At 42.8% G+C, this 72089-nt stretch overlaps 2 protein-coding genes, 1 long non-coding RNA gene and 1 pseudogene across 3 annotated transcripts; all 4 read right to left on the bottom strand.

The window, feature by feature from the left end:
* Positions 1-41298: 41298 nt before the first annotated feature.
* On the bottom strand, positions 41299-41874 carry LOC119769044. The gene has a single exon (XM_038260934.1). The coding sequence runs from the start codon at positions 41872-41874 to the stop codon at positions 41299-41301; it is 576 nt and encodes a 191-aa protein (XP_038116862.1).
* Positions 41875-47069: 5195 nt separating this feature from the next.
* On the bottom strand, positions 47070-63954 carry LOC119769887. The gene is made up of 3 exons (XR_005278559.1): positions 63930-63954; positions 47600-47769; positions 47070-47546 (listed from the first exon to the last, which is right to left on the bottom strand). It is a non-coding gene; the product is annotated as an uncharacterized LOC119769887 (long non-coding RNA).
* Positions 63955-66314: 2360 nt separating this feature from the next.
* Positions 66315-67558, bottom strand: LOC119769884 (annotated as a pseudogene).
* Positions 67559-69688: 2130 nt separating this feature from the next.
* LOC119769043 lies at positions 69689-70838 on the bottom strand. Its single transcript, XM_038260933.1, has 3 exons — positions 70647-70838; positions 70485-70592; positions 69689-70405 (listed from the first exon to the last, which is right to left on the bottom strand). Exons 1-3 carry the CDS (start codon positions 70836-70838, stop codon positions 69689-69691), a joined length of 1017 nt encoding a protein of 338 aa, XP_038116861.1.
* Positions 70839-72089: the final 1251 nt, after the last annotated feature.

Here is a 72089-nt window from a genome sequence, read left to right as displayed (position 1 = left end):
ACGGATTTTCGGTCAAAACTAACTGTTCAGAGGCTATCTGTTAGCTTATATAGTCCGCATGAAATGTGGCAACATGGTGCAAATTTTGCCTCGTCTCCTGCTTTCTTGGAACTGTCACGCGAGAATGTTGCACCATTGTTGCCACACTTCATTCGTTGCTGACCCCTTCCGCAGTACCAAGCATGCAACATTTTCGTAACGCGCGACATTTTTCGTTTTTCTGGATTGACACCTCACCAGAATAGAGCCCTTAGGACAAAGTTCTTTGTCAAAATAATCCCTATCACTACGTCGACTTTTTGAAAGTCAGTTTTGCTTTATTTTCAAAATATTGAATTTTTAAAGATTCCCTCCATACATTTTTAAAACGGTTTACCACTCGCGTGACAGCGGCCGCCATGCGCATTTCTCTCTCGCTCTCTCTCGTTCTCCCCTTCTGTTTGACATCTTCTGTGACATCAATCTGTCAAGCAAGTTTTTGTTTATTTTATTTTTTCGAAACGTTTGTGGCGCGTTTTTGACCGTCGCAGCCAAAATCATCTAAAATCCGAGGTATTTAGTGCGATATGTGGCTTGGTCCGAGAGATGGTCCAAGGAGTGGTCAACCAGCATCGTGTCCGGAGTGGATTTGTCCCGATTAAGAGCGTCCTGGAGATGATTAATGGCGGAGAACATTACCAACAAGATCAAGTTTGATTTGATTGGCGGAGCTCCGAACGTGGGTGGAAACTGGTTATTTGACGCCTACCAGCTTTTTTAACTACCACGGTAAGAACTGCACTTGCCTAATCCCAAGTATGCGTTTAGAGAGCTCAATAATCCGCTAAGCGAGAAAGTGTTTTCTCCGCTGGAGCCAGCGCCAAGGCGTCTACTGTTGTCAAGCCCGAGATCGTGAAGAAGCATTTCTACTACCACTTTGCTTCGGAAGCCCATGCTGAGGCCCGCGTCGAGAACCATCCCCAGACCCACTACAAGGTCCTGTTCATCAAAACTTCGTCCGGCTGCCGCCGCTCGTACCCGTACCCAAGAGATGACCATTGTCTACGTTCTGATCAAGAACCCCGAGGGCAAGGCCGCTGCTGACGCCGCCGTCGATACTTACGCTAGTGCCAAGACCGAGGTCTACTTCATCAACGCTTCTGCCAAAGCCGGGTAAGATCTACCCAGACCCAGAAATGACCTGAAACCTAACTTTAATCTTCCCGCCAACAGAGCATCTACTGGATCGTTCGCCGATGCTGACGCTTCCACCGGATCGTTCGTCGATGCCGGGGCTTCCGTCGGAACCTAACCGATTCTGCCTCGTTCGTCGACTGTATCTTATTTGACGCCATGCCCACCTTCCAGTCCGGAGTGCGCACATGAGCCGTTGATGGCGCATCGGCTGGCAATGTTGGCTACACCCCGAGCTGCTGCCGCTGGACCTGATTCCTCTTTCGAAGCGGAAGGTGCCTTTGACGGATTTGGCTCGGAGGAATCGTTCGGAACCACCCTGTTCAGATTCGGAAGCTCGATCGACTACTAAGGCAACCATTTAGAGGGGGCAAAACAGAAAGGCCAAACGATGGACTACGAAAGGTTCAGTTCGGCGGGACGAGAAACATGCCACGGATACCAATTCGGCAGAGTTCTCCTTGGTGCGCACGTAAGGTCTTCACAGCCAAATGTAGTTGTAATCTCGGCGACACGCTTGCGGACGAACGATTGAAGCTGTTAATCTAGCTTTTTCTTGAGCCACGTCATAATCACCTGGCTGTCCGACCACAGTCCGCCGTTTCGGAACGACAGTTTCAACGCCGCGAGGAAATTGGCCACCAGCTTGGACAGCAATCTGCACCCGAGAAGCTCGAGTCAAATAAATAGCGTGGGATCCGGATGTATCGCACGACGGGAAGTGCGATTTGAAATTGCTCCCAGTACTCGTCGTTTATCCAGCAACACATCCCACGACAAGTCAGCGAGCCAAACTCGCTGCAACTCGCTGGCCTTGATGATGACCGGTGAGCATAGGTTCAACACGTCGAAGAACTTGCCGATTTACGACAGCGCACGCCGCTTGGTGGCATCGACGTCGGCGCCGGCTTGGTTTGCAGTGAATCGGAACTCATCATTCCCAGGAATCCAGTAAAGCCCCGAGCTAGTTTAAAATTCTCTTCTTCATCTTTGCAGATTTCGCAGATGCCGTCCCATGCATTACGGTCGTATGCTCGAAGACGCGGATAAAGTCGGACGGTTTGTTCAGCCAGAAGATTCTTTGGAAGGGAGTATCGGATGGGGTCACCCGGGTCTGGCGGTCGGCGGTGAAGCCGACCGGGTGCTTGCGTAATGCGCTCACCTCGTCGAGCGTTGCGGTGTGGCTGAACTGTGACTCAGGAACGGCATACCCAACATCACCTGCGACGACCCAGACCAGGTAAGTCCCGCGGAGTTGTGGAAGGTTCTTGGCTAACTGTAGTTGTCCCGATTTTAATAGCTTGAAAAATATCGAGATAACACGTCGACCCGGTCTAGTGTGTGGAAGTTCGGGTCGGTCTGCTGGATGTCTGCAAGAATCGGCCAATCGGACGTGCTTACTGGGACTGACAGAGTCATTCCGGTTACTTTGAGGAGTCAACTGTGAAGTTGTTGTGTCGCGACCGGAGCTGGACAGTCATTGACTCTTGGGTTTTAACTACACCGAATCCGAATGGAGAAAACAGCTGGAGAAGGACGGATTTTCTGGCATCTTCTCACGGTCATTGGAAACGGTCGTGGATAGACCTAGGGGTTCCCAGTTGGAGTGAAAAAAAAAATCAATTTATAGAAAAATTATGGATTAACATTTTGTTTTTTATCACTTCTCCGACATCAGGAATAATTGTTTGAACATGCTGGCAATTTTTTTATTCGGTCGGAAAAAAATTGTTTTTCTTGAAAAAACTTTCATTTTTAATCACATGATCACCCCTAATTCTGGCTCGATGCCGCCATCATGCGACCGCGTGCTCCGTTTGTTTGTCAACAAAGCTGCAGCTGGATGGTGAGACGAAGTGAGGGGGGGAAGAGATTTTGACATTTTTATGCCCGCATCTGGCCCGCCGCCTATTTCGTCGGTCACTGAGCCGCCGGTCGTTTCCAGTGACCGAGTCCAGCTAGGTACTGATCGTACAATATTTTGCTCTTTACAATTTTACTTATTAACTTTTTAGATATTCTACTTTCAGATATTTTTTTTTTTTTGCTATTTTCCTATTATGCAATTTTGCCAGTTTGCTAGTTTTCTATTTAGTTATTTCGCCATTTATGCATTTTTTTGAGTTTTTATCTTTTTATAAGTTTTTTTTAACTATTCGATTGATTTTTTTTATATTTATCTATTCTTCTATTTTGGCTTTTTGCTAGTCATTTTGCTATTTTGCTATTTGAATGGTGTCCTAGTTTGCTTTTTGCATTTGGAATTTTGCAATCTTGATATTTAGGAATTTTACTATTGTACTGGTTTACTATTTTGCAAGTTGCCATTTTTTTTAGTTTTTTACTGATTTGATATAATGTTGTTTTCCTATTCTGCTTGTTTGCTATTTAGCTAGTTGGCTATCTTGCTTTTTTTTAAAATTGAGCTTTTTTTCTATTTCGCCATTATGCTATCTTGTTATTTTTTTATTCAGCTTTATTTGCTGTTTTCATATTTGTATTTTTTTATTTTAATTTTCCAATTTTTAGGTTTTTAACTTTCCATTTTTCTATTGTTCAATTTAGATTAGATGTTGTTAGATTAGATCAATTTTACTTTTGGCTATTTAGTCATTTTGCTGTTTTGCCATTTTGCTTTTTACTGGTTTTCTAGATTGCTTTTTTTAATTTAGTTATTTTGCTAGTCTGCGATTTAGCTTTTTTTTATTTAGCTATTTAGCCGTTTTCTTTTACGCCATTTTGCTATTTTACTGGTTCGATATTTTTCATGTTTGGCATGTGGCCATTTTACTCTTCCAATTTTTGTAATCAGCTTTTTTTAATTTTTTTCTGTTTTTCTATGTCATTTTACTATTATCGTGGTGATTATTGCATTCGATCGCATTATTATTACGATCGTAATTTCTTGACTCGCGATCAAGATTTCTCGATCGTAATATTACGATCGTAATTTTTCGATGGTAAGTCGTAATTTGTCGATAGTAGATTGAGATCATTTGATCGTAATTTCTCGATCTACCATTGATCGAGAAAATCTCGATACGTGTTTTTTTAAAATTCAAAAAATTGATTTTTTTTAAGTTTCAAAAATTTAATTTTTTTTAAATATAAAAATTAAAAGAAAGTTTTTTTTCTGTATATTTAAAATTAAATATTTTTGATAATTTGTTCTTGACTTTTTAATGTTACTTGCAATTTATTCAACTTTATTTTGATTTTCTTTTAAAAAAAAGTAAAAAAAACAGTTTTTTTGCCATGTTTGTAAATTTTGATTTTTTGAAATTTTTAAAAAAAATTAAATTTTTGAAAATTTTAAAAATTTTGAATATCTTGAATATTTTGACATTTTAGAATACTTTAAAAATCTTGAAATTTCTGAATTTCATTAATGAAATATTTAAAAAATTTAAAAAATTTGAAATTTTTATAATTTCTGAAATATTTAATTTTTTTTTTAAATTTTTTATTGTTTTTAGATTTTTTTAATTTTGTTATTTTTTTACATTAAAAATATTGAACTCAGAATGTTTTTAAAAAATTCCGTTTAAACAAAAAAATATTTAAAAAAATATCCAAAAAAAGTTTAGAGCAGTTGGCGTAAGTGGATCTACCATGCACATGACCTTGCATCTTTTCAAGTGGTTTGCTTTCTCAAGATGAAATGAAATTTTAACACGATACAACAGCAATGGTCTTTAAGTTAACCGCTGTTCCTACCCCGATACCCCGATAATAATATTTAATGTCATAAGGGACCATCCATAAACCACGTGGACACTTTTTTGAAATCTCAAACCCCATCCCCCTCCCCCTCCCCTTCGTGGACAATTTCCATACAAAACATTTTTTTATATGGATCGTGGACAACCGCTGAATCCCCCCCCCCCCTAAGGTGTCCACGTGGTTTATGGATGGTCCCTAAATAAATTTTACAAACTTGAAGAATACATAATGCAAGGTACAACAACAGATTCGTTCGAGCTGCTTCAGATGCTCGTCCAAGTCCTTGACATCGGCATACGGATTCGCCATCTCGTGAGTGGTCCCAGCAGCTGTACCGTTTTTCCGGAGCTGGCCAGGATTCCAAATTTGTCTTCCGATCGGTTCTGGCTACACTGGCGCATTCGTTGCTGGTCTTGATGAGCTTGGTCAACTCCTCGTCGGTGTTCGTACTGTCGGGCGATCATCCGCGTGCGTTTCTGGTGCGGGAGGCGCCACCAATTTCACACTGTACATCAAACACCACGCAAGGACGGACAGTCCATCGCGTCGGAGATAGAATTGCGGGATTTCAAGATCGGTAATGCTCGACTTCTGTTCTGGCCAGTTCTCGTTCGTGTTTCACCCTTGACCGTCTAGAACGAGAGTGGGAGAGCCTGCAGCGACGCGTTGATGACAATCCGAATGCTGTGCTCCAGCTCGATTTGGGCGATGATAAACACCTCAGCCCTGGTCAGCGAACGACTGGACAACGCGTACCATAGGTACTACAAGTATCGTAGGTATAAAATAGACCCACCAAGTGGTCCTTTAGCCTCTTGTTCAGTAACTCCGATACTTTGGCCTCCCCGCGGCGCTGGCCGGGATACTAGTAACCATTGGAGAGATCGGGTAACCAACCCCGGTGGGAACTATGGTAGTATGCTGACAGGGTAAGGGGGGCTGTACCGTTAAGCTTCGAGACAAAAGCTCCCGTTACGGTGTCGAGAGAAAACCGCAGCTGGGTCCCGGAAGCTGCAAGGTGGCAGCCCCACCCCGAGACTAGGTATTCGCAGCCCTGGTTAGGCGGCATACCGAAGCGAAACACCAACTCAGAAAAACAAGAGAAGAAATTCAGGACGGATAAATCGGCATCAGACCAGGCGATGTAAAAAGGACAACGATTGGAAACTCGGTACTTGGAACGTTCGAACTCTCCAAGATCCTGCACGTGCTGGCCTTCTTGCCCGGGAGCTGCACAAGCTGAACGTGCATGTGGCCGCCATCCAGGAAGTTCGATGGCCCGGTCATGGAGAGCGAGAATTCACGGCGGTGGACCCCATCGCCAACACCTCTTTCAAGTACCACATCTACTACAGTGGCGGCGAAAAGGCGATGCACGGAGTCGGTTTCGTAGTGATTGGGGATCAGAAGAACCGAGTCATCAAGTGGAAGGTGGTGAATGACCGGATCTGCGTGTTGAGAATAAAGGGCAAATTCTTCAACTACAGCCTGATCAACATCTACGCGCCGACGAACGACAAGCCCGATGACGATAAAGACGCTTTCTACGAGCGTCTCGACAAAACCTATGGAGAGTGCCCAAGACACGACGTGAAGATAGTCATCGGAGACGCAAACGCGCAGGTCGGAAGGGAAGCCTTCTTCCATCCTGTCATCGGCAAGGAGAGCCTTCATCCTCGCACGAATGACAACGGCCTACGTTTGGTCAATTTCGCCGCAGCCAGAGGAATGGCTATCTGTAGCACCTTCTTTGCGCGCATGAACATTCGGAAGCACACCTGGCGCCACCCGAATGGCGAATCGTGCACGCAAATCGATCACGTTTTGGTGGACGGTCGACACTTCTCGGACGTGATGGACGTCCGATCGTACAGAGGACCGAACATCGACTCTGATCACTTCCTGGTAGCGTGCAAGATCCGAGCTAGGCTGTCGAACGTGTTGACCCCGCGGACTGCGAGGATAGCGCGGTTGAACGTCCAGCGCCTCGCGAGCAGCGACGTTGCTGCAGAGTACAGTCGGAAGCTCGACGAGCGGATCAACGAGGACGCGCCTACGGGTAACCTGGACGAGCAATGGGAGCCCTCCAGAGCATCGTCAACACAACGGCTACCGAAGTGATCGGCACGACCAGAGGACGCAAACCCAAAGGGTGGTTCGATGCGGAGTGCCAGCGAGTGACGGACGAGAAGAACGAGGCCAGGAAACGTATGCTGGTTAAGGGTACGCGCCGAAACTGTGAGCGATACAGCGAGCTGCGAAGAGCTGAGAAACGAACCCACCGCCGAAAAGAACGGGAGTACGACGAGAGAGTACTTGCCGAAGCTCAAGCACAGTACAACGCGAACGATAAGCGGAGGTTTTACGCAACTGTCAACGGTGTAAGAAAGAAAGCGACGCCTTCCCCTGTTATGTGCAACGACAGGGAAGGTAACCTGTTGACAGATAAGACAGCGGTAGCGGCCAGGTGGAAGGAGCACTTTCAACAGCTGTTGAACGGTGAGATGCGAGAGGAGTCGTCGAGGACAGGATGAACGTTGAGGATGATGGAATAGCTGTGGACCCGCCTACGTTGGAGGACGTGGAAAAAGCCGTAAAGGAGCTCAAGAACGCGAAATCCGCGGGAAAGGACGGACTTCCGGCCGAACTTTTCAAGCACGGGAGCGCGCGGATGATCGAGATTCTGCACCAAATCGTCCAGCGAATTTGGTGCGAAGAACAGCTTCCGACCGACTGGTTAGACGGGCTCATCACCCAAATCTACAAGAAAGGGCAAAGACTCGATTGTGCCAACTATCGAGGCATCACAATCCTCAACTCAGCGTACAAAGTACTATCCCGAATCCTGTGGAGCAAGCTGAGACCGTTGACCGAGACCTTTGTCGGCGAATACCAGTGCGGTTTTCGAGCGGGTCGGTCAACGACGGACCAGATGTTCACTCTGCGACAAATCCTCGACAAGTTCCGGGAGTACAACCTGCAAACACACCATTTGTTCATCGACTTCAAAGCGGCGTACGATTCAGTCAAAAGAAATGAACTTTGGAAAATTATGCTAGAACACGGCTTTCCGGCGAAGCTAATAAGACTGATTCGTGCAACGCTCGACGGAGCAAAATCAAGCGTGCGAATAGCTAACGAGACATCTGAAGCTTTCGTTACGTTGGATGGATTGAAGCAGGGCGATGCTCTCTCGAACTTACTGTTCATCATAGCGTTGGAAGGTGCTGCTCGAAGGGCAGGCGTGCATAGAAACGGAATGGGTCTAGCTCATTTCCCCGAATGACATTTCCCCGAATGCCATTTCCCCGAAAATCATTTCCCCTAATTGGCCACATCCCCGAATACCACTTCCCCTAATCAGCCACATCCCCGAATGCCATTTCCCCGAATATCATTTTCCCTAATCGGCCATTTCCCCGAATGCCATTTCCCCGAAGTGACACTTACGCCAATTGCCGTTTTTTACTTTAAATTTTCCCGAATTTTCATATCCCGTAATCATCATTTTCGCTTAAGCCTTTTCCATGACTTACAGTTATTTTCTTTCTCAATTTTACCGAACAAACAGCTTTTTCGGGTATGCTGTTGATTAAATGTTGTAAATTGGGTAGTAAAGGCCTTTGTCAATTTTTATGAACAACGGTAAGAAACATGATTGAAAACCATTTCTGATAACGTTTTTTTCATTTATATGCAAAAAAAAGTTATTGACAAAGACAACATTTTTTCGATGGATCAACTATGATCCCCTTGGAACGAGCTGTCAAGTAGGTGCTTTTCTGCCAAGAAGGGCCGTGAAGTGAATTTTTATCCATTTGAAATCCTTTGCGGTCGTTCAAAGGGTCAAAGGGTACTTAGAAAAAAAAGCTTTATCGTTGTGAACAATAATATCACAAATTTAAGCTTAATTTTAGAACCCAATTACAGTCAATTGAGTCCAGACTCGATTATCCGAAATTTCGATTATCCGAAGGTTTGTATGGGACTTCGGATAATCGAATCAGGAACGAATTTTTTTCGTTTTTTTTCTTTTTCTTGTTCAAATTTGAGTTCTGAAACCCCAATTTAGTCAAATTTGAATAGTTGATTGCCTATTAAATAATAAAATGCATTTTTTCAATATTTCAACACCGCCATCTTGGATTTAAAAGTTTTAAATCACTTTAACGTAGTTTAGGGTCATACTTAAGCTCGACAATAAAAATTAAGCATCGAAAAATTATTTTTTTTCGTGTTTCGATTATCCGAAGATTTGATTATCCGAAGTGAAATTTTTCCGAGGCCTTCGGATAATCGAGTCTGAACTGTACTAGATTTTTTTGTTCAATTAACATTTGTATTCAACCGATGAATGTAGTTGATTTAGAGGATATTCTTCAATTAGATCTCGATGAGAAAAGCGAATCCGAAAAGGCAGCTTTATGGCTTGCAGTAAAAACAATTAGTTACAATTTGAGAGTATCAGAACCGTCATTATTTGTTTTGAAAAAGGAAATAAGAGAGCATAGGTGGAATGAGCGAAAAAATATAAGGATTATTTTTGGAAAAAGTTTGAACATTTGTTAAGAGCAGGTTATGGTAGTTTGTAACACGAACAATGAGTAAATAAATAATTTTTAAAAACTGAAAAAACCGCATAATTAGATGTTGTTTTTGAGAAATTTGTAAGGAAATTTGTCTTTTTTCGTTTTGTACATGAACCCAAAAATCAAACAATTAGGTACATATGGCTGGTACAAATTTTATTTAAAGTTTTTGAAGATTCCCAAACCAGCAATGTGAATAAAATGATCAGTGTGAACGGGGTTCTGTACTACGAAAATCGCACGGTATGTTTTTTGAATCATAAAAAATAACAAAACTTCTATTGCATCATTATTATCATGTCTACAAAAAAAAAGTATTTGTTTTGAGAATATATAAAAAAAAGTCTGTAACAATATACATTGTATTTGAATGAATAGTACCAAACCTTTCAATCCTTTCCTCCCTAAAATTCTACGTCTGTTCTGAATGAAGCCAAAAAAGAAAGTTGATCATTCAAGGCCAACACGAACCTTTCAAGAAATATTTTATGTAGTTTGATGTGATAAAAATTGCCATCAATTTTTATCTTATAAAATGCTATTTCCCCGAACGCGGTCAAGCGGAAATGCCCGGTGCCCAGGAGCGCGCGCGCTCCGGGGCACCGGGCATTTCCGCTTGACCGCGTTCGGGGAAATGGCATTCAGGGAAATGACCATTCAGGGATATGACTAATCGGGTAAGTGGCATTCGGGATTGTGGTCCATTCGGGAAAATGGCATTCGGGGATGTGGACGATTAGGGGAAATGGGAAATTCGGGTAAATGGAATTCGGGGAAATGACTATTAGGGAAGTGTCTTTTCGGGGAAGTGACATTCGGGAAATGTCCCTTCGGTAATATGGGTTTCGGGGAAATGTCATAGATTCAAACGGAACACTCATCACTAAATCGCACATGCTGCTTGGATACGCTGACGACATCGACATCATTGGTATCGACCGAGGGGCGGGACAATAGTAAGAAATTAAATAATTTAATTAATTAACGGTCAAAATTAACAAATTAAGGCAAAATTAACTTTTGTTTACGACCAAAACAACGCCACCTCTTTTTACATCACATTGATTTGGCAGCTTGACATTGCGCGGGATATTTGTTGTTGTGTTTGGTCAAATTTTGTTTTGTTTTGATTGCGTATTTGCGTTAACCAAACCAAAGGGCATTGCTCGCCAGGAATCTGCTCCAACAAGCCAACTGGTGAACTCCTGCCAGATGTACATCGCTTTTACTGCATCGGAAAGTACAATAATGCCAGTTCATTTGGAACTGTGGCGTTCCAGATCCTAACCTGCCTCCTGAACGTGGTCAACCGGATCCAGGCAGACAACGTCCAACATCATTTCCATCGGCATGATTAACTCTGGAAAATTAGCTGACTCGTCCCCATTGGATGATCGCAAATGAATTCACGGGGCTTCGACAAATCGCCGTGTCTGTTTTCGAGTGCAAACTGGCCTCCAACCCTGCCTTCCCAACATTTACAGCACCGATTTCATGGATTTCGTCTAGGAAGAGCGCCTGCACCTGAACATCAACGAAGAAGCCATCGAAGATGATCCAGCGGACGTACGTTTTGTGACCGGAAGACCCGGAATATGAGGATGGGCCAGGACCAAGAGCCAATTGTGGCGAATCATGTAACGATGTAAAATTACGTACGTGTTCCAGAGAAGTGGTTAGGATGGAAGATGCCTGCGAGAGCAGAGTTTTCGGTAAAATTATTTTGGTTATAAAAGCGAACACAAAAAACAACAACCAAATCTTATTTTTATTTGTGATAATAAAAATGCATTTTCACCAGGCAACGTAATATCGACACAACACTAAAGAATATTATTCCGCTTTATTTTGATTTTGTCTAGTCCTAAGAAACAATATGGAGAAGAAACTTCGGTTTGCCCTTTCAATCCACCGTAATCATCCGCAACAACTCTGCCATAAAAAAAATTCTCCTGCGTCCACCCATTCCCATTAAGCAACACGTCTGCATCAGCTGCTGCTTGTCCAGGTTCTTCTGAAAGGGCACCGCCCGCCCATCCGGCCCCGCCGTCATCATTCACTGGCAAACGTCGTTCATTTCCGGTCGTTTCACCGCCGGCTTTATCACAACCGGTTCAATGGGACCGTCCAGAGGTCCAGGTCCTTTTCAGCGGAACCGTTATTCGTTTGCCGTGTGACTAGATACCGGGCGGCCAGCAGTGCGGCCACATTGTCGATAGCCTGCCGCCGGAACGTGTACGCGTGCTTGAGGTAGGAAATGCACACGACACAAATCTTCTGCGGCAGGCCGTCCGCCTCGCTCGAATCTAGGCCGGTCACCTCGGTCAGCAGCCGGCTGATGGGCATCGTCCAGCGGGGACACTCGCAGGGATGTTCATGCAGGTTGGGCGGGATTTTGGCGTAGATTGTGTGCGATCCGGGCGCGGAGAGGTTGGGTTCGTGCTTAAAGAATAATTCTCCGTTCCCCTCAGCAAAGCCATCGTTCTGGAAGAAAAATAATGATTCAAATGATGAATGCAAAATAATCTCTTCCGCCGGCAGCATCTACTCTACCAGTGGATCACATCTTTTCTGCATTCTCCGTAAATTTCACTTTATCCATCACCACTTTTTTCCAACGCTTCACGGAATCCAAACAAGCTTGACAGTTGAGCGCGCGAAAGAGAAACAAACCAAACCAATGTTTAGAATGCAGGTGAGGCGCTGTCAGATGTCAAATGACGTGAGGTATTTAATTCCTTAATATATTAACTGCTAAAATTAATTCATTAAGGCCAATGTCGCACCCCTCGGTATCGACCGTCGCTCAGTGGAGGAGGCGTTCGTCCCTTTCAAGCGGGAAGCTGCGAAGATCGGACTGACCATCAACACTGCCAAGACCAAGTATCTGGTTGCTGGCAGAGCGCGTGGCAGTGCAGGTGATGGTGTTTCGGAGGTGGAAATAGATGGAGAAAGATATGAGGTGGTGGATGAGTTTGTATATCTTGGTACACTTGTGACGTGCGACAACGATGTGAGCTGCGAAGTGAAACGGCGGATTAGTGCTGCAAACAGGGCCTTCTACGGTCTTCGTAGCCAGCTAAGGTCCCGCAGCCTAAGGACGCCTACGAAAATCACGCTGTACAGGACCTTGATACTCCCTGTAGCTCTTTACGGTCACGAGTCGTGGACGCTAAAGGAGGCTGACCAGAGAGCACTTGGGGTCTTCGAGCGGAGAATCCTGCGTTCTATCTTCGGCGGCAAGCAAGTAGGGGACCGGTGGCGCAGGCGCATGAACTTCGAGCTGTACCAAGACTACAAACATGCTGATATCGTAAAAGTCATCAAGCACGACAGGCTGAAGTGGGCTGGACATGTAGCCAGAATGTCGGACGAGCGGGCGGCTAAAACGATATTCAGCAGCGAACCAGGACGGGGTCGTCGGCTTCGTGGAAGGCCTCGTACGCGTTGGCTGTGTGCAGTCGACGAAGATGCAAGAGCGGCCAACATTGTGGGCGACTGGAGACGAGCGGCCCAAGATCGAGCATCCTGGAAATCTTCGATTAGTTCAGCGTTGGGTCGATAGACCTGTTGCTGATAAAGTAAAGTAAAGTAAACACCTCAGCCGGCCACACGTGTCGATTCATCAGCCGCGAGAATATGTCAGCGTAGCCGAAGCTGCCCGTGGACACGTAGCAGATCTTGAAATCGTAGAGGAGGTGCGAAGGGCCCATCGCTGCAGCCGGTTGGCCGTGTAGATGCGAGTGCCCTTTTTGAGCCGAAGATTGCCAAAAGCGGTCTCCAGAGTAAACCGACGACCGAAAATTATGCGATGGAACCGCGTCACGGCAAACATTAGCGCCTCCTTCTCAATCTGGCTGTAGTTGCTTTCGGCTGAAGTCAGGCTCCGGGACACGTGGTAGAAGGGCCTTAATGGATACGTCAGGAAACTTGTGCGCGATTCGACCTCTCAGTCCCGGAAGCGATCAAATGACTTTTGACACGCCGGAGACCACACAAACTTGGCGCCCCTTTGAGCAGCTGGTCCATCGGTTAGCAGAGGGTGCGCATCTGCTTCACGTACTTGCCGTTACAGTTCACGGCCCCCGGTAAGAGAGCAGTGCAGAGACGGGATCTTATCCTGGTCCGAGTAGATTCCGTCTGCATCAAGGATCTGGCCCAGGTACTTAACCTGGCGCATGTTGAAGCTGCATTTTTCGATGCGCACAGTGAAGCCGTAGTCCTGCTTGCGTTCGAGGGCGAGCGGCAGTTTCCGCTGATGTTCCTCTTCGGTCCGGCCACCCACCAGGATGTCATCTAGTTAACCAGTGGTGCTGTTTGGTCCCGCCAACACAGGTGATCTCCGGCTTCGAGCGAGACGCTCTACTCACGCTCGACTCTCGCAAGTAGATTGCATCACAGGTTCCGGTTGAGCTCTTAGTACGGTTTGTCCTTTATCGTGCGCTCGATGCATAATTTAGACAGCAGTTTCAGCTTGTCAAAACGATCGTGTCGGGATGGGTTTCAGCGAGGTCAGCAGGCTGAAGCTGGCCGTGCAGCTGTTACCTGGCCGCAGCGATCCGGTGATATTGTCGGCGGGCCGAGCTTGTGGATGAAGGCGACCGCTGAGACTTGCTTGATGGAGTCAAAGTGGTACCTATATAAATAAAGATTAGACAGAGAAATTTCAAAAGTAACTCTCTCAAACTTACAATCAAAAGACTGCTCCCGGACCTGCAGTTCCGCACCATCACCTTACATTTCACCTCCACACTTTTTCTCCCATTTTGCTTCCATGTCCGGAACTCACGCCGGCTGGTAATTTTCTGGAGTACCAACATTCTCGTCCTTTTTGCGCTTCTCCACCAGCACTAACTGTTTAGCAGAAAGTTGAACTCGGTGCTAACATCCAGCAACTCTTGCCACAGCTCCTCCTCGACGTCCGCGCTTTCGCCGCTTTTCCTAAACCACCGTTTGGTCATCTTCCGCCCGGAAGGTCCCGCCTCAGGACTGTCGGCACGTTACGGTTTGATCCGACGGAGAGGAGATTGATCCGAGCCGCCCTAATCCGGTGGTTCCTGAACTTGCGGGTTCTCGCTGCGAAAATAATCATCCTTTGGCAAAAAAATACGAATCACAACAAACAAAACAATCTGACGTTTGCTGATGCAAACAAGGCAAACAGTCAGCGCACCTTTTACTGTACTGCAGGTATTTTTTGTTAAATAGTTGGTTTATGACAAATTTTTTTTTAAATTCCTGAATTTACTTTAAAAGTTGATAATAATATTGTATCAATAGTTTTTGATTGTTGAATTGGTGTAAATTTGTTCTTCAAATCTCTGCACGCTTCTTGGTTTGTTGTCAACCGTAGAATACGAAATTTCAAGTGAATAAGTCGCGATCGAAGTTTGTGCTCAGGTTTAAGCGCTAGCATTGTGCTAATCTCTGCTATTTTCTTTTTGACTACTTTTAGTTCACCGAAAAAAGTTTGATTTGATTGGTAAAACGGTCGATGTTTTCTATCATCTTGCAATGCTGCGCGCAGTGTTCGAACTAAGTTTTCTTTAGGTGTATTATCATAAATTTGGACACCTCTGAGCAAAAGCTCGTAAATCACCTCATCGTGTTCTAACTCATCAGCACTGTAATCGTACATCTTGATTGAAAATGTGCTACTAAATGATTAACTATAAGTAGTGATTAAATATGTAAAGCAAAAAGCACTGAACGGGCAAAACAAATTCAAAATTTAATATTCTGCTAATTAGAGAGGAATAGAATGAAAAGGAAAAAGTAAAGAAGATTTTAGGAATAGGACTAAGTAAATTAGATAATAACTAACTAAATAAACGGTAGCGATAGCGGTAAATAAAAAATCTGAAATTTCAGAGAACCAATTAAATCTACAAAAAAAAATATCACGAATGCGTGAAGAAAATTTCCGAAAAAATTACGGAAATTCAAAAAAAAAATTACAAAAAAAGAATAAAAAAAAATCCGATAGTTGGGCGCCAAATGTAACAGTACAGGAGTCGTACGATGCGCAGCAAGCTGGACCGAGGTGAAGGAGAACCAATACGATACAGAAATGCCAACCTTCCTCGGCCAGGTTCTGCAGGAAGAAAATACCCAATGCCAACACACTACCCTTCTTGAAACACTCCCGCTTTTGCGCCAGTGTGGCCCCGATCGCCACACTGCGGAAGGTCTGTTACGAGCCCGACTAGTTCTGCTCAGGGCGGGTTGTGGAACAATCGCAAATGTACAACGGCAAAGATACCCAAAATCTACAGCAAAATCGAAATTAAAAGTCAAAACCAAATTGCAGTCAATAATGCAACGAATAAACAAACTGTACTTGGGGAATGAACATGATTTTATTTGCCCTGGCAAAATGCATCAGGGACGACTTGGGAGCTTAATCTAGCTGATCTGACCTGATTTTTCGCTTGTCGTTCTTCTCGCTGCCGCTCGTGCTGTTGATGTTCACGTGGCCGCTCGATGCTCGTGCAGCCGCTGGCAGGAACGCGGGTGAACCCCACAGCTGCGTGCGCCGTCTGCTGTTCGGCGTCTTGTCGTCAGATGACTACGTGCAGGACGAAGAGATGATCACGTGGCCGGAGCGGCTCTGCGCTTGACGACGGCCTTCGGTGGCGAGCGGGTGATGTCGATCACCGCCCAGATGTTGGCGACGAGACCGGTTGGTCCCGCAGGAGAAACACGTGGCCTGGAGCGTCCGAACGCTTCCCGACGGCCTTCGCAGGTGAAGAGGTGGTCGTCGACCGCCACGTGGTTGTAGCTGGCGTGAGGCACGAGGTGAAATGTCGCAAGGCAGTGCGACCGGGTTTGCTCCAGCAGGATGTTGATGGCGCTGCGGAGTCTTGTCACACGATAAGATGGCGTACACGTGTGTCGAGCTTGAGTGCGTGCGTGTGTGCGGATTGCGGATGATGCCCAAGTGCGCCGGACGCGGCGTCGGCGTCGAAGGTGGAGGACGTCAAATGGATCGCACCCGTCCGGTGACGATCGCGATCGCTGCTCGCAAGCAGTGGATCCCCAAGATTTTACAGCCGCCGGTGGTTCCCTTTTGCTCGGGGTTTTGGCGCGCCCCTACGGGTAGACCACTACCAGACGTGAAGTACGCACCCCTGCGGAGTGACCGTAAATCACTTTGTCGGGCAGGCGACCAGTCGAAACTGGGTTTCCCCTGCAGGCTGCGCCCTTAGCTCGGAAACCGTGGCTGTGGTTTCCTACGGGCTTGTCGACGTCCTCGCGTGCACCACGTGGTCAGCGACCAGGTGCTGTCCGACGCTACAGATGATCGCGCGCTCCGGTAGGTGCTGTCCGGAGTTCGGGCCGGCGAAGATCGCCGCGTGGTTTGCTGAGAAGAAACCAAAGAGAAAACCTTCTCCCTGAAGGTTTTCTTCAGGCAGAAGAACGACAATTAGCGAACTGACCCTAATTTCTCCACATGACCTTTACCTCTTCCGCAGTCTACTACTGCCTCGTGTTTCGTACAATTGTACACGATCAAGTGTGCTGGTAGATGGTTAAATGGCCAACAAACAGGCTCATGCAACGCCCGTGGGCGCCTATTGGGTCACCTGATCACTAGGTGGTTGATCGGAGGATCTTTAAAACTTTAGGTCGATCGAGATTTTCTAACTACGCACTTTTCTAAACGCACTTGGCTTGGCTGACGGTGGCCTTGCTCGACGGTTTGTACTCGCGCACGGTTGAAGTACAATTGATCTTGACCTTCGTATCGATCGTGCCTCGAGCCCTTTCGTCTCGGATCGGAAAAGGGGATCGATGCGTTGTCCAGTTGTGATTGGTCCACGTAGCAGATCGTAGATCGGCAAGTATTAGTGATGACCGTTTCGAAATGGGCAGGGTGTGGCAAGGATAAATTTTCCCACAGGGTCAGGCCGAGTGGCGGGCAAGACGATATCAGATCGATTCTCCTAACACCTTGATCTGAAGCGCAGTATGTAAAGGTTACAAGAGAACAGATGTATATCATTGAACAAACAGCACTGAAAAACGTGTGTAAAAATTCAAACCAAAATACGTTGAAAAGAGCTAGGGTGTGCACCATCCGCCTAGATAGCGCCACTTCCAAAATCATGATGGCCTACAGTAGCAGAACGTTGGACCATCTAATCACTGCATAAAACATTCCGTACGAACGACATCAGACCAATGTCTGACTGCCCTTCATCAGAGGGTTGCAATTTTACGCGCCAAAGAAAGTAAACAAAACGAAATCGGACATAACATGTGTAAAGGGACTATTTTAAGTTGTCGCTTGAAAAATCATTTTGAATGATTTTTTGTTATGTTTTGTTAATGTTATTGCATTTTGCATTATTTTTAGTCAACTGGAATTATACAGAAGTGAATTTTATATTTAAACAAGGTTAACATTTATTTTCTTTCGAAATTATAGAGTTATCTAAGCCCGCTCTCACGCACACTAGCACGCCATTTGTTTTGCTGGCTGGTACAAAATTTAACCTCAATCTTTTTCGTGTACATACACGCAATACATGCGCACGTAGATAACTCTATTGAGCCTTTTCCATTGTTAGGTCAAGTATTCTCAGCCGCGACGGTGGCGCCGCCAAGCGTATCCTGCACACTCTAATTTCTTTGATGCAAGATTGTATGCAACGCATTTTTTTAGTTTACACGGTTTACACACAAGTTAGAACCAAGATGTACATCTGTTCTCTGTGCTTCAATCACCCACCCGGGTCACCGGGCAACCGGTGCAAATTCACATCCCGACCTCCGATCTTCGGCAACTACAAAAACAAACAAAATTAATCACAAACCCTGCAAACACACTCAAGCTTCCTTCCTTCCCATTCCGCTCGTGAAACGGCTGTAGGTCATGCAGGTAGCTGGCCTTATCCTTTTCGAAAACCAGTTTTCCCCTAACCCCATCGACATTGTCCCGCACCGGCACCACCCACCTTCCACTGCTGCTGTTTTGGTTCACAAAGGTGTCCGCGTCCGACTTCTGGCTGTGGCCGCATTCTTATTTGATTCGCGTCGTGGACAGCTGGCAGTGCGTGGCCGAATGGTTACGCTGTCCGCTTTGTAAGCGGATGATTCTGGGTTCGATTCCCATCTGCTCCAACCTTCCATCGGATGAGGAAGTAAAATGTCGGTCCCGGCCTTGGTTGTTGGGCCGTTAAGTCATTCCAGGTGTAAGAGTCGTCTCCATGCCATAAGTACAAACAACACACCAAACCAAGCCTACTCCGGTGGAATCGCTGGCGGCGGTTGGACTCGCAATCCAAAGGTCGTCAGTTCAAACACTGGGGTGGAAGGTTCCTTGGAGTAGAAAGAGGTTTGGGTGCTCTCCCCCATTCAAGCCTTCGGACTCCTAGGTTCGAGCAGAAACTTGCAATAGAGACCACAAAAGACCCGGGGGGTCGTTAATGTGGATGGTTTGATTTGATTCGTGGACAGCTCAATCACCACTGGCACTACCAAAATGTTTGTTTACATTTGGAACTTAGGCGTACACGGTTATACGAGAACGACTAAATGAAAAAAAAATATCCAGTCGTATTAAAAGTTAACACTTTTAAATCAGTTGGTAGTGAGATTTTCAAAAACTTTAGCAGTAAAAGTTTTCATTTTTAAAACAAGAAGAATACTTTTAATGTAACAAGTTTAAACCACTTTTTAATCCAAAAGTAAGTTAGTTTTGTCATTTTAGTCTAGGGGTGCGCCACTTCGAGTTTTCGAAGCGGATTTGCATCCGCTCCAGAACCTTGAGACTCACTCCGTCTGTTTAGCCGAATCTGTGTAATTTCATTCAGAGTGTAGGTTTTGACATTTCGTTTGGTTTGTTTATGTTTTGGAGAAACGTGTTTTCCATTCGTAAAGTTTTCAAGTTAATTTTCGCTAGTTGTGCTGAAGTTACCCAGCGGAAGAATCTGTGGCCACGGAGTGCCTTGCACAAAGGTTGAGTGGTTCGTGGAAAAGTGGCCTAAGGGGAGAATCGGTGTGCAGCTGTATCCGCGACCGTTTCTTTCCAACGGGTCGAGCAGCGAGCCATGGAGCGACCAACCGGCAAAGTATACGGCGTCCAGTTCTGCTGTCGGTAAAGGAGGAACGTACGGTTCCGGGGGACGAGGAGGAGGCGGTGCTAGTGGTAGAAGCGGATCTGAATTGAACAGTGCTGAGCGGAAAGGCTTCGGACGGTGTCGCGATCGACGGTACTTTTTACCACGCCTGTGGTTCCTTAGAGTGTGGTAAGTTGAGTGCGCCTGAGCCGAAGGGAGAAATCAGAAAAGTTGTGAAATAGTTGAAATGGCGTTTGGTCAATAGTATCACGCAGAAAAATGTTATGTAGAATCAGCCTGTACGAGGTTTGAATCAACAAAATTTTTGTTGAATATAATCAACGCCGATTTTGCGTTGAAACAAACCTCACTTCCACAAAAGTCTTTTGTTGTTTTGAAAAAGCTGCTTTGACGTTTAGCGTTGATTCAACAAAAATCATGATTTTCAAATCAACAAAACGTTTTGTTGATTCAAATATGCCTTATTTGTCTGCGTGATTTAGCAAAAAAGCGGACTATATCTCTAACAGTTAATCTTCTCTGTACCGTAGATCCGAAGGAGGAGTTCGCTTCCGGGTATCCACTGCGGGTATCGAGGCTCAAGACGTGGCCGGAGAAAGACAAGGCGGTGCGGTTTGTGGAGATAGCCTCGCTAAACTTGGAGGTTATCAGAGTGACATGCAAAGGAAAGTTGCATTCAGGCTTATCTTTTGACGGGTGCGACAACGGTTTGCTGTGATACCGCATCTATTGCAGAACGCACGCGCCCGATCGATGACATCGTAGTCGTAGGGGACTTCAACTTGCCGAAACTGACCTGGACACCTTCCCGTAACGGTTTCTTGTACCCGGATCCTGATCGCTCACAATTCCATCCCTGTGCGCGTGATCTTCTGGCCGGGTATAACCTGGCCACTCTGCAGCAGATCAACCATATTGAGAACAAAGACGGTCGCCGTCTTGATCTTTGCTTTGTGAGCGCACAAGATTTCGCCCCAACGCTAATCGTTGCCCCGGCCCCGCTTGCTAAGATCGTCCATCGCCATCCCGCGCTCGTTGTCACCATCGACGGCTGTCACAGTTCTGTTGTTCGAGACCGACCGGACACCGTATGCTACAACTTCCGAGGTGCTGATTACGATGAAATGTCTCTGGCGCTGCGCAACATCGACTGGGATAGTGTCTTGGACTCTGTCGACGTTGATGCCGCGGTCGATACATTCTCATCAATCCTGCGAGATCACATCGACCATTTCGTGCCTAAGGTCAGGAGACGTAATTCTACTCACCTACCGTGGCAAACGCCGGAGCATTGCAACCTCAAAACCCAGAAGCGAGCCGCTTTCAAGATCTTCTCCAGGTGTGGAACGAACACTTTCCCTTCGCGAGTACTACTTGAGAATGAACAGTAAATACCAGCGTCTGAGTCGCAGTTGTATGGCAAGCTACCAGCGCAAGAAGCAGCGTGAGCTGAAGGCCAACCCGAAGAAGTTTTGGAAATTCGTCGACGAGAACCGCAAAGAATCCGGGCTGCCTTCGTCCATGCGATTGGCCAACGAGGAAGCCGAGAGCACTGCAGAAATCTGCAGGCTGTTCGCCAAATAGTTTTCGAGTGTTTTTACAAACGAACATATCACCGACGACGAGATCCAAATTGCTGCCAACATCGTTCCCCGTTGCGATCGATCTCTCCCACGATCGACATCGATAACGACGCCATTTCAGCTGCGATAACTAAACTGAAACATTCCAGCTTCCCTGGACCGGACGGAATTCCCTCGACACTGCTGAAGCGATGTTCGTCCGCGCTGGTATCGCCCCTCTTGCACCTGTTCCGGCTATCCCTCGCCTCAGGAAAGTTCCCGTGTGCATGGAAGCAGGCCTTCATGTTCCCCGTGCATAAAAAAGGCGATCGAAGGAACATCGAGAACTACAGAGGTATCTCGGCCCTCTGCGCTGCCTCGAAACTGTTCGAGTTGGTGGTGATTGGTCCAATCTTTGCCCATTGCCGCCAGGAATTATCCAGTGATCAGCATGGATTCTTTCCAAAACGGTCCACTGCCACGAATCTTCTGTGCTTCATCGAGTTCGTTATCGATAGCTTCGACAATCGCTCTCAAACTGACACCGTTTATACAGATTTGTCGGCAGCTTTCGACAAGATTAACCACAGTATCGCTATCGCCAAACTCGAGAAGCTCGGATTTTGTGGTATGGCAGCCTGTTGACATGGTTCAGGTCATATCTGTCGGGACGCTCGCTGCGGGTGGAAATCGAGGACGCACTCTCCGAAAGTTTCGACGCTACCTCTGGAATCGGTCAAGGCAGCCACCTCGGTCCGTTGGTGTTCTTGTTCTATTTCAACGACGCCAACTTCACCCTGAGAGGACCTCATCTTTCCTACGCAGACGACCTCAAACTGTTCGCCAAGATCGACTGTCTCGAAGATGCCGAAGCCCTGCAACGCGAACTGGATAAGTTCGCTGATTGGTGTGAGGCGAATCACATGGTCCTAAATCCCGGTAAATGCCAGGTGATAACGTTTAGCCGGAAGCACTCTCCGATACTCTTCAACTACCATCTTGGCGACACACTAGTGGAAAGAGTTGATCACGTTAAGGATCTCGGTGTCATACTGGACGTTAAACTGACCTTCAAGCAACACGTGTCCTTCATCACTGCCAAAGCATCCCGTCAGCTCGGTCTGGTGATCCGTATGACACGCCTTTTCACCGACATCCACTGCTTGAAAACGCTGTTCTGCTCGTTGATCCGGTCCTCGCTCGAATATTGCTCGTCGGTTTGGACTCCGCACTACAACAACGCCGTTTATCAGCTAGAGAGAATTCAACGCAGGTTTGTCCGATACGCCCTGAGACTGCTGCCCTGGAGAAATCCCCAGCAGCTGCCGCCATACGAAGACCGCTGCCAGCTCATGCATCTCGACACTCTCCAGCTGCGTCGTGACCTGGCCCGTGCTTTGACAGTTTCGGACGTTCTGACCGACAGGATCGATTGCCCCTCTCTTCGAGAAAAGATCACCCTGACTGCACCTGCTCGCCAGCTACGCCACACGCCAATCATGCAGATCCCCTTCCACCGTACCAATTACAGCGCCAACGGAGCCATCGTCGGACTGAAGCGAGCCTTTAATAAAGTGTCCTCTGTTTTTGACGTCAGTTTGTCCCGCGATGTGTTAAAGTCCAAGTTTTTATCAGTGTTAAGACGAATGTTCTAGTTTTAGTCTTAGTTTTAAGTTCATTTGGGCAATAAGTGCTCGGTAGCTTGATCGGTGCACCGAATCCGAAGTTTGGTGTGATGGCGGTGTGGATCGGGTACACAAAATTGACATGGTTTCTGCGCCTACCACACGGGAGAAGTTTGGAACTCTTGATGCCTAGCAAGCCAACCGAAGTCAGCTGTTCATGTAAGTTATAAAATCAATGTAAATTTCGATTTAATTGGCAGCTTAACATTTCTGCACATCATTGTTGTGCGTGGAAGCAAGAAGTGCGGATGTGTTTTTAAGCTTAATTGTTAATTTTATCGGTGAAATTGAATTTGAACTTTAAAATTATTCGCCTTTTCATATGCAATCAACCATGCAGCTGTACCTCTGTCAAAACAGAATCCACAACGTCCACACCAGGTGAGAAATCCACAACGTCCACCGCTGGTGAGAAACGTCAAAAAGCTTGTTTATGTTTCGTCTTCGCTGTCGTAATCGCGGTCACCTAATTTTGTTGTTTTAGAAGTGAAGACGTCAACCAACGCACTACATTAGGTACATTAGGTGGCCAAGTTTCAAAAAAGTGACCTTCTCCAAATATTTTTTGGTATTTTTTTCTCGAAAGTAAACATTCTAACTAAGAAAAATCCAAATTTTCAAAGCTCTAAGTTTGTTCATTACGGAGATACGCAAGCTGAAAGTCAAAAGATAGAGTAAAAAACTAGCGTTTTTCGTGAAAAAGGCTGATTGTTTAATTTTAACATAGCTCAGCCATTTTAAATATTTTATTATGACAATTATACATCGTTGGAAAGGTAATGAGATAAGCTTTGAAACTATTTATAAATAAAATGTTGTTTCCAAACCAAAAACTGAAGTTTTCATCGAATAACTGGAGCATTTTTTTGACAAAACTTATTTTTTTGTGTTTGTTAATCGAGTACTTTTTTTGCTAACCGATGCTAAACATGAAACTAAGATCACTTGAAAGATTTGATCATAATCTAACATTGCTGTAATTCCAGCCTGCGATTTTTTGCGTTTTCGGAGATATGCCATTTTGAACATTTACGTTTTATCAAAATTTGCTGCAATCTACATATGCGCCCGTCTATTTTACTTGCTTTGCTACCTACTTCGTGGGCATCGTCGCTTCAAAAATCAATACCTGGTTTCAAGAACTTCGAAATGACTTTATTGGAATTTCTGTTACCTACATTTAAAATTGAGTACCTTAGTTAAAATAAGGTATTCGTACCGAAGTTTCTAAAGCGAAACTGGAGAATCTCAGTTTGATACCGAAAAAAGTATTCAGCAAAATATTGACTCAGCATGGTGAATTTCTGCGATCAATCCATGAAACTGATCCACATTTAAATTCTATGTTGGTTAGTACAAAACATCATAAAAGTACCTCAAATTTAGTTCTCGGCTTTTCAGTCCCAGTAGCAAGTAAAACGAAATTTTGTTTATTATTTGAGAATTGATCCACCAGAAACTCTATAATCAAATGAATTTTCATGAACAAGAACATTAGAATTAGTAAGAATATGTTTTGTATTTTATCGTTTTACTTCATAATCAATATTTTGAATAAAATTAATTTTTCTGTTATTTGATTTAACAATTAAAATTTTCGCAATTTATGCCCATAAGAGTGGAGGAAGGGGGGGGGGGGTCTCAAGTTATATGACATGGACTCACAAAAAGAAACACACAGCAGTAAATAATAAATATTTGACTTGAAATTAATTAATTACGCTTAACAAAATTTTGTTAGAGGGAGAAGGGGAGGGAGGGGTGGGAATGTATTAGCTTAGCCATAATTTAATAATATAAACTTGCAATACAATATATACGCAATTCTGTTGCACTTGCAAATGTATGAAAAGACTATTTATTATAAACAATCAACTATTGAAAGACACGAAAAGTCATAAAATGGACGTTTATCATTTCAATACCATACAATTACCCAAATTTGTATAAAAAGCATTTAAAAAGCAAAAATAATTTGGCCGCCTGTTTGTATGGAGATGGCCCATAGTGCACCGCAGCTGATTTATCTGGTTAAAAATCCCAACCTGCTTTGCGAGCCGAATATTCTCCAGAAGTAGCGGAGGAAGAACCTGTCAAGCCGGAATTCTTCGAAAAGAACAAAGCAACCGCCGCCGAGATGGAACCCGATTTAAGAAGTTCGTCCAAGGTCGAACCGGTACTTGCGGCTGTCACGCATTCGGGAGCCTCTGCCGAAGCAACCGAACCCAGTTAAAACGGACATGCGGAAACTTCGATGGACCTGCGATCGTGCTGATCGTGGGAAGCATAAACACAAGCAGATCATTCTTTATTTATTGTTTCAATTCCAACAACGAAAACGAAATAAATTATTATTGCACTTTTTTTTGTATATGTGCTATTAGCATTTTCCTTCTTTTTGCATTTCGTAGAAACACTTCCGGAACCACTGCTAGAACAGTGCCCTTCTTCCGTCCCCGGGAGCAAAACGCCAGTGCAACCGCCAGCAGCCATCCGGCGATGTGGCCACGGGGAATTCCCTTATTTAATGAAACTCAGCTCATGTCGTGAGTCTGCGATCAGCAGAGAAGCGAGTCAGACGTGCGTCCCTCACAAACCAAAAAAGTGCTAAAAAGTGCAAAAAATGCCTCACGGCAAGAAAAAGAGGCGGTCCTCACCAGCAGGATCGGCAGATTTGAAGAAGCTAAAGAATGCCGAAGCGCTACCTGCAAAACCAGGCAGTTTGAGCAAGGACGCTCAAAATTCGTCTGGAAACCAGTTCGCTACCCTCCCTGTGGACGTGAGCGAGAAGGAAGAATTTGAACGACGAGAAAAGTTGCCACCCATTTTTGTGAAAACATCGTCATCGGATTCGGTGCGAAAGTGGCTGACCGGGTTTATCAAATCTGGTGCTTTACGAGCTTCCATTCGCTTGTGTGCTGACGGACTCAAAATTCTGCTACCTACCAGAAAGGATTACAACTACGTTCGGGATTTCCTGAACAACACAAAGATTGAATACTACAGCCATGATAATCCAGGTCAACGCCCCATGAAACAGGTCCTCCGAGGCCTGTACGACATGGATGTGAGTGCGCTGAAAGAAGAGCTCAAAACTCTTAAGTTGAACGTGATCGAAGTCTTCAAGATGACGAGACACAACAAGGAGTATCGTGATCAACTGTACCTGGTTCATCTCAAGAAAGGATCGACAACGCCGTCTGAGCTGAAAGCAGTTCGGGCAATTTTCAACATCATCGTGTCTTGGGAACGTTATCGTCCAGTGCACCGTGACGTGACACAGTGTTCGAACTGCTTGCAGTTTGGGCATGGTGGAAGGAACTGTTTCATCAAGAGTCGTTGTGCAACCTGCGGAGGTGAGCACAAAACTAAAGCTTGCGAAACAATCAATGAGAACATCGAAGCGAAATGCTTCAATTGCGGCGGCGACCATTCGACCAAGAATCGAAGCTGCCCAAAACGAGCTGAGTTTGTGAAAATTTGGCAGCAAGCGACGACGAGGCACCAACCAAATCGTCGCAAAACACCACCAACTTTCACGGACGTGGATTTTCCTGCTTTGGCGTCACCTGGAGCGGAATCTGTTCGAGTGGTTCCAAATCTGCAGCCATTGCCGTTGAATCAGCGGCAAAAGTTACAGAGAATACAACACCTCTTGGCTTCAGTCAGCAACCGAGGGAAAACCAACCAGCATCAACGGGTGAAGGCAGTAGTGACCTGTTTTCACCACAAGAACTTCTGAACATTTTCAACGAGATGACAACAACACTGCGTGGTTGCAAAACTCGTGCGGAACAAGTAAGAACCCTTGGAGCATTCATCTTGAAATACAGTTCGTAGTTTACTCTTTCTAATGATTTTGAATATTTCAATGAATTTACTTTTTTAGTTTTAAGTTAGGATTAGTTGTTAATGTGATTTTTTTTTCTTTTTTATCCAAATGTATTCGATTCAATGCAAAAATGTAAAACAATTTGAAGTAAATAAATGAATGTGAACAGTTAATAAGAAAACGAAAAATATAACAAAGATGAAGAGCATGTAGCCATACCACTTAGAATGTAAATGAAATGTAATTATTATATGAAAGTTCAATAAAGACATATTTAATTTAAAAAAAAAGCTCATGTCGTCCTCGGACTCTTTCATCTACTATCCTCTTCCTTCCGCTCGGCGGCAGCGGCAGACACAGCACCACCGGACGACATCAAGGACAGCTTCTCGCGGCCGGAAGCGATCAGTTTCTCGACGGACTTGCCCTTCAGCTCGATGACCTCCTTATTGATGCGGGTTGAGTATTTCGCAAGTTCGAAACTACGGCGTACGATGTACCACCTTTTATAGCTACTTGCAACAAAAATTTACTTATTCCTTTCGGAAACTTTCGCGAAAACAAATCTAAAACAAAAAAAAATAACTTGACAGGCGGGTGTGCGAAGGAGACGCAAAACAAATCAATGTTTTCGACAAAGCAGGTTGGGCGCTGTCAAATGTTCGTTGACAAGAGGAATTTAATTCCTCAATACATTAAATGCGCAAATTAAATCTATTAAGGCCAGTTTCGCGCCCCTTGATTTTTCCTGTTTTCGAAAATAGCAGGATTCTAGCAGGGTTCTTACAAAACCGGTTGCTTTCACCGGATTCTGCTAGAACCGGTTATTGCATTTGAGCTAGAATTCTCTGAGAATTTTTGCAAAGATCTGGCAAGATGATGACAGCGTTCTAGTAAGAATATTTTTTCTCTGCTAGAATTCTGAAAGAATCCTGCGAGAACGCCGTGACTGGGTCAGAGTGTTGTTGCGTTTAAGATAAATTTATGCCTAAAATGTAGTTTTTGCCCATAGTCGCCGTAAGATGTTAAGTTCAGGTTACACTAGTTTAGCTACGTAATAGTGAGAAGCCCAAGACTCGCTTGAGAATGCGCGAAGAGCCTGAGATTTCCTGCAGTCGGCTGCACGCTTGCCAATATTTCCGACAACTCAACAAAAGGAAATCCAACCAGCACGACCATGCCACGTCGTACGATCGAACAGTCGCCTGCATACACCCATCGAGAGCGGAGCCTCGCTCGATCGCGTCTCGCCAGCCGACATCAGCAGCTCGCCGAGCCGGATAAATCAGCGCTCGGAAACGGTAATTTACGTAAGGGGCACGAGGCCGGACAGGACGGCACGATACGCCGCAAAGCCCGAACGAAACTACCGGTAAGTCGTGGTCGAGGCGGACAATTGGCACACCATTTAGTTGTCGCATTTCCCAGATTGGCAAGCCGTCCAGCGAGCGTCCCAAAAGTGTCTGGTTCACCTCACCAAGCTCGTGACGCCAAGGTCGACGGCGAAACACCGCCAGCCGCGTTTGAGGCCCGACGTGAGTGCAGAAATCGAGGTCAAGCGGACAGCCAATCATTAAATCTCTTTTCCTAGGCGCACACGGAGGCAGGCCAGCGCCGTGTCGAAGGACGAGCCCGATCTAAAGCGGACGCGCGAGGCAAAACTCGAGAGTGGAGGCGGCAGGAGAGACGCATCGCATGCCAAAAACCACAAGTAAGCGAGGCATTGACAATTGACGCTGTACTTCCACTAAGATCACCCTATTCACAGGAGATTGAGGGTCACCACACACGCGCACGACTGAAGCGAGATTCAGTGTCAAGGTCACGCCGACGAGGAAGCAAGTCGTAAGTTAGCTCCAGGCAGGTGGTGCGTCACCAATACTAACAAAGGGCTCTCTTTAAACAGTGAGAACGGTGCTCGAAGCACGCGGAACACCACTAGAGGACCTGAAGCTAAAAGAACGCCCCGAACCGTACGGGGTAAGATTGAGCCTGAATCAAGGAGTAAGCACATGGAGCTGACGACTTTTGTTTCCACAGGGCGTTTATACACCGTTTGCTTTGTGCTCGAGGGCCGACCGACTGCACAGGTCGTGCCGCGGCAGTTTTGTCAGCGAATACCATCGGCGGAGATCGAGTAGAGGCGTCGAGAAGAGGCCGTCGAAGTCGCGCGGCGCAAGGACACGGAGGATGCCAACGTCGCGCAAGCACGCACGTACGCAGAGCGCGTCGCGAGGACGCGGAGCGCGTGGTGCGAACGCGACGCCGAGGCTGGAGCACGAGCTGATCGACGGGGCCAGGACGTGCGGCTACGGCATGGCGGCAGAAAGCGCGCGAGGACGGGTAGGGATTAGATGGGCCCATCTGTGAGTGAGTAGGAAGACATGTGTTGTCCATTAGCGTAAGAAAGCAGGGAACAGAGTTTGGCAGGAGTAACATTATTATGTAAACTACTAGAATAAAACATGGCAACTTAGCTCACACGCACACAACTACTTTTAGTTATTTTGGCTTGCTAGTCGGGAGCGTCAGCGATTTCGCTCAGCTGAACGGTTCCCTATCAACAGTGTGTTGGCGTTCTGTTTAATTATCAAGGTCAGTCCACACTTTTTATTTCCCAATCATATTTCTGTGTACGTTTTGCGCTATTCGTTTGTTATACTTGAAATCATTTTTTCATTTATCAGCTGACTGAAATTTAAATGTTTTGTGTGAATCAAATTTTTTTATTTTCATAATAATTATTTTAACATTATCTCATCAACAGAGAGCGAGTTGTGGCGCTATAACCATGGCAAATAGTGTCCAGGGCATTTGTGGAAATACAATGTCCCATCCTCGAGAGTCCCGGAGCACCAAAACTTCTTAGCATGGTGCTCCCAACGATTCATTGCTCTAAAAAAACAGGAACGTGAGCGGGGGATCCCCACGTTTCTTCCTCCCCTGTAGATTCAGAACTGTATTGCTGTTTGAACATTCGTGTTCAAACTCAATCCAATTCAAAGAATCATCTTTGCGGTAAACTTTACGCAGTTGGCCTGGCCGCTTTAACGTTTTGTGATGTTTCAAAGCAATTTATTGCATTGGGGCACTGCAAATGTTAATAATGACAAGAGGATGCTAGGCGTTAATCAACCCAAGGCATTTTCCAGGATGCCCTCGAAAGACTGGCTGCGCTAGGGTTAGATTAGATTAGATTAGACATCATAAATCATGTAAAATTACCAATTCTTATGTGTACAATCTGTGATCCTCAATAAACAATATTGTCAACTTACTTCATTTTGAGTTAGTTCTCGCAAACGTTCTACTATTTGTTTTCCTTTTTTTTGGTCTCATCAGCAAGTATATTCCAGCAACCTAAATTATTGAAAGGAAAAAAAACTCCGAGTTAGTATAACCATTACCTGGGATGACAAAAAACTCATATACAGTGAGTCAAAAAAATTGTCCGAACGGAAACTTTTTCATAAGTAAAAGTACATAAAACTCGACTAAAGTACCAACTTTCATACATCCAACGCGGTAGAATGTCCTCTTGAAGATCCACACCGTCTTTGCAGACTGATTAACAGCAACACGCAGAAAAATCAGCCTGTGTAAGGGTAGATTCAACAAAATATTTTGCTGAATATAATCAACAAAATATTTTGTTGAATATAATTAACAAAATATTTTGTTGTATCAGCCCTTGAATTTTGTTGTTTCAAATCAGGACATTGTTTTGTAACGAAGCGGTATTTTTGTAGAATCTACTCTCGTTTTTGTTGATTAAAATTAGATAGAAAGTCCGTTCAAATCCGATTTTTGTTGCAACAACTTTGATTTTTTGTTGAAATTATTCAGATTTAAGTTTCAATTTAAAGCGGCATACGCACTTCGGAAGGAATCGGTCAAGAAAAATTTCAAATGGGCAACAGCGGCAGAGTAAGCAAGTCAGAGAGGGTGAAGAAAAGCCCCAAGAAATCGTTCCCTCTTCTTTGTTCTGCTGTTCGTAAAGCTGTTTCTTGACCCTTTCCTTCCGATCAGCGTACTAGCCTTAAGGCTAGTGAATTAATTAAAACAACAAAACATTTATTTGAAGTAATAGTTTCCGATATTAATTGAAATATTTATTTTTGATGAAACAATTTATGAAACAGGAATGATTTCAGACTGCTTCTTTAAGCGTTGCATCCGTGGTTGCATCACATTCTGTCCTTCGGCAGTTTTGCATCCCTTGCACCCTCGCTTGCACCCTAGCTTGAACTGCACCTGGTGTTGCCGCTGCCATGCCTTGAGACATCAACAAGGAGTTGGTTAAGCTGCCACAGCTTGTTGAATCTGTTATGTTCTCAGTGGTCTGAAAGGGTAAAAAATATCAGAAGGGCATTGGTTGGTGGCACCGTTGAAGATGCTTTTGAAGGCAGCCGGATTGATCGAAGAGGTCACTGCTCGTTTTTTCCGTCTCGTGACTATTTGCTTGGTGTACTTGGGTGGCGGCTGAAAAGTCCCATTTCTTGAGCACAAACTTCTCGAACCAAGCGAAATTTCGTCCACGGCTGGCGGACAGGCCAATAATCGGTCAAATCACGCGGACAGTCAAGGTAACCGAGGCAGGGACCGAAGAAAACGGACCCCCAAGAAGCAACAATTTAATTTTGAGTTGTTTCAATCGGATTTGAGAGTTATTTCGACAAAAAATCGTTAAGTTATATCAACCAAATCTTTTGTTGATTCAAACAGGCCTGATTTTTGCGTGAACTTAGGGCAGTCAAAGCCGCTAACCACTACTCCACGAGGACCTCCAAACCTAGTAAATTTATATGAAAAATTATATAAAAAAATAATAATAAAATATAAGTTTATGAAGTTTTATGTTGTAAGAGCCTCTATTGAACAAGTTTAAACAATATTGTTTTTGTTTTTGTGTGTTCAACCAATCCAATATCCGTAGGTCGGCTACGAAATTATGGGAAAGTATAATCACAGAGAACAGATGTACATCTTGGTTCTAACTTGTGTGTAAACCGTGTAAACTAAAAAATGCGTTGCATACAATCTTGCATCAAAGAAATTAGAGTGTGCAGGATACGCTTGGCAGCGCCACCGTCGCGGCTGAGAATACTTGACCTAACAATGGAAAAGGCTCAATAGAGTTATCTACGTGCGCATGTATTGCGTGTATGTACACGAAAAAGATTGAGGTTAAATTTTGTACCAGCCAGCAAAACAAATGGCGTGCTAGTGTGCGTGAGAGCGGGCTTAGATAACTCTATAATTTCGAAAGAAAATAAATGTTAACCTTGTTTAAATATAAAATTCACTTCTGTATAATTCCAGTTGACTAAAAATAATGCAAAAATGCAATAACATTAACAAAAACATAACAAAAAAAAAATCATTCAAAAATGATTTTTCAAGCGACAACTTAAAATAGTCCCTTTACACATGTTATGTCCGATTTCGTTTTGTTTACCTTCTTTGGCGCGTAAAATTGCAACCCTCTGATGAAGGGCAGTCAGACATTGGTCTGATGTCGTTCGTACGGAATGTTTTATGCAGTGATTAGATGGTCCAACGTTCTGCTACTGTAGGCCATCATGATTTTGGAAGTGGCGCTATCTAGGCGGATGGTGCACACCCTAGCTCTTTTCAACGTATTTTGGTTTGAATTTTTACACGTTTTTCAGTGCTGTTTGTTCAATGATATACATCTGTTCTCTGTGGTATAATCTGTATCAGACTTGGTTTATGCTGATACAACTTATCGCAGTCCCGGACATTAGGTGGTGTTAGGTGGCCTCGCGCTGCTTCCAATGACCCATTTCAGAATGACAGAGCTCCTTGCGGTCCAATTCCGAGGTCATTGGGCATTGTCCGGCCGCGCCTTTTTTGCACTCTATTTGTAGCTGTAAATCTTACTAAAATGTACTGTACGGTAAAACTAGTCTGCCACTAAGAGCCAAAGGCTCACTGGCAAATAAAACGATTAAACTAACTAAACATAGAGCAAGAACCTGACGGGTCCTCGACCTATCTTTAAACTTCCAATCCCATAAGGCAAAAATGGAATCAGCGTGTATTTAGTGAAGTTCTCCGCAGATATTGAACTGGTAAACGTGTTGACCAGAATATCCAGAGCCGCTACTCTAGAAAGGTTTTCCAGCTGCTTCTTATTAGGTTTTACAGCGTGACGTCACGAGCGCGCACGCACACACATTTTCGCTGAGACACACGTGCAAAAAATGTAAACAGTGCAGCCGAACTGTCAAATTTATTGAACAAGTTTCAAAAATATTTGTTCAAAAATACATTTTTTATTTTTTTTATTTAAAGTTTTCGAAAAAACGATCTTTTTTGGAACAAACCCATAAAACAATCCGGATTGTCCCAGAATCATATGTGGTGGTCAGAGTGTTATCCTCTATCTAGAGGGCGACGAGCGGGAATTCCCGGGAAATCGACCATTTTTAGACATCGCGATTTTTGGAAAAATTGGTTGAGACTCCCGGAAATTTAAAACTTATGAATACCGAAGCAAAATTATATAAACTAATCAGAAAAACGTTTGAAAAATTAGAAATTGTTTTGACACTTGATGTTCAAGTTTGAATAAACCAATGTTTCTCTAATCTTCTTATTCAGAATGTGTAAATTTGAACTTATCGAATATTCCAATAACTATAATTTAAAAAACCCAAAAAATATGCACCCCAAAATTTACCTTAAATCATACATATCAGTTATTGTTTCTATTTATTATTTCTAAGAGGGAAAGTTCAAGATAAGTAAAATTTACACATCCTCTCTCGAGCATAGCAATCCTCTTAATCTAGTTTTTTAAATGCTAATTAAGTTCATTTTTCTGTATCGAGGTAATTTTCTTTTTCGATGTCAATAAGTTATTTTGTGTTTCGCATCAACCTCATTTTTAAATAAAGGTCGGTCTTAAGTTCAATTTTGAAGGAAATTGGACATGTCCGTGATCAAAATTTCGATTAAGATGTTTTTTTCTATCTGTATTGCGCAATTGAAAACAGCCCTATTTTTTTTTTTGAAATTTAACCTCACCATCGTATTCTTCTGCCAATTTTACATAAGAATCACTTATTGACAGAAAGGAATATGTTTCGTTCCAGAGATATCGAATTTTAAAGTTTTGAGTATTTGAGATTTCCTAAATCAGCTTCATTCGCCGCATCTGCTAGAAGCACATAGGCGCGCTGTTCAATAATTATTACCTGGTGTTCTTTCCAGTTTCCAACAGTGTTGTACATAAAATGTTTGTCTAGTTTGCTAATGATAATTTGTAATGAATCTTATTTCAATAAATAACCAGGTAGAAGTTATTGATCAGCGCGCCTGTGTGCTTCCCAAATTGATCGGGTGGTCTGATTTGTACAAAATTCGGGATTCTTGCATGTTTTGATAGTATCAACACTGTTGATTCAACAGCCCTGCCAAATTTGAGCAGGATCGGAGAGGGTAATTTTCAAATGCTGTTCCGCTTCAGATGGAATGACCCTGATTAGAAACACATGTATCACTTTTCTATATAAATTATTAAAACTATTGAAAAAGCTGTGCATCAACTGCATGGCGGACAAGCACAGTCCGGTAAGTTGCAAACAGCGTTCCTGCAAACTCTGCGGAAGAAGACACAACACTCTCCTCCATCGAAACGTTCCTGAGCAAGCGAAGAAGCAGTTCAACAGTACCGCTCGCAGCAATCGTCAACTTCCGGTCAAGGTGAACAAGTTCTACCAAGCACATCAGCCTCTTCTGTCCAAACTCTTGTGACGTCTCGGTCTAACCGGTCTTCCACGCGCTCAGTTTTCCTCTCGACTGCACTCGTCAAAGTCGTCGGGCCAAAGGGTATTTTTTTTGAAATTAAATATGTCTTTATTGAACTTTCTTATAATAATTACATTTCTTTTACATGCTAAGTGGTATGGCTTGATGCTCTTCATCTTTGTTTTATTTTTCGTTTTATTATTAACTGAACACATTTATTTTATTTACTTCAAATTGTTTTACATTATTGCATTGAATAGAATACATTTGGGTACAAAAGAAAAAAATATATACTTTAACAACTAATCCTAACTTAAAACTAAAAAAGTAAATTCATTGAAATATTCAAAATCATTAGAACGAGTAAACTACGAACTGTATTTTAAGATGAATGCTCCAAGGGTTCTTACTTGTTCCTGGCGAGTTTTACACCCACGCAGTGTTGTTGTCATCTCGATGAAAATGTTCAAAAGTCCTTGTGGTGAAAACAAGTCACTACTGCCTTCATCCGTTGATGCTGGTTGGTTTTCCCTCGGTTGTTGACTGAAACCAGGAGGTGTTGTATTCTCTGTAACTTTTTGCCGCTGATTCAATGGCAATGGCTGCAGATTTTTTTTCCGAACAGATCCCGTTCTTGGTGACGCCAAAGCAGGAAAATCCACGTCCGTGAATGTTGGTGGTGTTTTGCGACGATTTGGTTGGTTCCTCGTCGTCGCTTGGTGCCGAATTTTTACAAACTCGGCTCGTTTTAGGCAGCTCCGATTCTTGGTAGAATGGTCGCCGCCGCAATTGAAGCATTTGGCTTAGATGTTCTCGTTGATTGTTTCGCAAGCTTTAGTTTTGTGCTCACCTCCGCAGGTTGCACAACGACTCTTGATGAAACAGTTCCTTCCACCATGTCCAAACTGCAAGCAGTTCGAACATTGCGTCACGTCACGGTGCACTGGACGATAACGTTCCCAAATCACGATGACGTTGAAAATTGCCCGAACTGCTTTCAGCTTAGACGGCGTTGTCGATCCTTTCTCGAGATGAACCAGGTACAGTTGATCACGATACTTGATGTCCTCGTTGTGCCTCGTCATCTTAAAGACTTCGATCACGTTCAACTTAAGAGTTTTTAGCTCTTCTTTCAGCACACTCACATCCATGTCGTACAGTCCACGGAGGACTTGTTTCATGGGGCGTTTACCTGGATCGTCATCTCAAACGTAGTTGTAATCATTTCTGGTAAGTAGCAGAATTTTGAGCGCCCTTGCTCAAACTGCCTGGCTTTGCAGGTAGCCTTTCGGCATTCTTTAGCTTCTTCAAATCTGCCGATCCTGCTGGTGAGGACCGCCTCTTTTTCTTGCCGTGAGGCATTTTTGCACTTTTTAGCAATTTTCAGGAGCTAATATCGAGGAGTACCTCATTGATTGGTGGTCCACAAAGGAATGTGCCAAAGGGTAAAACCGCAGTAGGTAGAGTTCTTCTCGACAATGCTTCTCAACCCAACCTCATGACGGAGCGCTTCCGTCGCATCCTGAATCTGCGGAAAAAAACCAATCAGCACGGATCTGTACGGAGTTGGAGCTGAACGCAAATCAGTTGCCTACTCGGTGGTCACCACCGTGTGTTCCCAATTCAACAAATACCGATCGGTCCTCGAGATTCTCGTCCTCCAAAAGGATAAAACCGATCTCGCGACATCGACATCGAACCCAATCGAAATGGTCATCGGCAGCGAAGTATTCTTCGAGCTTCTGCGCAAGGGACGCATGCGCATCGACGACGACAAGCCAATTCTCCATAATTCCGTATTTTTTTGTCTCGTCTCCGGCGCGTTCCATGGTACCAGCGTATGCAGTCGACTCGTCAGTCATGTTACCACCATGGAAAGTCTGGAGCAGCAAGTCGCACGTTTTGGGAAATCTGCGAGGAAATCTACACGACAACGTTTGATAGTAATTAACTATTCTGAGGTTAAATATGAGACGAGCACATGGAGTCCCTTAGGGGGATTGCCCGGTCCGTGGGGACAAGTGAAGGTCTTCGCGGGAGCTAAGCTGAGGCTACCGGGCGGGTTGCAGTTGGCGGATAGCTACACGCTCTTGCATGTTTACACTGCTGAGCACCCGGACCAACAGCGGGAATCGATCAGGACGTGGTGGAATTCAACTTGGGCAATGTTGTTGTTGTTGTTTTCCCGCAAAAAGCCACACCAGTCCGTTAAACCCTTCCGACAAAGCGAACGAATGCCACTTTAAGCGTTCAAAGGCCCTTACTTCACAAACCCAAATCCAAGATGTGCAGCCATCCGTGTCGAGGGATTCATGACTAGGAGGGTTTAAAACAGCCTAGTCGCTAACGGTAGCCTGTGGGGCAACAGGGCGCACCCCACAGTATTGTAGCCCTTAGCGCACTATGGCAGGGCACTGGCGCGGCGGACGGTGTATTTCCCTAGCGACTTGTGGGATTCGGAACATGTTGACAAATTTAAATAATTACAAGAACGAGGTTTCCGATGCACCGGGTCCTCCTCCCAGCCTGCCTTAGTAGAACCGGCCGTCGCGATGGCACACTGGCTTGAGAGTTCAAAACAGTGCCAGCCGATCGGACCTGTAGTTCCCGCGTTCCCTTTGGAACGCCGGGGAATACAATGACGAACCTGCTAAGGATTCCTCCAAGAGAAAACTCGGTAGAGAGTCAATCGAGGGGTTCCTAAGCGAGTTAGGTGGGGTCAAAGTAATGACCAAAACCGAACGTAGGAGGAGAGCTCCTGACACCGTAGACAGTGTTGAAATACGCGCGCGAGCGCATGTTGAGCTAAGCGACCTACTCAAGGCAAATAGTAGGACTAACGTCCACTTCACCATTGAGGAAGTCGATAAGCTAAACGATTTCATACAAAACGCCGGCAACATCCGGAACGACATCACAAGATCAGGTTTGTCGCTTTCGGTGCTGGCGCGTCATGCGGAGTAGCTCTGGAAGGAGCTGCGATCGAAGTACAATGTCCTCGTAGAGGAGGCTAGTGCGGAGAAAGCGGCGAGGTTGTTGTTGGAGCAAAGGGTGATCACCCTTGAAGCCCATAACGACTCTCATCCTTCCATTGAAGTAGAGGATCAGGTAACCCCTAGTGAGTTCCAAGCGCTACGGGAGCAGAACGCGGCGCTCCAAGCCACGGTTGAGGAATTATCCAAAACCATCACGGAGCTCGCATCTGCTAAGTCTGCATCCGTTCAAGTTGGCTCACCAGCGAAGTGTCCGCACTCCGCGAGCAGAATTTGGCGCTCACCGCCGAGGTTGCAACCCTGAGAGAGACGGCCGTCACACCACCTCCGAGTGAGTCTCAATCAGAGGCCGAATCGACCCTTTTGTTAGAGCTTGCGAAGGCACAGCAAGAAATCCTCTCCCAGCGCAAAGACCTGAAGAGCCTTAAAGAGGAAGAGACCAAGAGAAAATTGGAATCGAAGTCTGGAAAGAACAGAGGCAGAAACCAAGGAAGACAGAAGCAAAAGCAGGCGAAGGGTGGCGTTAAGAACGCAGATCCCAAACCTGCAGTTCCCAACACGTCTTCAGGTAGCCAGGAGCAGGGCTGCGGAGTCGGGTCATTGTTCAAGCGACTCCGACTCCGACTCCGGCTTTCTGAGATTAGCCGACTCCGACTCCGACTCCGGCTCCGGCTTTCAGCTCCAACCGACTCCGACTCCAACTCCGACTCCGGCTTTCTGAGATTAGCCGACTCCGACTCTGACTCCGGCTTTCTAAAAATGGTTGGCTCCGACTCCAACTCCACATATTTTTAAATGTTTCAAAAGTTAGATAGAAAACATTGATAAATAGAATTATTTATTAGTTATTGTAACAGAAATCAAAAAATATCTCCAGTTTTAAAGACATTTTCAGAAGAACAGTTTGGTAAGTTAATTTGGATTTATTTACTTAACCTCAAATTTTCATTAAATTTATTAAAAGCTGAAATATTAATTTGTTATGTTTTGAATGATCATTAAAAGAAAGCTGGCCTTAATGATCGATTTACATTTACATTTGATTTGCTAAGTTTCCTTCCTTACGCTACCTTTCCAAAAATATTTTTTTATATTATTTTATATTTATTTTTTTTTAAATTTAACAGAATGAGAAAAAAATTACCGGTAGAATACTATTTTGAATTTGATTATTTTAAATAATATTTTAAACATACATTGAAATCCTATCATTTTTGTTACACATTTTTTATCTTGAAATTATATTCTGTCCTGAAATCTTGAGATTTGTTTAACGATAATATGCGACAATATCAAAATAGTTTGCCTAAGGATCAACATTCTCAGAATTTAGGAGAGAAATAGTAAACATTAAGATAATTGATATATTTAACATATTCAATGATTATTTAAAAATTAGTTGCAAGTTTTTTTTTTTGATAGGTTTTTGTCAGTTTCAAATATTTTAAGCGCGACACTTTGATTTTTTTTGTACTTTGTTATAAACAAATTGTGTATGTTTTGTTCCAAGTAATAGATTGTAATAATCGTTGATTATTTGTTGGAAGAGTTTTACTGACAGTGATTTTTTTTATTTCCATAAATAGTGATTATTATTTTTTTATCTTTTTATGTACCTAGTAACCTTTTTCCTGAAAATTGATTTACTTAAAACTTCCAAGACATTCGCTATCGGGGTATAAGATGACTGTGTGTGAACTTTTTTCAGAACTGAAAGAACTGAATTAAATTTGTATTGAAAGGGTACATACATATAGGGAAAGGAAGCAGTCAAGAATCAATTAATTCTACTACAAAACCAATATTGTTTTAAATTTTTTGAGTTATGATGATACTACATACTTGGGTAAGAGTGGATTTACAGGTTATCATTTAATGATCATAGATCTCTAAACAAAATGAAAAATGGCAACGCAGCGACTTGAAAAACAATTAAACATATAAGAAGTTTTGTGAATTAAGCGGTTTTATAGCAAATATTGAAAAATAAAAAAAAAACATATTTTTGGTTGAATTTAAGATAACTCCGACTCCGACTCCAACTCCGGCTTAGCAGAAATTTTCGGCTCCGACTCCGACTCCGACTCCAGTTAATAAAATTTAGCCGACTCCGGCTCCGACTCCGACTCCAGCTGATCGAGTTTTGACGACTCCGACTCCGACTCCAGGTCCCCAAAAAGACCCGACTCCGGCTCCGACTCCGACTCCGACTCCACAGCCCTGGAATTCAGGAAATCTAACGGTGAATCACAATCCAGGCTTTGCAGGAAATGGTTGGGGCAGCCTTGGCCATAGCCTCTTGCCCCAATATTAACCCGGTTGAACTGCCTGCCGATGTCGAGGCTGCTGCTGAGGCGCCCGCTACTGCGGAGGAAGCCGGATCCTGTGGTGGAGTCAACTAGTTCGGAGCAACTTGCTTATCCTTCGTGAACTGCTGCTCAGATTGCTGCTGGTCGTCCTTTTGGCCTTTTGGTGATGTTGGGCCACTCAATCTTTTTCCACAGTTCAGTTTCTGTGGTTCAGTTTCGATATAAATTTAACGGCATCATTTTTTGAAACCTTTGCCACTTTTTGCTTTTGTTGTTTGGCGCAACTTAACTGCGCCGTGGACACGTTCCCCGCGGATGTTTCCAAACGCCCATCGTGGGGATCAATTCTGGTGGATTTGAATTTATTTTTTCTATTTCGGCGGTCACTACTGATGTTTTCGTGACTTGGAGTATCTTGTTGATGATGGTGCCAGGTGTTCGACCTTTTGGAGGAGGAGGAAACTTCGATAGAACTTGGAAGCAACGGGAGGACATGTGATTTGATCTCCGTCGTCGCGATTGTAGTGCGTCGTTGCTGGTGCTGCCGCATGATTTGGCTCATGAAGTTCTGCCATTGGAAACGGAACTGATCCAACGTCATCTTCGGCCACCGACGTTGATTTTTTTTTTGCATCGATCAGCAACAACAAAATTATTTCGGTCAGCTGTTGATGTTTACAATCGTTAAGGCTTGATTGTCTCACGCATACACTGACATGACATATGACAGTAATGGGTTTGTATTGGTATGTTTGGGTTGCGCTTCGGCATCAGCTCACCAGGCAGCGCTGGCGTCGTCGTGATTTGGTGGTTTGATTAAGGACGATGGATTTCAAAAATAATTTGTATGGAGAGTCACGTCTGTTTGTCTGTGGTGTTACAATCAAGCCTTTTTTAGTGAAGCGACAAGCTGCCGAGTTTATTGGTCCTCCCTCACACAACCTACAACCACTGAACACCCCGTTCCGCCCCGTTCTGGAGGAGCTACCAAAGTGAAGGATGTTGAGGGTTGCTGATGGTGTTGGTGGTTTTACAATGGTTTGTAGGTTGTGTAGTTTGAGGTGTACAGTTTTGGTCGAAAATATGGTGATTGGGTGCCGAGTTGTTTGAGCCTATCAGTTGTTGACATTGCGTAGGACTGGGTCCATAAACATTGATCCTATTCCCTTCGCTAACAATAAAACTAGCTTTGCTTGGTATGAAGTTAACTTCAGGAGCTTTTGATTGCTGGTAGCTTTCCACAGAAAATTGAGCGTCGGGAACGATGCGGTTGATAGCGGTAGATGAGAAGGATGCTGTTGGTACGGCGTGGATTAGTGCCTGTGGCGCAGTCTGCAGCGGCTGCATAATCAGAGGCGGAGGCGGGGCCTGTATTTGCGGCGGCGGCGAAACCAGAGGCTGGAGCGAGGGCATGGTTTGCAGAGACTGCGAGGAAAGCATGGACTGTCGTGGCATAACCAGAGGCTGGAGCGAAGGCATGGTTTGCGATTGAGGCGGCGCCTGATGCGTGATATGCAGCAGCTGCGAGACCTGCGATTGCGGAAAATCCGCCTGTTGCGACGTAGTACCGACTAGTGACAATTCAGCGGTGGCTTGGTGAGCAGCAAGGGCAGACGGAGCGGCGGCTGGATGAGTGGCCACTGAATGAGCAGCGGCGGCGGTGGCGGCTTGATGCTGAGGTGCGATTGGTGGAGTGGGGCTGGCGGAGCAGCGGCTGGATGAGTGACCGCCGGATGAGTGACCGCCGGATGAGTGACCGCCGGATGAGCGACGGTGGCGGCGGCGGCACTGGCAGCTTGATGGTACTGAGCAACTGGAGCATTGGAGCATTCAGCAGTACGAGCGGCTGCTGTTCGTTCAACATCCAAAGCAGCCGCTTCGAGAGCAGCTTTTGAAGCGACCCGCAGTAAAAGATCGGTGCATTGCTGCTCAGTACTAGGTCTTACCTCAGCGTCTGAAACGTTAGGAACTGAATTACTTGAATCGATCGTTTGGTCAACTGGAACATCAACTCTCAATATTTTGTCTGGTTGAGGTAAAGATGATCTAGAGGAACTGCTGGATCGTGGACATTTGTCACCGTTCATGATGGGTTCGAAGATTTCGGTGATGTTCAGAGGATCGTAGTTTCTGCTGGGAAACTCCATATCGAGGGCAGATGGACGAGCAGCACTGCAGAGGGTCAAATCGTGGGTCCGGAGGGTGGTACACGCGCGAAAGGGGGGGGGGAGTAGTCGATCCGAGCGAGGTACCACTGGGGAGTCTATGACTCGGGGGCTGGCCAACAGGTTTGACGGTATGCCACTTGGCACTCAGCACCACGGTGCTTCGTGCGGCCAGTCCCAACCACTTCACTACACTTCACTGCAGGTTCTTGTTCTTGCACCACACTCGCTCGGATCCGTACGACGGTGACCGGAGGGACCTAACTCGGTTAGGAATTTTTAACGTGTTGTGGTGTACGTCTAACCGTCCGTGGTGCTGTCACACTCCGATCCGTATTCTTTAGGCTTATTGGTTTTAATTTGTTTGTGGCACTTCGCTGTTTCGTAACCAATATTTTTCGTGTAATTTTAATTAGGATTTTTCAATTACACAAGCGAACTTTGCAATCACACATTCCGGCTAGCTCAATAAAAACCAACAAAGCAAACATTTTGGCTCACATGCTTGTATTTACCGTACCAAAACCCGACGTTGCCCCTCGGGCTTCGTGTTCTTTACCGTAGCCTGATCTTTCCTAGCAAGCCTTGATTTTCTCTTAATATTTAAGCGCGAGACATGCGCGGTTTTCTTCTTACCAGTGGCGCCACTGTTCTTCCTACCCCCTTCGCATGCTGCTCAGCTTGCTCACCCAGCTGCTCTTTTCCGCCACCGCCCTTGGCGATGCTGCTCTCCGGCGCACGTTGCCGTTCTTCAAATCCGGCTCGCTGGCACACGGCTTCTCCGAGCCGATATGATGGATGTCTTCCACTTGCCGCTCCGCCGACACGCCGTGGGCACTACGTCCCACAGCGATTTCGGCCGCTTTCCCCGCCAATCCGCCGCTGGTCACAGTGTCCGACGGCGATGCTGGCCGATTGACGCTTGCTCAGTGCGATGCTGCCCCCGTCGTGCGAAAACTCCACACAAAAGGCCATGCAGAAACCAAAATGGGCACTAGCCCAGTTCAAGATTGCGTCTTTGGCGTGGCACTCACTCTTTTTGGGGCCTTTTTGCGTCTTCTTCCATCCAGATTCCGTTCGGGCCGAGCCCGATGATGTAGGAGTCGTGAGCTGCCGATGCCGTGTTATCTGAACGGGAAAGCGAAACATCAGCAATCGCCTTTTTCGAGCAAACATGAGTGCTTTTACCTTCTAGCGGCTGCGCCTGCTTTTAATCGCACCTCTGGGCTTCTCTTGCATTCCGTGCCTGCTGCCGGAATCGAGCTGATCTGGGGGAGGAGATGTGGCGTGAGCTTTGGCCGGAAACAAGCAGCCGCTTAGTTACCTGTGGTTCTTCGTTGAGATTCGGGTCTTCCTGCGCGCGTGCTCGTCGTGCTACTGGTGTTGCACTCCAGCGAGCGTCTTTCCTTCCCGCCGGTCTTTGTTTCGTCCGTGGCCAAATCTGGGGAGTTTCTAAGGTTAGAACCGTGGCGATATGGCTTCTTCCGCACTTACTTGTCAGGCTTGTTCTTCGATGCGGGATACGTTTGCCGTGACCTTCCTGGTTGGGCAACACGCCGGAGCTACCGCGGAAGCAAGATCTAGCAGTGTATTTCATGGGCACTTACGAAGTCGCGATGTCCTAGGGTGTAAACCGAACGAAACACAGCGTGGAGCTACTCCACCACACGTCGTGTGCGTTCACTGGCAGCCACAGACTAATTTTTCGCAGCAAGCGGAAGTGGTTGCGCATGATGGTGTTGATGCGCAGTTCAAACAAATTGTTGTTTTCAAGTGAGCGTTAGCAGCGTTAGCGAGGGAACGGGGAATTTTTTGTTTACAAATTTACACGGTAGCTCACATTTATAGAAAACGGACTTAATTTCTATGCCTACGCAATAACTTTTCTTCCCGTGTCGTGTGGTGACGGACGATCAAGCGGGTCGATCACTGGTCTTCACCACTCCGGACCGAAAAAGCAAAAGAGGCCGGCACCATCGTCTGCACCCGTATTTATGCGCCGCCTAGCTGTTCCCTCCAGAACTGTTTCCTGCTTTGCGTTGGATCGGTGACAGCTCGATGACACTGACGTTCCGGGTGATGGTGTTCGCAGAGGTGGGGATAGCAAAATTCATATGGGTTGGTGTCTCAGATGCACAAGGCCTTATTTCCCTAATATCGACTATGTGAATTATTTAATTGCATGCTAACATAGAGTAACAAATAGGTAATAAATAACAAATAACAAATAGATAAATAAATAATTAATTAAATTACAAAACTCCTAAATCTGAAAGACACCAAACTAAACGCTCAATAAACATGAAATATTATATGTTCAAAGTGTAGACAGAGAACAACAAAAACTGGCTAGTTACCATTTAAACATTTACTAACAATAATCTAAAATCTTCCTTTAATCAAGCTGGTTTGGTGTGGATCTAGTATGATTTTATTGAAACCGATTTTCAAAAGATTTTAATCTTCCCGGAGTCGGGGTAAAAAAATGACAAAATTATTTTTTTTTTTGTTAGCCTAGGCTCATACATAAGGCTACCAACTGTACGGATTTTTTCCTTACCATACGGATTTTCGAACCTCTTCGCGGATTTTTAACAGGCCGGAATTTTTGTAGGGAATTTTACGCATAATTCGGATTTGTACGGAATTTTAACAACTTTTTAATCATTGAATTGCTTTTGATTTGGTCGAAGGTTTTGTTGTTTGAAATTTTTGGTTTCTGTGAGTTTGATTTAAAAGAGAGAGTTTTCCGGGTTTTCTTCAATTCAAACTTGATTATCAATAAAAAATAATAAAATAAAAAACTCTAGAATTGTTCTTTTAGAAATTCCTTACTAAATATATTCCATTTCTAAAAGCTTTCTAAAACTTGTGAAAACATTTGAACATTTAACAAATCTAGAGTTTTTTTAAAGGTCCTAAAAACTGTTGTGTTTCACATGCTATAGGACCTTTTCAATAAAAAAAACTCTGGAAAAGTGTTCGTGAAAACACTAAGAGCGATATTATTCGTAAAAACAATCTTGACATTTCGTAAACTTTTAAACGTTTAACAAAACAAAATTGAAGACATAATTATTTGATTCAAATCATGGTTTATTTTATGAATACTTTTAAACGTGCAAGTTATAAGCACTCTGATAGCATTTTGTGAAATTTGTTAGCTGTAAAAACGACACAGTTTTATATTTTTAATTCTAAGATTTATTAAATTTAATTTATCTAAATAATTCAATGACAGTTTTTGTTATACCATGGTGGCATATCGGCAAAGTGTACGGATTTTTGCTCAGCAAGAGTTGGTAGCCTTACTCATACACATCTAAACATTGCTCGAGTTTTTAGCTTCAGCCAAATCATTGATTTAGTTAAAGTGATTGATACCATTGAAAGAAAGCTCTTCTTCACTAAATCATTGTGATTTTTTTCAAAATCAAGTATCACACTACTCATTAAAGAGTAAAGTAAACTCAGGGGCAATATTTTAGTGATTTGATTCTTTTTTTTTAATTTGATATTCTAGGCACAAACACACCCAGACATTACTCCAGTGTTTCTCAACCTTTTTCGTTCCATTCCCCCTTGACTAATTTTTAAGAGCCTCATTCCCCCTACCTCCTCCAATGATGTTAAACTTGTTGGTATCAATGCATGAATATCAAAATTTAATCAAACAAATCAAATTTTCTTACTGAGAATAAACAAATCATGTAATACATGAGAAATACTCTAAAGTATTACATAATTTCATAAACAAATGAATTATTTATTTTTAATAATCTTTTTGTTGCACTGATAATGTTTCATGCCATGAAAATTTAACAAAAAGAAACATTCCAGTTGAAACATTATTTTCTAAAACAATTATTTCTTTTAACTTTTGATATTCATTACAGTATTCATCAAAACCTTACAAAAAATCTCAACGTTCAATTCAATAAGAAATAAAACAATTTCATTTGGCAAATCTCTCTCAAAACCCCAAATAACATCTGATGTTCTTTTTGGAATTGAAAATATCGAGAATTATTTAAAGCAAATCTGTTTTTGTATTTCAAGAACCACTCATGCATTACCTAAACCATGTTATAACTTCCAGAAGTGAAAGTGATCGCTTGAAAAAATAAAATTTATTTATCAATTTTTGAAAAATGCCGTAAACTCAAGTAAAACTTGTTAGAAACTGTGAAAATGTACAAAAATAATTTGAATAACGTTGAAACTTATTTGTAAACATGAAATTTACAAAGAAAGCAATACATGTTTAAATAAATTCGATTTATGATACATCCTCATTCCCCCCCAAAAATGGTCAAATTCCCCCCCAGGGGGGAATTCCTCACCGGTTGAGAAACACTGCATTACTCGGATCCTTAGCTTCAGCCAAATCATTGATTTAGTTAAAATGATTGGTACCATTAAAAGAACGCTCTTCTCCACTAAATCATAGTGATTTTTCAGAATTAAGGACCACTACTCCTAAATACACCGACGAATTTTCAAATTGTATTAAAAAATATCACTATAGAATAATTATTAATTTTTCCCAGAAGAGGCGTGTAGTGGGTCGACACATGCACAGAAAAAAAAAGTTGAATTTTGGAATGTTGAAAATTTAGTAGGTTGAATATTACCCCTTTTTTTGAGTAATATTACATACAAAATGTGTAAAAACGTGAACCTGATGAATATTCATCAGAAACTGATGAAAATTCATCATTTTCTGGGGTAAAATTTATCATTTATTTTGCCACAAAATCTGTCACCATTTCCTGATGAATATTACCATAATTTTTTTTCTGTGTGCATCGTGTCAATTTATGCTGACTTAAGTTACAACACTTGGGTCAGTAATAAATATTATTCGTTCTACTTTTGGGTGACCTTCTTGTTGCCCACATTCTGTGACACATTGCTGTCAGCAGAATGCTTTCCGTGTTACACACCAAAAAATAATCGTGTAATTTTGTGTCTAATCGATGCACATAACTGGAGCGTTACTTATGACAGAAAATTACATCAGATTTGAAAATTACATGACACATTCTACGCCTCGATTTGGCATTGAATTTTACAGGAGCTGAAAATAAGTTGATGTAATTTTCATATTGATGTAATTTTATGTTGATGGAAGATTGAGTGTGATTTTCTAGGTTATGAATAAAAATAGTCTGTGCTTTTATTTCTTCTGTTTATTTTTTCGTTTTGTTTGTTTTACATACTATTTTTCAGGGGCAATTTCACTTTTTCTCACTGATTCGATCTCCGACACCAGAAACTAACCTTCACTGCCATCATTTGACTTTAACAAATCTTAGAGACACTTGCAGGGACCCGATTTTTTTCTCCACTTCGACTCATTTCTTCTCGGCCAATAACTTGCACTCCCCCCAAACAAACAAGCAGAGTGCTTGAGCCCCAAGCGCGAGCCATCTGAGTCGGCGCCCCTGGGTCGCATTATCTTCTTTGCACCTGAATCTCGTTGAATTTTCTGCGAGGTTCTAATCCGAGTTTTGTTTTTCCTTCTCATGTTTGCCCCCGGTGTTGCAGATTGCGACGCTGACGGTCCGGATCGGTTCCGGATTGTATTGTCTTAATTTTTGTCCTCAGCCAAACTGTTTTAATCTGCGCGCCGGGATTCTTTTGTTCGCCACCTGAAGGACGTAACAGTTAACTGTGAATCGATCTTTAATTAAGAATCACTTACCTTGATAAAATTTGAATTTGCAGATGGGCACACATTGGTGAAAAAACGACACCGGAGGCGAGACTTCATTGTTTTGATGCGGCTACAACTGAAACTGAACTTTCTGTTTTGCTCCCAAGATGGCTGACTTTTGACAATCTTGCACGCTGCGATGCGTTTCATCAATTTTGCTGTTCAAAATGGGTAGAATTAAGATTCGTTAGATGTAAAATTATGTTTATTCTGATGCTCCAGTTATGTGCATCAGAAGAGACGGGAAATTACATCAAATGAACGACGATTTTCAATCACGTTTAACTTTGTATTGCAAATAATTTTTTCACTGATTATTGTGATGATTACGTTGCGTAAGATGTAAAATCATGTTAAACTTTCAATTACGTGCTTTGATTTTATGTCACATTACAGATTATGTCATGTGTAGAATTCATATTTTTTTAGTGTGTATGTCAAACACTGGCCCTCTTTTATAGGTACCAGATGTTGACAAAAATGTACCAAACTTTTGGCTAGTTACCACCCAAAGAGCGCGCACTGCCTGTGTAGGATTAATCTCATCCAGTTTCGCTCAAAATTTGCACAGATGCTTAAAATAACCCAAAAAACCGTTTTCCGCTTGTGGAGCAGGGGGTCATTTTTCTGGGCACCCTATTGGACACTCATTAATATTTTAACTGAATGAATGTACATGGAAGAAAAAAAATCTGAATAAATATAAATTAAAAAAAAAAAGTAAGATCGCGTTAATTTCGTGTGTGCCTTTCCGTCAGAATCCGAAATCCACTATATTCTAAATGTATGGTAAGCGAGCGTTCTTTTATTACGTAACGCAGTTACGGGGGGAGGAGGTGTCGGTGTCTGTTACGAAAAATTAACCTGGCCATGGTCTTCGTTTCGTACATACACTTATGGTACTCGGGTCTCCACAGAAAAAAAATATTTCTGTAAATTTACATTATTTATCATGTACCAAAGGTATCATGATAAATGATGTATATTTCCATTAGGTCCATTAGGAAATTACATTAGATTAAGGCTACCAACTGTACGGATTTTTTCCTTACCATACGGATTTTCGAACCTCTTCGCGGATTTTTAACAGGCCGGAATTTTTGTAGGGAATTTTACGCATAATTCGGATTTGTACGGAATTTTAACAACTTTTTAATCATTGAATTGCTTTTGATTTGGTCGAAGGTTTTGTTGTTTGAAATTTTTGGTTTCTGTGAGTTTGATTTAAAAGAGAGAGTTTTCCGGGTTTTCTTCAATTCAAACTTGATTATCAATAAAAAATAATAAAATAAAAACTCTAGAATTGTTCTTTTAGAAATTCCTTACTAAATATATTCCATTTCTAAAAGCTTTCTAAAACTTGTGAAAACATTTGAACATTTAACAAATCTAGAGTTTTTTTAAAGGTCCTATAAACTGTTGTGTTTCACATGCTATAGGACCTTTTCAATAAAAAAAACTCTGGAAAAGTGTTCGTGAAAACACTAAGAGCGATATTATTCGTAAAAACAATCTTGACATTTCGTAAACTTTTAAACGTTTAACAAAACAAAATTGAAGACATAATTATTTGATTCAAATCATGGTTTATTTTATGAATACTTTTAAACGTGCAAGTTATAAGCACTCTGATAGCATTTTGTGAAATTTGTTAGCTGTAAAAACGACACAGTTTTATATTTTTAATTCTAAGATTTATTAAATTTAATTTATCTAAATAATTCAATGACAGTTTTTGTTATACCATGGTGGCATATCGGCAAAGTGTACGGATTTTTGCTCAGCAAGAGTTGGTAGCCTTACATTAGATTCATTGGAAATTTACATTAGTTTTGAAAATTTACATTAGTTTTGGAATTTACATTAGTTCAAATCAACTAATTCTGATTGGCCAATGGGAATGAGAAGCTCGACTTGGATTCCAGTAGGAAAAGGGTGTGGCCTATGTTCTATTTTAAAATGATTGAAGCGGACAGCAAAGGAAATTCGGATTTTAAAAAGTTGTTTCACAGGTAGGGGACGCTTTCTTGTCGACGGCCAAGTGGAATAACGCTGGACTGGAATCGAACGGACGACGGGTAGGATGTTCGGTGTTACTGCTGCTACCCGCTGCCGACTGAGCCATCTTCGCATTTTATAAACGAGCCGCTAAAGCATCAACTTGTTCAGGTCGAGGCACAGGCAGTGAGCCAGTGAAGTATGAGAGCGATAGAAAGAGAACCAAACATAACTATTTTTAGTTCGGGTAGTTTTGAAGTCAACGCTTGGCAGAAATACATTGGATATATGATTTACATTAAATAGGAATTTACAGGAAGCCGAACGCGGCTAGAAATTCATTAGATTTGAGTTTCCATGCTCAACGTTTCCATTAGATTCATGATTTACATTAGATTTAGGTTTACATCGGAGTATTTTCCATTACTTTTTGCTCATTACATCATATTTCAACATTACATTGAGTGAGTTTACATAAGAAACAGCAATTACGTGCTGTGTAAATTTACATATTTTGTTCTGTGTATATGACCCAGAAATGGTTTTGGCTGCCAAAATTTGGAATATTGATCAATTTTGGATGTCTTGGCCACACAGGAAAGGATAGAATGTCTACTTTGCGATTCCGACTGGGTTTTCTTTCCTTCTTATCGATGATTGCTTGGATAGTTGTTCTGCTGTAACCGTTGATTTCCGCTGTTTCAAAAATGTACTCCAATTCTTTTTGTTTTCCTGCTTCGCTGAGGGGTTACGACAAAAACTGGCTAAATTTGGCATCGATTTAGTGTTCAGCAGTAGAAACAACCAGTTGGAATCCATCTTAGGTTCAACGAAAGACCCCATACCGACTTTAGGCAAACCCGGCATTTACGAGGTATCCTGCGGCCACTGTGATATGAGCTACATTGGACAAACTAAGAGATTGCTGCAAACCAGGTTGGGCGAACATTTAGACACCGATGTCAGAATTGCCAAGGAGGAAATACGGAAAGGATTTGTCCCCCATTTCAAGTCAGCAGTAGCCGAACACATCATCAAGAAGAAACATAACATCACAACTAGCGACGCGGTCATCTTAAGACACATCACGAACCCATCGAAGCTTGCTGTCGCCGAAAGTTTGGAAATCTTCAAAGCAGGCAACAAACGTTTACTCAACAAGGATTCAGGTAACGGCTCAACGTGGCTGTTTAAGCTGTTACCTATATAGGCACCAAAGAAGAACAAGAAGGTAGTACATACAGTAACTACAAATACGGATACACCAGCGATGAACCTTCAGTCGAGAACAGAACACTGATGAAGTCTGCAAGTAGTAGACGAAATACGTATCTGTCAAGATATTAAAAATATATAGCGGAATTAAAAGGAACAACCCGTCTCTTTGTATTCATATGATTTTTATAGCTTTTGTTATAAAATCATCACATTAGTCAATATTTCAACCGGATTTTTTGTAAATCATTACATACGTACACTACATACTACCCCTGACTGTTTGGGATCGCTCCGGCCAATTGTGGCCAATCCGGAACCGGTTCCGGGTTACCACCAAAACGGTTCCAATAATGGTATCGCTAGAAACCCGTCATGTTGCATATCAAACTTCATGTAATTGAAAATTATGACCATATAATGTCATGCCAATATCTTCTGACCCAACCTGGTCACGAAGCATATCATGCGACATATCAAACTTCATAAAATAGAAAATTATGACCATCTAAGGTCATGCTAATATCCTATGACACAACCTGGTCACGCCCGAACTGGTTACCGGTGGCCCCGGGGGACACTTCCGGAGCATATCATGCGACATATCAAACTTCATGAAATAGCAGATTATGACCACCAAAGGTTTTGTTTATTGTTTATTCGTCAAGCTTATGTAGACTACTTACAATTTTCTTACATACTAGATATTATTTCTATTGTACAGATTTTTTCGTAGTTCCGGTTTAGACATGTCGAAATGTATGTACTGTGAATTTTCATTATAAAAGCTCATCATTTGATTTAATGGCGAATTTTTTAAATAATTTGTCGTGTATGCAGTTATTCTAAAAAGTTGTGAATGTCTAAGAGTACGGCTTGGTTCATGAATACTATTGCGTATTACTGAAAATAATGCTGCTGACTGTATGCGTTGAGAAATAATGTCGTTGATGAAAGAGAGCATGGCAAATTTACAAAGTTCTTGCAATGATTGTATGTTTATGAGCATGCAGCGTGCTTCATACGATGGGAGAGGAAATGCAGTCCAGTTAAGTTTACGTAGTGCGTACAGTAAGAATTGTTTTTGGACAGATTCAATACGTGCTTGGTGTACGGCATAGTATGGATTCCAGACGATACTACAGTATTCCAAGAGTGGCCTGACATACGTTATATAGAGTAATTTAATAGTATACGGGTCCTGGAAGTTGAATGCAAAGCGCTTTATAAAGCCTAATGTACTTTTTGCCTTGTTTATTATTGTGTTATAGTGTTCTACAAAGTTAGTTGTGAGTCTAGGATGACACCTAGATCACGTACTACTTTGCATTTTTCTACTGGTTGGTTTCCTAATAATACTGTTATGTTTGGTGTTTCATGTTTTCTGCTGAAGGCAATGGAATTACATTTCTTTACATTCAATTGGAGTAGGCTTTTACTACACCATGTGTAGAAAAGATTAATTTCGTTTTGGAATACATGACTGTCATTGGCATTTCCTATTTCCATATACAATTTCATGTCGTCTGCATATACAAGTACGTTAATTTTTTTAAGAATGAAGGAAATGTCGTTTACATACAAGATGAAAAGAAGAGGTCCTAGATGGGATCCTTGCGGAACCCCAGAGGTGACGTGAATTGATTCCGATAGTACATTTTGGAAGCGAACAATTTGTTCGCGCTTAGTCAAATATGACTTAAGCCATTCCAAAAGATTCGGTTGAATTCCAATTTTCTGCAGTTTGAAGATTAATAATGGTATGTCGATTCTGTCAAATGCCTTACTAAAGTCTGTGTAAATTGCTTCTACGAAATTGCGATTATGCATTGCATTCAGTGTAAAATTTACAAATTCTAAAAGGTTGGTGCTAGTAGAGCGGCCTTTAAAAAAGCCGTTCTGTTTACATGTGATGCGGTTTTTACTTGCTGAAAGATTTTTCATTTATAATAGATTCGAAAAGTTTTGGAATGCAAGACAAAAGGGCAATTCCGCGATAATTACGTATGTCTGATTTTGGGCCTGACTTGAAAATAGGCACCAAAAAGACTTTTCCATGTTTGTGGGAATTTTCCAGTATTTATTGACATGTTGAAAAGATGATGCAGTGGATATGTCAATTCTTCTGCAAGGTTCTTTAGGAATGCAGGTGCTATTCCGTCGGGTCCTGGTCCTTTTGATGAGTCTAAGTCCTTCAATGCCTGGCGTACTTCCGTTTCTGACAAAGAATTGACTGAGACGTCATTTGGAAATTCCGGTATATATGAAAAGTAGTCGCGGTCGCGGTCTTCTTCGGAAAATGAGGTGTAAAGGAGAATGGGCAAATTTGGTCCAAGGATGTACACGAACGGGAGAAACTTTATTCGAAAGATCTCGCCGAGACATGAAAAAAACTCTTCTGGACGAACTCTCTAAACCCCGGGGTTCAAAAGTTACAAGTTGTTGAAGTTTGAGCATTTTGGGTTAAAATGTACAAAAAATCGTATTTTTGCTATTTCTAAAATCATTCATAAAATCTCTGTTTCATTATGGATTTCGATTTTCTTGACTTCATTCGACGCGTATCAGCAAACACTATGAGTTCTGATTTGTCTTAGCATGATTGAAACATGATTTCTCTTGTTTTTATCCGTTTGAACCGTTTGTGCAAGAGGCATCCCAAAGAAAAAAGTCGAAACTTCAAGGTTTTGAAACCGGATCCAACCCAGACTGCTTCAGTGAGTATGGAAGGCTTCAGTGCAATGTTGCAACAACTTATTGGGATGGTCTGAGTCATCCGAGAACTCCTTGGAGTTAAGACCGGTGAGTCTACCGCCGTAACAAGCAAGATGTCGGCGGTTTTTGACCACGAATCATACCCGCATGGCTTCAGTGAGTATGGTAGACTACTATGCTGATGTGTTGGAGTGTCCTGGGTTCTCCTAGGAGTCCCTGGAGTTAAGATGTGTGGGTCTACTACCGTAACAAGCAAAATGTCGACCGGTTTTGACAATGGAACATACCCGCATAGCTTCAGTCAGTATGGTAGACTGCTTTGTTAATGTGTTGGGATGTCTCTGGTCATCCTAGGACTCCCTGGAGTTAAGATATTTGGGTCACTGTAACAAGAAAATGGTCGACGATTTTTAACCGCGCATCATATCCGCAAAGATTCAGTGAGTGTGCCAGACTGTATTGCTGTTATGTTGGGATGTTCTGGACCATTCCAGGGAGTCATTGTAACATCCGTTGACCTACAGATCATAACTCCAGGGAGCCCTAGGATGACCAGAGACATCCCAACACATTAACAAAGCAGTCTACCATACTGACTGAAGCTATGCGGGTATGTTCCGTTGTCAAAACCGGTCGACATTTTGCTTGTTACGGTAGTAGACCCACACATCTTAACTCCAGGGACTCCTAGGAGAACCCAGGACACTCCAACACATCAGCATAGTAGTCTACCATACTCACTGAAGCCATGCGGGTATGATCCGTGGTCAAAAACGGCCGACATCTTGCTTGTTACTGCGGTAGACTCACCGGTCTTAACTCCAAGGAGTTCTCGGATGACTCAGACCATCCCAATAAGTTGTTGCAACATTGCACTGAAGCCTTCCATACTCACTGAAGCAGTCTGGGTCGGATCCGGTTTCAAAACCTTGAAGTTTCGACTTTTTTCTATGGGATACCTCTAGCACAAACGGTTCAAACGGATAAAACAAGAGAAATCATGTTTCAATCATGTAAGACAAATCAGAACTCATAGTTTTTGCTGATACACGTCGAATGAAGTCAAGAAAATCGAAATCCATAATGAAACAGAGATTTTATGAATGATTTTAGCAATAGCAAAAATACGATTTTTTGTACATTTTAACCCAAAATGCTCAAACTTCAACAACTTGTAACTTTTGAACCCCGGGGTTTAGAGAGTTCGTCCAGAAGAGTTTTTTTCATGTCTCGGCGAGATCTTTCGAAAAAAGTTAGTCCCGTTCGTGTACATCCTTGGACCAGCTACCATACAAATTTGCCCATTCTCCTTTTGAAAAAAGATTGCAAATTTCTTTTGAGTTACTGCCTACATTTTCGTCCAGTTGCATTTGCGATGGGAAGTTACTACTTTTGGATTTGGATTTTACGTAATTAAAAAAAATTTTCGGGCATGATTTGACTTCAGATTCGACTTTACTATTATATTCTTCGTTGGCAGAATTGAGTGCCGAAAAAAATTGGTCGGAAATATTCAGATAATTCAGAAGATTTGTGTCATTTGTATTGTTTCTGTACAGTTTGTAGGCTTTTTGTTTTCTATTTTTAAATTTCTTAGTTGTGGAGTGAACCACACCGGGTATTTATTGCCTGTGTTATTACGTCGTCTTCTTCTAGTAGGGTACGGTTTCAGATGTTATAGTGTTAATTTCCGTATAGAATTTTCCTACTAATTCGTCGACATTTCCTTCATTATTAAATAAATTTTGTCAGTCAATTGCAAGTAGTTTACGTTTGGCTTCTACAAAGTTTGTTTTATTGTATTCCAGGACTTCTTCATATTCCCAGTCAATGTGCAAAGTGTTTTTATGGACATAAATAGAATATTCAATTGCTGTATGAAAGACTTCATTCTTCCAAAGGGGGGTTACAGATTCTTGTACATGAAAGTCTTCAATACAGTTAGTGAATAAAAGGTCTAAAAATGAATTTCTTTGGTTTTTTACATGATTGATTTGGAAAAGTCCATAATTTGCAATATTGTCAAAGAGAAAATGCAAAGTTTCATTTTCCCCAATGACTGGGAGAAGAATTGCTTCATTTTCTTCTCATATGAAGTTCGCTAGAGAAATTATGAACTAGGTTTCTTTAAAAAGTATAAAACTTGTGGTGCCTTATTTTCCAGAAGAATTTATGAAACGATTAAATTTCTAGATTTGGAAATAATTAGGCTTAGTGATTTTTCACGCTCGAAAATAGCAAATTTCACGGGGACCTTAATTTCAAAACACCAAATTTCACGCAAATTTCGCGGAACGTGAAAAATGTAAAAATAACTCTGAAAAACTTTTGTTTAAATCACAGAAACTACTTTTATTGCTTCATTATATATTATTTTTCAATAAACTAAAAAAAATTCACTAAATTTGAACGTGACATAAAAAAATCTCATAATTTTCATTTTTCTATTTATATTTGAAAACAAAATGTAGGGCATGCGTATTACTACTTTTTTTCATATTAGACTAATAAAGCAAACACATTTTCGCTGATTAGCTTCTGTTTTATCAGTTTACATTTTATTGAATTTCATATCAAAGCAATATTCAACAATCTTGTCCAGCCGAAATGAGAAAAATAGTTTGCATTATCTGCGACATTTAGCCCAATTAAAATATTTTTTAAGAATGAGAGAGATGATCTCTTTTCCAAAACAAAATTTATATAATATACAATAATATAATTTGTAACAAAATCGATTTTTTTTTCAAAATGGGAACAGAAATGTTTTTAAAGGTGATTTCAAACATAAAAAAAAAATCTCTTCATTTAATTTTGGATAAAACAAAGCTTATTTTTTTTAGTTTCTTTTGAAATTTTACATTTCAAATAAAATAGTTGTAAAAATTTTACTAAGGCGAAAAAAAATTTTTTTAGTTCCTATTACACGGAGAAAAAAGCGTTCCGAAAATCGTGAACAAATGTGCATGTTTTTGCGTAAAATATTTGTTCATGTAATCGTGAACTCGTGCACGATTGTATGAACAAAAAACTACGTTTTCATGGACAGAAATGATAAAAATCATGAACTAAAGTTCACGATTGTAAAGAAGCGTTACGTTACGTTTTTAAACATAATAATCTTATTATTGTGCAGGTTGTACAGCCATTTAAATATGGGGTTCTCTTAAAAAAATAAAGGCAAATCCCTAAGCCGCCGTGACAGTGAGTAACGGCTTCTTACCAAAATTATTAGTTAAAAACTGCATTTTGCCCACTACGGCTGTTCGATATGCTTAAAACTTTCAACACACAATCCAGAAAACTTAACATTTTTTATCAGCTCGAAATCATTTTTTTCACATTTAAAAAGGGTTCTTTAAATTGTGAACACATTCCCACGTTGTTCCCTGAAATCGTGAACAGTGTTCATGATTTCGATAACAAGCTAAGCGTTATGCTGCTGGCGTTACGATTTTTCGTGAACACCTGTTCACGATTTGCTTTTTGTTCATGGAAATTGTTCATGGTACGTTTTCGTACCGTGGAATATCACCTTGTTCCAGATTTCGTGGCACATTGTTCACGATTTTCGGAACGCTTTTTTCTCCGTGTAAGCTTTTCAATTGAAAACTTATAAAATTTACTTAAATAGTCTTTATGGTTGAAATATTGATGTTATTTGAAGAAAAAAAAAATGATTTGCGAAAATTTATAAATTTCATGAATTTCACACCGTCCGTGAAATCATCACAATTCACTAACCCTATATTTGTAATTGAACAAGGGTATTCACTCGCTTAATTCTATTTGAGTTTGATAAAATATTTTGAGAAAAATCGTTACAGTTTTACACAAACATAAAATTTCACGGCATTTCGCGGAAAAAGACAAATTTCGCGAATTTCACGCTGTCCGCGAAATCGTGAAATTTCACTAACCCTAGAAATAATGAATATGAAACATTCATTCCTATAAAAATATAAAATTCTGAATATTATAGTGTAACAAAAAAACATATTATCTGGGAATCACGTTACTAAAAATACCATGAATAAATAAATATCCAATAGTTCTAAACATCAGATTACTTTCTGACTGAAACTTGTTAGAAATATTGAATTAAGAAATTATAAAATATGGATTCCAAGCTAATATTTTTTGGTTCAATTTTGTTATCCCAAAAAATCGACAGAAAATAAAAATGCTATTTGATTATATTTTTGATTAAATTTTTGTTTTTTGTGCCCTAATCTTTGATTCAAAATGAAACGAGAAGATTTTACTTGATACAAAAAGATCTTAAACAATTTGAAATCATTGAAAAACACTTTTTTATCTTGTTCAATAATACAAATTTTCCGAAGCAAAATTAACTTCTAAATTTCAATAAATATGATTTTTTCCTATAACATTCGAAAAATTCAAAACTTATTACTGTTACTTCAAAAAAAAAAATATTCGAAGTTTAAATAGAACAATCAACCCAAATGTGTAGGCAAAACCAACAAAAAAATTATAGATATAACAAAAAAATATTATTTTTTAATGTGAAATATTGTCGAAAATTAGAACATGAAATATGATGAGAATGATTTATAATTTGAATTTTTTTCAATTGATTATGTATAATTGGTGACAATTTCTAAGTTGTCAAAAATTTAGTTTTTTGTCAATATTTAACTTTCAAACTATTTAACTGTACCTGCAACTTATTTTTTTTAACATTTTACATGTTTCCCGCGACTCTGGGGCAAATTTCCATATTAGCCCGCGATGATCAGCTGGCTGAGGACCACTTAATTCAATATTTCTAACAAGTTTTAGTCAGAAAGTGATCTGATGTTTAGAACTATTGGATGTTTATGTATTCATAGTATTTTTATTAACGTGATTCCCAGATAATAATTTTTTTTTGTTACACTATAATATTCAGAATTTTATATTTTTATAGGAATGAATGTTTCATATTCATTATTTCCAAATCTAGAAATTTAATCGTTTCATAAATTCTTCTGGAAAATAATGCACCACAAGTTTTATACTTCTTTTTAAAGAAACCTAGTTCATAATTTTTCTAGCGAACTTCATATGAGAACGCAATGTGGGCCGGATTTCATGATAATTTCAAAACCATTCGAAGGCCGTACAGAAACCTCGGTAGGCCACATACGGCCCGCGGGCCACATTTTGGTGAACACTGCCTTAGATGGTCATAATTTGCAATTTAATGAAGTTTGATATGTCGCATGATATGCTTCCTTGCATACTCCGGAAGTGTCCCCCAGTGTCCACCGGTAACCGGTTCCGGAGTGACCAGGCTGGGTCAGAGAATATTGGCATGACCTCAGATGGTCATAATGTTCAATTTCATGAAGTTTGATATGACGCATGATATGCTTCCCTGCATACTCCGGAAGTGTCCCCCCGTGGCCACCGGTAACCAGTTCCGGCGTGACCAGGTTGGGTCAGAGGATAGCGGCATGACCCTAGATGGTCATAATTTGCTATTTCATGAAGTTTGATATGTCGCATGATATGCTTCCATGCATACTCCGGAATTGTCCCCCAGTGGCCACCGGTAACCGGTTCCGGCGTGACCAGGTTGGGTCAGAGGATATCGGCATGACCTTAGATGGGCATAATTTTCAATTTCATGAAGTTTGATATGTCGCATGATATGTTTCCCTGTGTGTGTGTGTGTGTGTGTGTGTGTGTGTGTGTGTGTGTGTGTGTGTGTGTGTGTGCTTTTTTTTTAACAAGGTCGGAATCTGCTATCAGACACTTGAGAATTCATTTCTCAGGTAGTGTGGGGTTGGGAAAACAAAAAGAGTTTTCCCGAGCCACTAAACCAGTCCTTGAACGCCGTGCCCTTTTCCCCCCGGGACCACCTTTCGGTTTAACTTCGGGGGGAGGCGTTGCATTTTCTGCACTAGTCTACTTACAGGATCCATGCCGGGTGCTAGAACCATTTCCTGTTCTACATACATATGAGTCCATGCGAGGGTTAAACCGCGCCCAAGAATCGCTTTGCTTTTGATCGGTTAGTCATATGCAGCCCTCTCCTTGGACCATCGAGACGTGTACCGTGTGTGTGTGTGTGTGTGTGTGTGTGTGTGTGTGTGTGTGTGTGTGTGTGTGTGTGTGTGTGTGTGTGTGTGTGTGTGTGTGTGTGTGTGTGTGTGTGTGTGTCCAATACAATACCTGCTAACCGGTAGCGAAATTATGGGATAGTATAATTTGTATCAGACTTTGCATATGCTGAATGCTGATATCTCAGTCCTGGGTATTAGGTGGTGATAGCCCTCGCGCTGGCCAGGAAGGGCACCGTGGCGCGGTGGTTAGCAGCTTCGGCTGCCGATCCCTAAATTGCTATGGGGCGCGGGTTCGATTCCCGCCTTATCCTCCTGGCCTTCCATCGGATGGGGAAGTAAAACGTCGGTCCATTTGCGTGAAAGAGGTTTTGGGTGACTCACTACACATAACCTTCGGACGCCTAGAAATGAGCAGAAACTTGCAACAGAGACCACAAAAGACCCGGGGGGTCGTTAAAGTGGATTGCTTTGCTTTTTTTAGCCCTCGCGCTGCTTCCAGCGACCCATTTCAGAATGGCAGAGATCCTAGCGGCCCAATTCCGAGGTCGTTGGGCATTGTCCGGCCCCGCCTTAACATAGAAGCAAACACCAGACGGATCCTTGATCTATCTTAAGACTCCCAATCCCTTCAGGCAAATCAGGGATCAGAGCGTATTTAATATGAGAAGAATACAACATGTTTTATAACCTTCAGATGGCCGACTGGTTAGAGTCCCAGACCATCAATCCAGAGGTGTGAGTTCGAATCCCACCTGATTCAGTTTCGTTTTTGTTCCAATTCCTGATTCCAAATTTCAAAGGTACCGACCGGGATTTGATCCCTGAACCTTCTGCTTGTGAGGCAGAAGCCGTAACCATTAAGCCACGGAGCCGGTTGATAGCGGCATGACCCTAGAGCAGGCCTGTCCAACGTCCGGCCCGCGACAGCTTTTCAAAATAGTTCTATGACCGGCCCTTGAGGCTGTTCATTATGGTGCCCAGAATATGGAACTTTTTTTTTCAAAATCTCGCTCCACAACCTAAATATTGTTCCTTGACCAATTTTAGGACTCTGGGCCAAATATGAGCAAAATCGGTCATCATTTACCCATTGATACTCGGAGGTGAAGTTTGTATGGGAAAAATCGAAAAAATGTATGGAAACCCCAAGTTACTTACGGCTTGATCTGCACGGTGTGCTATTTCCATCCAAATATTCCCAAAAGTGAGATTCTTATTGAAAATTTAATGCTCTACAACTTTGTATAATATACCAAAGCTGTAAAACTCGATCCTGAAAAGTTATTAGCGATTTAAAAAAATCATTTTTGCATGAAACACATTTTTTTCGCCAGCTTTAGGCTCGGGTATCAATAGGTTAATCTCATCCAATTTCGCTCAAAATTTACACATATGCTTAAAATAACCCAAAAAACCGTTTTCCGCTTGTGGAGCAGGGGTCACTTTTTCTGGGCTCCTACTGTTCATGAAATATTAAGTTAATAAATTGATTGCTTGAATTTTAAAAAATAGATTGAGATCAAATTTTAACATATTATAACAACATTCTTCATGTTTGAATTTAATTCTTATAATTTCTAACTTGATCTTTTAAACTTTTGAGTTGAAAAATATCAATAAATTCAAATGTGAAGAATGTTGTTATATTATAAACCTGCTGATTTTATTCAATGGTGCAAGAAAACAAAATTATTGATCTAAGTATAAATTTCTTTGGTTGTTCAACTGTGTACTTCACGTTGAAGTTTTTTTTCTATTTTTTTTTAAATAAATAAGTAAGCAAAAACTAATTTTTCCAGAACAAATTTTTAGTGACAAAGTCTTTTTTTTTTAAATAAAAAAAGCGAAAAAAAGCAAATTATTAACACTGATCGCTGCAAATATATTAAAAATATCAAAAAATGTCTCAAAATTAGTCAAGAAATTAGAAATTAGGGTGCAAAAAATATTTATTTTCAGAAACTTTGAATTTCGAAAAATAACGAAATGAAAATGATTTAATATGTATTTTTAAAAATTGAAATTATGTGTGTGTGTTTTAAATCATTTTAAAGTATTTTTCTAAAATGTTTAAATATAGGTGCACAACAATGCAAAAAGTTATTTTTTTTTTTGTAAAAGATATTCGAATCCAAATTTCGTTTGAATAAATTTTATCATGTCTTATTTTTTTTTTGCAACGACCATTGAAATTTGAATTTTAATTGTAATCGTCAAATACAATAACTTGACAATAACTATACAATTTCAAACAAACGAAATTAAAATAAGTCAAATAAACACATTTTGAAAGATATCTTTGTTTTTAATTCCTAAAATCAAGAAATATTATAACTTTTTTTTCGTAAAATCGCGATAACTCGTGATGTTTATTAGCAAACCCCTTATGTCTGTAGATCAAATTTTTTGTAATTGTCTGCTCTACAACTTTGTAGAACATTGTTACACTCTAAAAAATAACCCTGCAAAGTTAGAAAAAACACGAAATCTTAAAATGAAAAAAAAAAATTTTAATGAAAAAATGAGCCAATGTAGATTCGAAAAGTACATTAAATTTCCCATAAAATGACGAAACGAAACTATTGGCACTACGCCCCCCGGGGCATGGCCTTCCTCTAACGTGGGATTTCTGCTCCAGCGCCTCTGACGAGACAGGAGAAACCGGGACCGACGTTTTACTTCACCATCCGATAGAAGCTCAGTGGATAAGGCGGGAATCGAACCCGCGTCTCATAGCATCATCGGGATCGGCAGCCGAAGCCGCTACCCCTGCGCCACGAGACCATAAAATGACATGTTCTAAAAATTTTTACAGTCGAGTAACGGAAAATGGGAGAATTTTTAAAACTTGTTTAGTGTTTTTTTCGATGAAAAATACGTTTTTTTCGGAATTCTGAGTACGCCATCAAATCGGGCGTCTAATTTTACATAAAAGTCCTTTTGACACCAAATTTTTATCTCATCACCGTTTCAAGCTGCAAATTATTGAAAAACACCTCTTTTTTCGCATGTTCAAAAATGGAAGGGGTCGTACCGCCCCTCCGTCACGAGATATCAAAAAACGGATCTCGGATTCGTGATCAGGGACAAAAGTTACCCCTTAGGACAAAGTTTCACGCAAATCGAAGAGGGGTCGGGGCAACTTTTCCCGATTTCGTGTGAGTTGGTAGAGAATTACCCAATATTATTTCTTTTATTTATTTACTTTAAAAGAACCCAATAATAAAAAAAATACTGTTACTTTTTCAACTTTTATCAAATATTAGATCCTGCCCGCCACTGTTTTAGAAAAATCAGAACTGGCCCGCAGGGCCAAAAGGTTGGGCACCCCTGCTAGAGGGTCATAATATTCAATTTCATGAAGTATGATACGTCGCATGGTAGGATTCTTTGCATACTCCGGAAGGGTTCCCCCGTGGCCACCGGTAACCGGTTCCGGAGTGACCAGGTTGGGTCAGAGGATATTGGCATGACCTTAGATGGTCATAATTTGCTATTTCATGAAGTTTGATATGTCGCATGACATACTCCGGAATTGTCCCCCAGTGGCCACCAGTAACCGGTTCCGGTGTGACCAGGTTGGGTCAGAAGATATCGGCATGACCTTATATGGTCATAATTTTCAATTACATGAAGTTTGATATGCAACATGAAGGGTTTCTAGCGATACCATTATTGGAACCGTTTTGGTGGTACCCTGGAACCGGTTCCGGATTGGCCACAGTTGGCCGGAATGATCCCAAACAGTCAGGGGTAGTATGTAGTGTAGGTATGTATTGATTTACAAAAAAATCGGTTGAAAAAATTGACTAATGTGATGATTTTATAACAAAAGCTATAAAAATCATGTTTTTCGGATGTTCCGGGTTAACGGAACCGGTGTCCACTTTTGTTAAATCATCTCTACGGGAGCTTAAAGTTGAGGTTGTTATCCGTCAAATGCAACTGGAAGCAACCCGCTATGTGTTATCGTTCCGGAGATACAGGTCCTCAAAGTCGGGGCCTCAAAAAGGACTTTTTTCGGTTGTAGCAGGTTCCCGGTGGCCACAGTGCCCAAAACCGATTCTGCCAATCGGAATCGCAAAGTAGACATTCTATCCATTCATTTGCGGCCAAGACATCCAAATCGGTCAAGATTCCCAATTTTGGCAGCCAAAAACATTTCTGGGTCATATAGACCCGAGTACCATAAGTGTGACTTTTTTCTGGGGGGCATTCCGGTGGTCCGGTGTTACGTTCAAAAATCCAAAATTTTTGCGTTACGTATCAGAACACGCCCTGAAGCATATAATTTCCGTTATGTTTTCATTACTTACATCAGGACACGAGCGTAAAATTTTTCAACTATAGCAATTCCTAAAAATCCAGTGCCTCCAGTTATGAAAATATTTTTATTGCTGTAGAACTTTTGCACGTATGAAATTGATTCATTCATATCTGAAAAGAGAAGATTTATTGACAAAGTGTGCTGTGTGCATCTTATGAAATGTTCTCTGCTGGAGCATAAAAATATCGTTGGCGTCAAACTTTCAAAAATTGATCGCGGTGGATACTTTTCTACCACAGTTTTTTGTGTGATCAATGTGGCATTTAGCTTTGGTGAATTTTTGACAGTTCGAATATTTCAAGAAAATTTACCGCTGTTAACAAAAGGAAATTAACAATGCAACTACGGAGACGGGCGATTGATACATTTGGCTCCCTACGTGGGCCAACTTTGATCAGTATTACAGCTGCGAGTGCTAAGTGTTTCGATTATTCTCGGATCAAATTGAGTGTAAGTTCAGGAAGTACTTCATAAGTCGAGTGGTTAACCTACCGGCAGTCGCATACGTGTACTTTGTACACACTTTATACGCGGAGAGACTGTGTCCAGAATTTTTAACAATTAAAATGGTTTATTAAACTTTCGTAAAATTTAACAAAACGTTCTTGTTACTGCCCTTCCATGTTCCTTCCATCGGATGGGGAAGAAAAACGTCGGTCCCGGCCTTGGTTGTTGTTAGTCCGTTAAGTCATTCCAGGTATGGGAGTCGTCTCTCTACACAGAAAAAAATATGTGAATTTACTCGACACGGAAAAAATGAATCACATGTAAACTATGTTGATGTAAACTTGAGATTCGACGTAAACTGTTGAATCACACGTAAAATCATGTTTTTACGTATAATTTGTTGCAAATTTACATCAAATTACATTTAAATTTACGAGGGGGGCGTCACTTCCGCGCTAACCGAGCGATAGAGCTTCCTTTTCAAACCTTTGCAGCGTTCACTTTCACCATTCCGCTTTATTTTGCTTTAACTCGCGTTAACCGCGATAACTCGCTTTTTGGTTTACCTTTTGTTGCGTTCACGCATCAAACTGCTCGATTTTTTTTGACAGCGAGAACTGTCAAAAGCAAGTGACAGTTCTCGTTGTCAAATGATTCGAGCAGTTTGTTTTGCTTTATTTTTAAGAAAAATCTGAGGGGGAGATCATCCGTCGGAACCGTTCTGTACGTTCCTGTGCCTGCTTGGGTCCCGTTCCTGTGGTTTGAGACTTGTTTGAGACGGTTCCACCACTGGTTCTTGAGCCTTTCGTCAGTCTCCCGGTGGAGAAAAGCTGAATTGAAGGCGCGAACCGACCCCCGAAGGCTACGCTTCCAAAGTGCCGATTTCCTGACCTGAAGCCATCGGAACGCTAAGCAACACTACACAGAGGTTAACGAGCAGGATGATTCCGCGTAAAGGAGGTTCCCGTGAATCCAGATACTATTGCGGCTGCGACTGAACAACTATGCGCCATTGTGGAGGCGATGAAGAAAGCCGCGGACATTCCGCCAACAAGGGCAACACGCCGTCGTGCAAGAAGAAACATCGATTGTGGTCGATGCAATATCGCAAGATTCAACTCAAGAGTGACTCAAGCAAAACCCATGTCTACAACTTTACGCCGGGCGACCATCCTAACCAGCACGACGCAAGCGCTAGCAGCAACTACCAGAACCGCTTCCCGGACAGCATGAAGTGCCCCTCCTATCCCGCGAAGGTGAATGCAACTTAAGTCTGTGCCAGGTTGGAACATCTTCATAAAGCATGCAGACGAACGAGTTCATCCGGAATATAGCGACAGGATCGTCTCGCAGGTTGGGCTTTCCTCCGCGACAAGGTGGTCATTAATTGAGCAACTCAAGGTTGTCGGCAAAAAGTTGAGGTTCTCAAACAAACAAATCTGTAATCATTTTTTTAACAAATTTTGATAAATTGTAGTGTGATGCGTTTGCTTTTAGAAATAAATCTTCCGTTAAAGAAATCCAAACTGTTAAAAAAATCTTTTTCATAATTTTATTAAATTTTTGTACATCTGAGGAGACAGCCGGCCAGATTGTGGTCGAGGCGGTTCAGGTGCAGCTAGATCGGGAGAGCTCGTCCCCGCAAGTCGATATTCTGCGGCAGCTAGATTTTTCCGTGGAAGCTTCATTACACAAGCTGTACATGTCACGGGGTGAACCACCTTCTTGCGCATCAGGTTGATGGTCTCTTCGATGGGTCAAACGTGGTCTCGGGACTCGGGAACGTCCAGTCTGGAGTGTCCACCCTTGTTGAACACAGCCAGTACCACATTCAGCACTTCGCCGTTGATCTTTAAAAAGAGACTGCCCAGCTAGTTGAAAGCGTCTAGCGTCGCATGGACGCTCTGCGAGCAGGGGATGTTTCAAAGTTGTCCTTGGTCGGGATGCAGCTTGACGCAGCCGCGTTTGAAGACCAGGCTGCGGATCTACTTGAACAAGACGTAGCCGTGAGTGATGTACGGGTCGGCAATGCGCAGTAGGTTGTTGGTATCCTTGTACAGGTTGGGGTTGTTAATTTGGTTCAGATGAAACAGCAGCAGCACTTGATAAAGAAACCTTCCGAGCGACCTAAGAATACGCATGACGAATACCACCTGGCTCGTTCGGAATGTAGATGTTTTCGGCCTTTTGGCCTCGCACTTTAACAGACTTCCCGCACGGGATTTCTTTAGCTTAGGTTCCGGAACCACTAGCAGTTTTTTTCCTTTCGGACCCCCTTGTCATCCGGCGCTTTAGCGGCCTGAGCAGTCTGCTGAAGCGGGCATCTCTCTGGTGTTCTGTGTTGAGCAGTGTTCAACAACAACAAGTAACGTCCAAGTTTGCTGCCAATAAATAGTCAAAAATTTTGCCTAAAAATACAAATAAAAAATTTACGCATTCGGCGGGAATGGCCAACTTCACCCAAGTCCACCTTGATCTTGACCTTGATGGTCGATCCAAACACCTTGATCTTGTCCATTTCTATCGGCGTGCTTGCGATCAAGATCTTTGCGCTCTCGATGCGCTTCGGCTAGTGCTTTTTGTCCAGCAGGAAACCCTCGTCCAGGAACGAATCCATTAATCGATCGCCGGTCTTCTTTATGCACTGAATCGCGGTCAATTCTCCAAATCACTTCAACCTCAACCGCTTCACGGCATCGACGACCAGCTTGGCAAATCCTCCCGGAACTTTTCCGCATCCTTCAAGTTTTCCTGAGCCACGGCAATCAGCACCGGCCTGCGTGGCCGCTTTTCATCCGGCGATGATTGTCTGCGGGTGCAACTTTTGCTCGGGCAGCTTTTCCGCCTTGCGCAGCAACTCTGACGCCTACACCGTCACGGAAGTCGTACCATCGCCAACCTCATCGTCCTGGACGCGACTTATGTCCACGAGGATTTTCGCCACCGGATTTTCTACGCCGACCGCCTTAAAAATCGTCACCTCGTAGTTGGTTACCTCATCCTGGCCGGCGATGCGGCCTTGCGCTACCAGAATCTTGTCCATTCTCTTCGGACCGGGTGTGCTCCTGACCAGGTGGCCGATGCGATGGCCTCCACAAATGAGGACAGCCGGCCGATTTTGCCTTTTCCTTCTCGGCAATCGTTTCGGCGATTCGCTGGGGGCAGGGCAAAAGCTGGTGATAAATAGCAGTTATTTTCTTTCTGTCAAAACTGCTTGAAAAAAACCAAAACAAATACAGAGTTGCCAAACATGTCCAAAAACTGCTCGACGGCAAGGTTGCTAGATAGATTTCCCTGGTCCAAAAGTCGAGCAGACGCTGGTCGCTTTAACCCGCTTTAACGCACGTTAACTTGCGATAACTTGCTTTAGGGTGGCGTTATGTGAAATCTCGGCACGATGAGTAGCGTTGAAGCTTTTCGAGCTCGTTTTTGTGCGTTTTAGTGTGTTATCGCGGAGTGACGTCCCCCTCGTAAATTTATATGTTTAATGACGTGCAAAAGTGTTACATCATAAATGATGTAACATTCGGAAATATTTTTTTGTGTGTACTATAAGTACAAACAACACACCAAACCGGTGGCATCGCTGGCGGCAGTTCAAAGGTCGTCAGTCCAAAGGTCAGCGGCAATCCAAAGGTCGTCAGTTCGAACCCTGGAGTGGAAGGTTCCTTGGAGTACAAAGAGGTTTGGGTGCCCGCCCCATTCAAGGCTTCGGACTCCTACACAGAAAAAAAATATTCCTGTAAATTTACATTATTCATCATATACCAAAAGGTATCATGATAAATGATGTATATTTACATTAGGTTCATTGGAAATTTACATTAGATTCATTGGCAATTTACATTAGTTTTGAAAATTTCAATAGTTTTGGAATTTACATTACTTTTGGAATTTACATTAGTTCAAATCAACTAATTCTGATTGGCCAATGGGAATGAGAAGTTCGACTTGGATTGCAGTAGGAAAAGGGTGTGGCCTATGTTCTATTTTAAAATGATTGAAGCGGGCAGCAAAAGGAAATTCTGATTTCAAAAAGTTGCTTCACAGGTAGGGGACGCTTTCTCGCCGACGGCCAAGTGGAATGACGCTAGACTGGAATCGAACGGACGACGGGTAGGATGTTCAGTGTTACTGCTGCTACCCGCTGCCGACTGAGCCATCTTCGCATTTTATAAACGAGCGGCTAAAACACCAACTTGCTCAGGTCGAGGCACAGGCAGTGGACCAGCGAAATAAGAGAGCGATAGAAAGAGACCGGGACCGTGGTGTAGGGGTAAGCGTGGTTGCCTCTCACCCAATCGACCTGGGTTTGATCCCAGACGGTCCCGGTGGCAAATTTTGAGACGAGATTTGTCTGATCACGCCTTCCGTCGGACAGGGAAGTAAATGTTGGTCCCGGTCTAACCTAGATGTTAGGTCGTTAGCTCAGTCCAGGTGTAGGAGTCGTCTCCCTGGGTCCTGCCTCGGTGGAGTCGCTGGTAGGCAGTTGGACTCACAATCCAAAGGTCGTCAGTTCGAATCCCGGGGTGGATGGAAGCTAAGGTGTAAAAAGAGGTTTGCAATTGCCTCAAAAATCAAGCCTTCGAACACCTAGTTTCGAGTAGGAATCTCGCAATCGAGAACGCCAAGGCAATGCTGTAGAGCGAATAATTTGATTTTTTTTTGAAAGAGAACCAAATATTTTTTTAGTTCGGGTAGTTTTGAAGTCAACGTTTGGCAGAAATACATTGGATATATGATTTACATTTAGTAGGAATTTACAGGAAGCCGAATACGGGTAGAAATTCATCAGATTTGAGTTTCCATGCTCAACGTTTCCATTAGATTCATGTTTTACATTAGATTTAGATTTACATTGGAGTAATTTTCATGACTTTTTACTCTTTACATCATATTTCAACATGACATTGAGTGAGTTTACATAAGAAACAGTAATTACGTGCTGTGTAAATTTACATTTTTTCTGTGTAGGTTCGAGCAGAAACTTGCATTAGAGACCGCAAAAGACCTGGGGGTCGTGAATGTGGATGGTTTGACATTTTTTTGACTTGTTACTGCCAATTTTCAGTTTATTTTTGAAAGTCTTCCAGAAGCTCTATTAATAGATCTTGTTCGGGCCACATACTGGCCCCACGAAAAAATGGTGGAATTGGGTTTCCGAAAAGATGGTGGACTTGGACTGGCAGTGGGCGTTGGAAAGAAATTTACACACGCGGTTCTAATACTAATCACTAACTTTATTCTAATGTAATAAAAGCGATTTAGAACTGCTTCCAACGACTGGTGGCGCGAGACTGATCACGAACAAAGTTGCTGCTTCTCCGACTCTCGTTTTCGCGCGTTTCTCTCCTTCCTCTTCCGTCGCCGATCGCAGCAACGGTTGCGTTTTCTTCGCAGGGTGACTCGTCGATTGAAGCAAACTGGCTGCGGTGACAGCAAGTGTTGCCAATTTTCCTTCGACCGTTGAGGACTCAACATCCTCCCCCCGGGCTGGGGGCAGACCCAGCAGGAGCAGGTTCGTTGGATCGGGAGGATGGCCAGCTTGGTGATTGGCCGCCGGACCGTAGTGCTGCCGACTCTCATGTCAGCCGTTCGGACGAGGCCATCGGGCCCCGGGTAGATGTTCGTTACAACTCTCAGCTTCAACTGCAGCGGCGCCGCTTCCTTGTCCTCCAGTAGAACCACCATTCCCGGACGGACGTTGGGTTTCTCCTTCAGGTTCTTTCCCCTTGGCTGCAAACTGGTGAGGTATTCGTTCTTCCAGAACTTCCAGAAGTGCTCTCGGAGGCGTTGAAGATGCTGCCACTTAGACAGCCGGTTCGTCGGGATTCCGTCGTAGGTTGGCTCAGGGATGGCCGTGAGCGGCCGCGCGATCAGGAAATGTTCCGGCGTTAAGACCTCTGGATATGAGGGGTCGGAAGAGATCGCGAACAGCGGCCGGGAATTGAGCACGGCTTCAACCTCGGCCAGCACGGTGGCGTACTGCTCAAAGGTGAGTTGAGCATTTTTCAAAATCTGTTTGAGGTGTTATTTGGTTCTTTTTACAGCCGCCTCTCAAAGCCCCTCGAAGTTCGGTGCACCAGGAGGGACGAACGCAGTACGTTTCGATCTGGTCGTTGAAGGCACGCTGCTTGAACAGGAGGAACAGCTCGTGGAGCTCGGTCTTGGCCCCCTTGCAATTTGTGCCGTTATCAGAGTGGATCTGTCGAGGCACGCCGCGTCGGCTGACGAAACGTTAGAAAGCGGCCAAGAAAACTTCTGTCGTCAGATCGGACACGAGCTCCAGGTGTACCGCCTTTGTCGTCATACACACGAAGACCGCAATGTACGCCTTGACCATCTGCGGCTTCCGGAGTCCAACCTTCACGAAGACGGGTCCAGCGTAGTCCACACCGACCTCCTCGAATCGAAACGCTTGCGACACCCGGCTGGACGGCAGCATCCCCATCAGCTGACTCGAGTTGCGCGGCTTCACGTGAAAGCAGTTCACACAACTTCTCCGGACGTTCCGGACTGTCGACCGTCCGTCGAGCAGCCAGAATTGCCTTCTCAAGATGGCAAGCAAGGCCGACGGCCCGCGTGCAGGTGCTCCTCGTGGTAAGCTCGGATGATCAAGTCCGTGACCCGATGCTTCGGTAGAATCAGCTGGTGTTACGTCCCGAACGGCAGCTCCGATTGCTGCAGTCTACCTCCCACACTGGACACTGGATCTTTCCGGCACCACTTCACTATCAAGTTAAGCGCCGTCCGCAGTTCCGGAAAGACGACGGGTGGCGTCGGTGAACTCGGTCCGCCGGGTTCTTTTGCTTGCAGTTGTTTACAAAGCGCACGACGTACGCCATCATGCGCTGCAGCTTCCGGAAAGAACTGCACGTCTCGAAGATTGGCAGCTCAGTTCTCCTGCTGTGCTCTTGTGTGACGGACGTGTGGCAGCCGCGCGCTCGCGGCCTTGTTTACGTTTGGAGATGTTTTGCGGGTCAAAAGTGCCGATAGTGGCCGTCGTGGTGCTTTCGGTGAACTTTCCGCCCCAACATTCCGAGGAATAGAGGCGAACGAGCGCAAAAGGAAGAAAGAGGACGATAGCAATGTGGAGCAGAGTCTGCTCAACAACAACAAGTTCAGCCCGCTAGCGGAAAACAACAACAATGCCAGCCCAGCAGGAGGAGGGGAAGTCCCGGCGGTTCCAGCACCCGACCAGTCGGCAAGTAAACAAAAGCAACCACCTTTGGTGGTGAAGAACACCACGGATTTTTACAAGCTCGTGGCGATAGTGAAAAGTTGTTAATTTGGTTTCGACCCGATTTACAAACTAACCCGATTTGAAACCAAAGTGACCTGCTTCTCTGTCAATGATTTTGACAAGTTGCAAGAGCTCCTCAAGAAGAAGAAAGTGGAATTCTACACCCACGGCCGAAGAAGCGAACAATTTCACCGGGTCGTTCGTCGTGGTTTACCTGATGAACTGAAACCGGATGAGGTCAAGTACCTGCTGAAGAGGGATCTCAAGCTGGAGGTGCATGTCATCAAGCGGAAGGAAAAGTCCACCGTGGACGAAACTCCGTACATCCGTACAAGAAGCTCTCTACAATGAAAGTTGTGGCAAGCACTATCAGGCCTACCGAAACAAGCAGCCGAAAGTGACCCAGTGCAGGAACTGCCTGCAGCTGGGTCATAGAACCAGGAACTGCCACCTCAAGGG

The sequence above is a fragment of the Culex quinquefasciatus genome, chromosome 3 (genome assembly GCF_015732765.1).
Source record: "Culex quinquefasciatus strain JHB chromosome 3, VPISU_Cqui_1.0_pri_paternal, whole genome shotgun sequence".
Taxonomy (NCBI): domain Eukaryota; kingdom Metazoa; phylum Arthropoda; class Insecta; order Diptera; family Culicidae; genus Culex; species Culex quinquefasciatus.
The sequence above is the reverse complement of the archived record's forward strand: the minus strand, read 5'-3'. Positions and strand labels throughout refer to the sequence as shown.

What these genes read in the sequence shown, in the direction of transcription:
- LOC119769043 (XM_038260933.1), bottom strand. Translation starts at nt 70,838, where the DNA reads ATGGGGATGCTGCCGTCCAGCCGGGTGTCGCAAGCGTTTCGATTCGAG. An exon ending in TGTCCGATCTGACGACAGAA is followed by an intron (nt 70,593 to 70,646) that starts GTTTTCTTGGCC and finishes GTGCCTCGACAG; the next exon opens with ATCCACTCTGATAACGGCAC. An exon ending in ACCAGATCGAAACGTACTGC is followed by an intron (nt 70,406 to 70,484) that starts GTTCGTCCCTCC and finishes CACCTCAAACAG; the next exon opens with ATTTTGAAAAATGCTCAACT.
- LOC119769044 (XM_038260934.1), bottom strand. Translation starts at nt 41,874, where the DNA reads ATGGAGTTTCCCAGCAGAAACTACGATCCTCTGAACATCACCGAAATC.